General features: G+C 35.3%; 1 protein-coding gene across 1 annotated transcript; it reads right to left on the reverse strand.

Annotated features, from left to right (window-relative positions):
* Positions 1–24,185: 24,185 nt before the first annotated feature.
* On the reverse strand, positions 24,186–27,123 carry LOC131153468 (gibberellin 2-beta-dioxygenase 6-like). The gene is made up of 3 exons (XM_058105810.1): positions 26,521–27,123; positions 25,783–26,110; positions 24,186–24,754 (listed from the first exon to the last, which is right to left on the reverse strand). The coding sequence occupies exons 1-3, from the start codon at positions 27,087–27,089 to the stop codon at positions 24,524–24,526; spliced, it is 1,128 nt and encodes a 375-aa protein (XP_057961793.1). The 5' UTR covers positions 27,090–27,123; the 3' UTR covers positions 24,186–24,523.
* Positions 27,124–72,089: the final 44,966 nt, after the last annotated feature.

Raw genomic sequence — 72,089 nt, forward strand, 5'->3', positions numbered from 1 at the left:
GTATTGGTACAAATCTTCTTGTGTTTAGAAGCATTAGAATTGTACACAAAAATTTGATACTCATCGTTGTATTCCGAGCATGGCCTGAGGGGGCGTTGATCTAACCCTTAAGCATCAGTAGGGCCTTCTCCACCCCATAAGGTGAGTGTGTAAAGGTTGAGGTCAGCCCTGGTAATTTGACGTGGTTGTAACTGGTGCCGCTCCACCCGTTAAGTGAGCATTAGTGGATTCCTCGAGCTTGCGAGTTGAGGCGGGGATGTAGGCAGTATTAGCCGAACCTCGATAACATATTGTGTGTGCAATTTGTATTTCCACAATTTATTTACTGCACATGTATGTTATTTTCATTAGACTGTGAATATTGCGCATGATTTAATTTCCGTATATTATATTTATCTGTGCATTTGAGATTGCATAGACAGACCCTAGATTGTGTTATACTGCTGCTGGACATTGAACCTAGGACAAAATTTTTTAATACCCAATTCAACCCCCTCTTGGGAATACACCTATTCCAACACCCACCTTACTCAATAAGCCCTAAGGTGGAGTGTTTTACTTCGCTGTAATTATTTATATTATTAACTCACGCTATTTTATTTCTCATTTTCTTTCTTATTTCCATACTCATTTCATTTCTATTTTCATTTCATTTCCATTATCATTTCTGTTTTCATTTCATTTCCATTATCATTTCCTTTTCATTTCCATTTCCATATCTAGCTCATGAGTGTCCCCAGTTACAGCTACATCCGTGTATGTACTCGTGGCTACCCTGAGGATATCTCTCCATGTCATGCTTCCCCTCATGAATAGGGTTATGCGGCCCGAAGGTTGGACCTAACCACGGTTGGCCAACCCGGTTAGGTCAAATATCATCATATATCTCGTGTCTGTAGTATAATTGACCGACCAATAGTCTTGATCTGGACTCAAGTGGTACAACAACCCTACTGCACAGCTCAATCTACCATCACGCCGCATGCTTCACGAGTCTGCGTGGTTGCAGTAACACCTCTAGCAAAGGTACTATGCTCAATATCGCAACCCATTATTAGGGTTTTCATATCCATCCATCAGGGTTATCACTACCATATACCAGCAATTATTATGCGGTATTGCCATTTCATCAATCACATTTCTATATTCACATTTCAGAATTTCATATTTCAATTCTCACAATTCAATATTCATATTACAAAATTAACGTTGCAATATTCACATTTCTCATATTCATATTTTTCATATTCATATTTCTCATATTCACAATTCAATATCTGTATTGTAGTGTTCACATTACAATACTCACATTCTCATATTCTCAATTTCATATTTTCATATCAGTATTCAATTATCAATATTCTCATTGCAGTATTATCATTACAATATTCACATTTTCAGTATTCACAACTCATTTCATCATTTCAATGGTATTTCATCAGTTCAATACTCATTCATATCATAAATACATATACACATCTCATTTCATGTAAGCCACATTTATCAATAAAAAATTTTCATATCTCAGAAGATATATATTTTTTAGTACATTCCACTTTCATCATTTTTCCCCATTTCAAATCTCATATCTCCATTCACATTTCATAATCTCATATCTCAAGGTAAATCATTTAACCCAATTTTAAACATTTCTCAATATAAATCATATGTCACACAAATTTCATCTAATAATTATATCATAAATAAATTTTAGGTAAAATATCATAATTCCATTTCTCCGATTTCTCAACCTATAATTTTTACAAAAAGACTCCCATAATTTATTCCCTTTACCAGACTTATTGAGATTTCGCTAAAACACCCAATTTCTACGCTCCTTGGCATTCACAGCTCAAAATCCTGCAATTCATATTTTTCCCAAATTATTCAACACAACTCCCAGAATAACTTCCATTTAACACTTCCTATGTTTGGTATAATCTAAATTAACTTTAAAATCTAAAATACACCGCTTACCTTGGTTTTGGGATGGTGCCCCAAAACCCCAACTTGAAAATCCACTTCGCGTACATTGCTAAGAATCTTCCCAGGAACCCCATGGTGGTTCTTGATTGTCAATATGAGCTTTAATAAGGCCGAAATCGAAGAAAGAAGAAGGAAGCTTCGTAGGGTTTGGGAGAGAGAGAGAGAGAGAGAGAGAGAGAGAGAGAGAGAGAGAGAGAGAGAGAGAGAGAGAGAGAGAGAGAGAGATTTTTATTTGTTAAACCAAATGAGCTCGTGGGACTTTATTATATTCAGTACTGCAGAGAAAATTGTTGTCGGTTTCGTCCTCTTTCAGCCAAAAATCATTTTTTCCCCTTTTCTTTTATTATTTTATTTTCTCGGTTCTCTACAATCCCCATCATCTCCAGATACAACAGATCAACCGAGAGCCACTCCTAGGATTTCAACCACACAACAGAACACACACTTTTACACATACTACACAGACACAGACACAGACACACACACACACACACACACACACACTCACTTAAACACACACTTCTACACATGCTTAAACACAACCCTCTCGCTGCCTAGTAGCCAAAACACACACTTTTACACACAATAGAACACACACCAGCACACGCCAAAACACACTTTTACACACAACAGAACATACACCATCACACGCTTAAACACACACCTTTACACTCACTAAAACACACACTCTTACATATACTTTAAACACACAGTCGCTACACACCTTAACACACACTTTTACACACTCTAAAGCACACATTTTTGCACACTTAAACACGCACAACAATACACACAGAAACACGCACTTGCACACACACAACAACACACACTGAAACACACATCTACACACACACGCACGCACGCACGCACGGCTGCCACTCTAAAGGTAGGATTTTTTTTAGTTGAAAGATTTGTTGTTTATCTTGTGATTTTATTTGATTTTGATTATTTATTTTGTTTATCCTCATGTATAGAAACATTATTATGGTTCCATTTTTTTTTTTATAATCACATATATATTTATATTATGGTTTATTATAGGTTATTATGTTCGTAATATAGCGATTTATTATTTATTATTGTTTTTATCATCATATGTATTTTATCATAGTTTATTGTTTAGTATTGTTATCATATATTTATTATTGTTTCTATATTTATGAGATATTATTATTAGTACTATATTGTTTGTATATTATAATTAATAATAATAATAATAATAATAATATTATTATTATTATTATTATTATTATTCTTATATATTATTATTAATAATATTATTATATTGTTTGTATATTATTATTAGTAATTTTAATATATTGTTTGGATATTATTATTATAATTATCATATTATTAGTATTATCATTATATTGATTGCATTAGTATTATTGTATTGATTTTACTAGTATTAGTATTATATCGTTTGTGTATTATTATTATATTGTTGGCTTATTATTATTAGTATTATTATTATATTGATTGTATTAGTATTAGTATTATATTGTTTGTATAGTATTATTAGTAGTATTATTATATTGTTGGTATATTATTATTGTTGACCCTACGGGTCATACTCAGTTTTGATTATGACAAATACTTGGGTATTTAATGTCTATCGAGTTGTTGTGCAGATTTTCATTGATAATATCATATGATGACACTCGAAGACCCGAAGAAATATGAAGACCCTTATTGCTTTTAAGTGTTGTATATTTTCATTCATTTGAGTTTGTAATAATCATTTGTTCCAAGATCTATAATAATCTGCATATCATGCATGTAGGACTATAAGCTCAAGACCTTAGGGATCACCCTTCGGTCAACCTTCGGTTGAACGACGCTAGATTATTTCGGTGTCCTCAAAACAATCATAGTTGGACTTTAGGTACCTACACATAGTGCACTAAGTCCCAACATCACTTAATATATCAGGGGAATTAATTGAAGTAAAAATGAACATAAACGCCAAATCTGTGAGAGGTCAGGCGACCGAACCCGTGGTGTTCAAAACACCTCGGGCGACCGAACCGTGGACGGGTCAACATGTTGATCGACTTGTGTTTAGCAGACCGAACCATATTGTAAACATCTTCCTCGGTCGACCGAACCTATGTTAGGTTGCTTTTCACCAACCCGGGAGCTCGAAACTTAGCGTTCAAAATAGTCTCGGGTGACCGAACTTGTGAGTTCGGTCAACCGAATGTTGGATCGGGCACCTAAACCGTGGTGTTTTTAAGGAATCGCCTTTGTTAGCAAACCGAGCCCATTTTCGGGCACTTGAACCTCGAACAACACCTTTTTGCACTATGTCTGTTCGGGCACCCGAACCTTAGGTCAGGCACCAAAAAACTATCGGGTTGTTTATTTTTTTTACTGAGGTTAAAGTGGTTAAATGGTGTTATTTTCTTTAAACAGGTTTAAAACTTTTTTAATAATGCCCATTGAGTCCCCAACGATCATAATTTTTCCTATGCATATATAACAAGCTCATTGCAAAATTAAGGGGGATAGTATAAAATCATTAAGTCAAATTCTCTAAAATTTTTCAAAACCTATTTGGCTCATTTTAATCCAATTTCACTCTCCATACACTTATTCCTTGATTATCCAAGTAGTGTAGAGTTTTCAGATTGCTGTCCTCCATTTAAAAAGCCCACAACTCTCATTTGAGTTTTTGTATTATTTGATTTTATCTTGAAAGTTAGGTTAGAGTTTGTTCCATTGATTTTAAAACCAAATAAATCTTGTGTGGGAAAACTTAGTAGCTTGCGGGTCTTTGTGTCATGCCCCGAACTAAAAAGGGGACCCAAGGGTGATGAAATAGTAACCTAACTGTCCTGATCATATAAATAACACTGATACAATATAATGAATGAGGTCCGACAGGGGGTTAACAGGCAACCCTATACACATCCATTCACAATTCATATACACAGGAGAAACTGTCATTCTATACATGTACTATACCATACCAGCGTCTATACACAACCAAATGAGCTAGGTCCATACTTACATACGAAAATCGTACAATTCGGGTGCAAACATATTTTCCCAAAATAGCAACCCGCAAACACGGTCCTAGCACTTACCGAAGCGCTACCCGCCAGACACGGCACTACGCTCCTATCTCTAGGCGCTAGTTCGGTTACCTAAAGGACTGTTAAAAAATGTACGTACAACGGGGGTGAGACCACATTCTCAATAAGGCAAACACAGGTTATATAGTGTGGGACTTCTAGTGTTATCATACAGCAAATAAAAAACAGTTAAATGCAATGCCAGTATTTCACAAGATAGTTCGAGTACTGGCATACATGCACACACATGCATACGCACGCCCATGTCTAAACGGTGTGTCACACCTTGGCCGAAGCCGGTTTAGTAAATTATGGGGTGTTGGCCTGTAGCCAACCCGCAAATGACGGGGCCACTGACACAGGCTAGCTCAAACTCTCATGACATCGTACCGACGCTTACTGGTGGACCCACACCCTTCAGTGATGAACCGGTATAGGCTCAAGCCCTTGGATATAGAGCGAACACTCTGCCTACATGGAGGCGATAAAACAAACGCCCTCAGATATAGAGTCGGACACTCTTTCATACCTGTTGGACACAATTTGGAACCCAGTCCTATGGCATTTCATATAACACTTCATGCATGCTCATAAAACCAAACATAACCACACCTATTTGGTATCCAAAAATCGTGTGTTCAATCACATACAGTTTTAAAAACAAAAAGTCAAGGCGACCATTCTAATACACAATATAAATCACAATTATTACCAAGGTTTCAGCAAAACTAGGATTGCAACCCAATACCCCTTTTTTTCCAAACTGTAAATGAAAAACTCATTATTTTACCCGTAGATTTCCTAAAGGAGTAGTCAAAAACACACAGGACCTTGGACCACAATTCCACGGACTCCGGATTTCAAAGATAAATAATATAATGTATTCCCTTACCTTTCCCCCCAAAAGACCTGATTCCCAAACTCACGGCTCTAAAGAGTGACGAGTCCCTCAAAATCCTACCAAAGCACAGTACATAATATACTCACAAACTCCGTCCTCTACCAAAACTATCAGATAGAAAAGAAAACAAGCCTTATCTTGAGTTAAGCCGAAAACCCAAAAATATCCGGAAACGGGATTCTGATCAGTTATGTTTGTAGAGATCATTCCCTAATTCGTGGTAAAATCAAATTATCGAATTAGACGACGAACGGACGAGATTCTAGAGAGAGAGAGAGAAGGAGAGAGAGAGACGGAGAGGGAAGAGAGGAGACGAGAGAGAGAGAAGAGAGAGAGGTGAGATGAGAGATGACGGAGGAGAAGAGAGAGAGAGGAGAGAGAGGATATTCGATTTCTTTGCTAGAAGCAAAAGAAGGGAAGTATAGCCCTCATTTGTAACTCGGGCGTCCTACGTTGACAATATGCCATGGCCTTAGTCGATGAAGCGGTGCCTAAGAGAAGAGATGTGAGATCCTTGATTTCTCGAATCTCTCAACTTTTCTCATCGACGAGCTCTTGAACTTTGTAAACGAGAGAGACAAGGAATTCGCGATGAAACTTGGCTTTGTCTACGAGCCTATTCAAATACCAATTTTTACCACCTCTCTTATTTATTTAAACCATATATCCACGGTTTGTGGGTTTTACACTTTACATTGATTTGGCAGATTCCTTAAGTTATATTTTTTATTTTGTGTGCAAAAAATATTTTATTAGATCGTTTTTAAACAACTCTGTGATTGCTACATTGAAGAAAGATGTTGAGTTTGTTTGAATAGTATTACTAGGAATCTTTTGAAACACTGAGTTGACAATGAGATTGGTATACTTGGTTTTAAAGAATAGCATGTTAAACACTATAGTGCTTGCTCGCGAATAATCATTAACTGGTGTTGATGGCACTGTAGAGCATCGAACGTATAGTTCTCACATGTTTGTGTATATTGATTAGTGCCTTGTGCTTAGTGGTACAAATGTTCTTGTGAAGAAACATTTTCATGGTAATTTAAATTTTTTTTTATATTTTATGTGATTCTAGGCATGCCATTGAAGAGAAGAGAAGAGAAGACTAACCTGTTGAATAGTCCAAGACTAGCTTCGACCCGATTTAGGAAAGTTAGGTGCACTCTCTGGTAAGGTGCGGGTTGTAGGTTGAGTTAGCCCCCACTAATTTGACTTGGTTGTAACCCAGGGCTGCTGCACCCCTTAAGTGAGCATTAATGGAATCCTAAAGCTTATGAACTAGAGGACGGGATTGTAAGCAATTGCCCGAACCTCGATAACATTTGGTGGTGTCGTCTCCTTTTATAGCTTTATTGTGCAATGCATAGTTAAATCACTTGTGTGTTTACTTTCTGCTGAATATAATATACTGAAATTGTATACGCATTAGATTAACATTAGACGGGTAATACTATTACGAGTGGATGACCAGGAGATAAATTTATCCTACCAATTCACCCCCTCTTGGGGAATACACCAAAGCTAACAATTATTAGTATGTTATTATATTATGGGAGTATTATTATTATTATATTATTATTATTATTAATATTATTATTATGGCATTTATTGTTTATATAGTTTGCCATTACATATTGTATGTTATTGCCTAAGTGTTTAGTTGATATTTACATTAAATTTATTGTATCATATTTATCATTTATTGTATTGGTTGACCTTAGTATGGATATGTTCCTAAGGATCACATGTTTCAATATAGTTCCTTATATAATTTGCAAAATAAATTTGTAATTTGAATGTTTCCGTAATCCGTTTCCATGTTGATATACTGTATACTATATATTAGGGTTTTAATGACTTTCATATTTGTATATTGTATTTTCATAATATTCGGTATACGTTACTTCCTACCAATATTATTATTATTATTATTATTTACTATTATTAATATTATTGTTGTTTGTTGGTGTTGTTGTCATTATTATATTTTATTTTATTATTGTTTGGTATCATTATTATTATTATCACTATTCTTATTCAATTTCGAAATAACAGATATGTAAGTGTGTTACTTTAGTATTTCATATTTGTATTAACTTATTATTATTATGATATTTTTGTTATTAAATATTTTGATTTTATCCCTATGATTTTAAAAAATGGTATGAGCTTTCTTAAACTTCTAATACCCCAATTCTGAGGGAATATATAGATTATATACATTTTTGTGTGATTAATTTTTTTGCATGTGTATTTCATAAATTCGAGAAACGGAGTAATTTTAAAGACTAATTAAATTTAATTGGTGAGATAATATTTGATTAATTAGGTACCGTTCGTACGAACGGACATGTAGGGGTGCTCATACCTTCCCCTCATGTAATCGAACTTCCGATCCCTACCTTAGTAATGCAGACCAATTTTTATCTTTAATTGGGTAGTAATCAAGTGTTCTAACCACACTGAAAGGTTAGTGGTAACTCTATTCCTATTTTTCTCGCGCTCCGGGTGTCCCGGGGTGGCGAAATAAAAATTGTAATGTTTAATTTTCAGAAAAAATAGGGATGAAGTCATCACTAACCTTTTAGTGTGGTTAGAACACTTGATTACTACCCAATTAAGGATAGAATTGGTCTGCATTACTAAGGTAGGGATCGAGAGTTCAGTTACGCGAGGGGAAGGTATGAGCACCCCTACACACTCATTCGTACGAACGATACCTAATTAATCAAAAATTATTTCACCAATTAAATTTAATTAGTCTTTAAAATTATGCCATTTCTTGAATTTGTGAAATACACATGCAAAAAAAATTAATCACACAAAAATGTACATAATCTATATATTTCCTCAGAACTAGAGTACGGGAAGTTTTAAAAAGCTCATGCCCTTTTTTAAAATCATAGGGATAAAATCGAAAATATTTAATAACAAAAATAACATAATAATAATAAGTTAATACAAATATGAAATATTAAAAATAACACACTTAAATATACATATAATTCGAAATAGAATAATAATAATAATAATAATAATAATAATAATAATAATAATAATAATAATAAATAATGATAATAATAATAATAGTAATAATAATAATAAATATTAATAATAAACACAATAATGATGATGATAATAATAATAACAATAGTAATAATAATAATAAATACAATAATGATAATAATAATAATAATAATAAATAATAATTATAATAGTAATAATAATAATAAGGGTAAGGATAGTACGTATACCAAATATTATGAAAATACAATAATACAAATATGAAAATAATTAAACCTAATGAATAGTATACAATATATCAACATGGAAACAAGATTATGGAAACAATTCAAACTAAAAATCTAGTTTTCAAATATACAATAAGGACAATATGGAAACATGTGATACTTAGGAAACATATCAATCCTAAGGCAAACAATACAATAAAATGATAAATATGCTAACAATAAATTAAATGGTAGATATGCAAATAAACACTTAAGGCAATAACAACAATATAAATGCAAACTATATAATAACTAATAAATGACAATAATAATAATAATACTCCCATAATATAATAATAATACTAATAATAATATACCAACAATATAATAATAATAATAATAATAATAATAATAATAATAATAATAATAATAATAAGCCAACGATATAATAATATTACTAATAATACACAAACAAGATAACACTAATACTAGTCACATTAATATAATAATAATACTAACACAATCAATATAATGACAATGCTAATAATAATATCCAAACAATATAATAATATTACTATACAAACAATATAATACTAATACTAATACAATCAATATAATAATAATAATACTAATGATAATAAGCGGACAATATAATAATAATACACAAACGATATAATACTATACTAGTAAAATCAATATAATAATACTAATACAATCAATGTACTGAAAATACTAATAATAGTATCCAAACAATATAATAATATTACTAATAATAATATACAAACAATATAATAATATTATTAATAGTAATATATAAATAATAATAATATTATTAATAGTAATATACAAATAATATAGTACTAATAATAATATTTCATAAATACAGACACAATAATAAATATATGATAACAATACGAAATAATAAACCATGATAAAATACATATGATGATAAAAATAAGAAGAAATAATAAATTGCTATATTACCTACTTAATAACCTATAATAAACCACAATATAAACATATATGTGATTATTAAAAAAAAAAAAAAAAAAAGGAACCATAATAATGTTTCTATACATGAGGACAAATAAAATAAAAATAAAATAAAATTAGAACATGATAATATGTACAAAATCAAATAAAATCACAAGATAAACAAAAAATCTTCCAACTAAAAAAAAATCCTACCTTTGGAGTGGCAGCCGCGCGCGTGTAAATATGTGTTTCAGTGTGGGTGCAAGTGCATGTTTCAGTGTGTATTGATGTGCGTGTTAAAGTGTGTGAAAATGTGTGCTTTAGTGTGTGTTAAGGTGTGGAGCGACTGTGTGTTTAAAGTGTGTGTTTTAGCGAGTGTAAAGGTGTGTGTTTAAGCGTGTGATGGTGTGTGTTCTGCTGTGTGTAAAAGTGTGTGTTTTGTTGTGTGCTGGTGTGTGTTCTACTGTGTGTAAAAGTGTGTGTTCAGCGAGAGGGTTGTGTTTAAGCGTGTAGAAGTGCGTGTTTGAGTGTATGTGTAGTATGTGTAAAAGTGTGTTCTGTTGTGTGGGAGAAGTCCTGGGAGTGGCTCTCGGCAGATCTGTTGTGGCCGTAGACGATGGGGATGGCTGGAAATAAGGGAGGCTGCTGCTGCTGCTGCTGCGTGGGAGAAGTCCTGGGAGTGGCTCTCGACTGATCTGTTGTGGCCGGAGACGATGGGGATGACCGGGATTGAGGGAGGCTGCTGCTGTGTGGGAGAAGTCCTGGGATTGGCTCTCGGCTGATTTGTTGTGGCCGGAGATGATGGGGGCTAGTGAGGACGAGAGAGAGAGAGAGCGATGGCAGCGAGGGAGAGAGAGATGCTGGGAGTCTGGAGGGAACCGAGAGTGGGGGAGAAGAGCTGGGAGTCTGGAGCTGCCGCCCTCGGTATGTGCTGCGTGTGTGTGTGATATGGAGAAGGGGAGTGATGGGAGAACCTCTGCGCCGTCCTCCTCTCTGTGTGCTCACGGCCCGCTTTTTATAAATTTTTTCCAAGACCCTCAAACTAACCCTAAGTTCTTCCCCTTATCTTGTGGTTTGCATGGGCTTTTAATTTGAAAAAGCCCATGCATTCCATTTAAATGCCCAATGATTTTCTCAAACAAATTAAAAGAGAAGCCCGAAAAGGATAGACTTGATCCCGGGAAATAAAAGGACCCGGACTCGGACGGAAATAAAAGCGACTCAATTAAAAGAATTTAGTTTTTTTTTTAAATAAATAAATAAATAAACGGGACTCGAAAAATTTAAAGAACTCAATTTTAAAATGATCGGGACTCAATTCTTTTTAAAATCGCTGGGACTCAATTTTGAAAACATCGGGACTCCATTTAAAAATATTGGAACTTAGTTTAAAAATATCCAGAACACCAAAACTGCCCAAAACACAATTTAAAAATATCCGGAACATTATTTAAAAATACCCGAGACACAATTTAAAAATATCCGGAACATAATCTAAAAATACCCGAGACACAATTTAAAAATATCAAGACTCAGTTCAAAAATATCCGGGACTCAAATAAAATATGAGGACTCAATTTAAAAATATCTAGAACTCAATCTAAAAATAGCATGACTCAATTTAAAAATACCAGGACATCAATTTTTGAAATAAAATGAGATTCAATCGGATCCTCCCATTCCCGGGATTCAAAGTCAACATTGTATTATGCCGGGTCTCCCCAAAGCGAACTGGTTAAAATTGGGGTGTCCACGTCATGATAATTGGGTAAAAAGGATTAACATGTACAATTTATTGTTGTTAAATATGAAAGTATATGCATAAAGAAGGAAACACCTCACTCCCCTAAACTCAAGGAAGCACCCTAGTGACCACTTGAATTTGATAACAAATTGCAATAATAATGTAGAAGAATGACTTTTAATAAAAACATCAACAACATGGTATAGAAAGTATACGGATTAAAGTCGTAAAGACCTTGTTGTGAATGATGATGAATAGTGAATGAAGTGGCAATCATTATCTTAAAATGTTTCATCTAATACGTAAATATGTTGTCATATGCAATTTCTATATCTCTCCAATTATCGCATGAGGTGATCTACCTAGAGGTTGAGATATACAAATATCAACCAGTAACTAACAAAGCCAAAGTAACTCAAAATTGTGTTTGTGAGAGCATGGTACTCATCTATAATACTGAAATAAGCAACAATAGATTTGTTTTTACTGCATCTAGAATATAAGTGAATCACCTAAAAAGAAACAATACCTTGTGGTTGATTACCATCGGTGGAATCTCCTACCTAATCAAGATTTTACGTGTAGAGAGATCTAATTAATGATGATGGAGAGAAGAACTAGAGCCAAGGGAAACTAATGCCTTTTATATATGTTAGAATGTGAATGATAGTAACAAATGGCCTAAGTGAAGTGTAACTACAAATTGGTTGCAAAGTGAACTACATAAGTGGCGCTAGGATGAGTAACTTTAGATAGAAAAGGAGGCTACCAACAAGTTCGTGCAATGTGCCTTCAATAAGAGATTCTCCATTATAGTCCAAATTTAGTAGTTGAGTCTATCAAAGTGTCATCAATCAATATTTGAATTAGTGTTGCTAGCTCGAAGAAGATCAAATGCATATTTTACTTAATAATTTCAATCAAAACATGTATTTACCTTTACCTCAATGCCCAAACAATAACTCAGTGTTATGAAGTCTTTCATCTCACATTATTATTGTTTGTCGAAGTTCTATTTCTACGATGCTAGGGGATGTGATCCATGAGGCTAGGTGCCTCTTTTTCTAATCTCAAAAGTAGGCCCCTAACATGCTTTGGAGCTTCATTTGTTGCAGAAAGTAGTCAAATATCACATAAACAAAGCTGCCATTTTCCACTAGTATCCGTTTAATAGTGTGATTCACTATTACAATTGTGATGAAATTGCATCATTACAAGGATCCTTGCAGGTGGTTGTTGGAGACAAAAATATGCTAAGAAATTCTACTTCTCTTTTCCTAGTTATTTATTTCTTTAGATGCTAGGTTTTCCTCTTAGATTAAACTTCATAGATAACATGGATAATCATTGTTTTAATTGAATCCCGCACTTATCCATGTCATATATTTGGTATTAGTGAAACTAACAATAGTTGTTTGTGACACTTCTCGCATCTCGGCGCATGCCTTCAGTCTTTTTAGCCACCTAACCTAATCATTGTTTTAAATGTGCATCCAAGTATTATGTTGAGGTAGGTGTAGGAGATGTAGTTGTTGAAGTCTTCCTAAGCTCCTCTTTTTGTTTTTTTGTTTTGCCGCAAGCCTTAGAGGATAAAGTTTCGTGATTATCAAACTTCTTTTTCTTTTTTTCTTGCCATTTGTTGTAGAATTTCTTTTTGGGGTGCGTTTTTTTTTTTTTTTTCAACTTGGATGTACTTGTCAACTTAAACTAATAGGTCAAGAAAATTTAGGGTGGGGATTTTGAAAGTTACAAATGAATTTTGAATCCCTCACCTCAAGTATAAAGGCATAAAATTTTGATATCTTGGTTTAGGCTTGGGATTTGCAGGGCTTGATGCTAAACATCTATCCATAGTCTTAAGACTCTTAAATAGTGGCTTACAAAGTCCTTGCCATAATATCATTATACACATATACTCCCCACTATTTTTCACACTTTTTTTTTGCTACTAATAAAGTGAGTTTCTCGAATAACTCTAATTTTTAGTTGAAATCACTTTTTCTAGAAAGGATTCCATTGTAGCTATCTATTGTTGGCTGAAAAAACATCTTTGATAGGTAGTCAACCAAGATGATTTGGATAAAGTGGAGTTGATTTTTTCAACCCTTTACCTTAGGTGAAAGAAGCTTCCTATTTTTAATTTTCTTTTCGTCTTTAGCCTCTTTTTTAAAGTTCATCATTCAACCAAATGATCTAGGGCGTCTCTTACCCTCTTCCCCTATTGGTTCCTTTTTCATACAATGTCCATCATCATCATTTTATAATTTATCGGTTTGTGTGCCACCTTTTAGAGAAGTGGTCTAGTCTTTGAATGTTTGAACATGTTTGGTGGGTAATTTTTTTTTTTTCCTTCACCATCTACTTTACTCAAGGGGTCGATTGTGATTTGAATAAAAAAAAGAAGAAGGAAATGATGAGTATTTTTCATAATTTTGATTAATCTAGATTCGTCATTGTATGATGGCCAAATGTTTGAAGAGAGATTGCCAAGTCCTTTTGCATTTTCTTACCTTTTACTTTTTTACTTTTGACTTTTCTACTTTGTTTTTGATATATTTGAATGTACTAAGAGATCCAGGACAATCTAAAATAGTAAGACGGTGAGATCCAACAATAATTTTGACCTCGTGCACACAAATTGAGGTAAAATCCTTATCATTTTGGGTCGTTTTATCCTTTTTTCTTCCAAATTTGACTGCAAAGGGTGATTCAGAGCAGTCCAAAATGGTAATGAAATGATTGACAGTGATTTTGATTTTAAGTGCACCAATTGAAGTAAAATCCCTATCACTTCATGTTTTTTTGTCCTCTTTTTGCAAAATTTGATTGCATTGGGTGATTTTGGAGCAGTCCAAAGTGGTAAGAAAATGTCTAATAATGATTTTGATTTTAGATATGTAAATCGAGGCAAAACTCATGTGTTATGGGCTTTTCTATCCCCTTTCTACCAAATCTAACAACACTAGGTGGTTTGGGGCAATTTGAAATGGTACGAATCAAAGGTAAAATCCTATCATTTTTGACTTTTTTGTCCTTTTTCTATCAATTTTGATATAACCACCCCAAGTGACTGCACCTAAAGTAGTCTAAAATGGCAAGGTAATGTCTCATAATAATTTTACTCCACTATATGCAAATTGAGGAGGACGCTTGGTCATTCCTGGCTTTTCAGTCCTCTTGTTGCCAAATTTGATGATACTAAATGATTCAAAGTAATCCAAAATGATAAGTAGATTGAGGTTAAATTGTAATTTTGGCTTTACATGAAAATGAGGCAAAATTCTAATTTTCGTTTTTATTTATAAGTTTATGGTATTTTTGGACACTTCTAAAATTTTAAGCCATTTTGTAATGACTCCATGTATCCTTTTCTTTATTTTCATAAAATAAATAATTTTCAAAATTTAATAATATTATAATATATTTTTATATATATTTGAAAATAAAAAAGATTAAAGATTAACGAAAATGAAAAAAAAAAAAAATTAGAGTTGTCACATGGCCACATGCGCCGTTTCATTTTTCCCTAAAAATAAAAATAAATTGGTTGGCGCGTGCACTCACGCGCCTGTGCATGATACCCTTGTGTAGGCGCATGATTACACCCTGCCTTAACTGGAACAGAGCCGTTTTGGGCGTTGTTCATTTAAAAATAAATAAAAAGGGGCCGGGGGAGGGCAAAACGACGCTATTTTGGCTTCAACCCCCCCGTCTTCTTCCTCATGTCCTTCGACGGCCCTTCGGTCGCCGGAGCCACAATTTTTGACCCGAAGCCCCTTTCCTCTCTCTTCTCTCTTCCTTTTGCTTTTCCACATGAAAGAACACCCCCACACGCCTCCTCTGACTTTCTTTTGCTTCCAAATCCACACAAATCTCACCTGCCCTCAGCTCATCAATCCCATCTCTAGCCAGTTGCACCGACCTACCACCCTTCCCTCTTTATCCTTTTCCTTTTTTTAAAAAATTTTTTTCCCTTCTATTTAAAACCCAAAGGGGGTTTGGCCGTGGGGGGAGAAGTCTCTCTCTCTCTCTCTCTCTCTCTCTCTTCCCCCCTTTTTTTCCTTCTACTCTCTCCCTTTCTTTCTTTCCTCCTTCAGGCCATAGCCCGAGGCTTCCCCACTCACTACAGGTTTGCCTCTCTCTCTCTCTCTCTCTCTCTCTGTGATCGGCATGTGTGTGCTTCAATGTGTGCCAATGTGTGTAGCCATGTGTGTGTGTTTTGCACGAGTACGCATGCATAATTTAATGCATGTGTATATGGATGAATGTGAGAGGATGTATGTGATGCACATGCATGCATGTGCATGGAAAATGCATACATGAATGAGTGCTTGAGAATGTATGCATGTTGTCATGCATGGGTACAAGTGAAGGGATGCAGATATGGATGCTGGAGTACGTATGTGCATGATATATGAACATCTAAATATGTACGGATGCATGTGGTAACGTATGGGGTATGAGCATGATGCATAATGTGTGGTGCATGTGTATGCATGTATGTAGGATACATGCTTGCATGGGTGGATTCATGTATGTATGTGAGTATGTAGATGCATGCATGCATGCATGGGTATTATATGCATGTGGTTATAGGAATAAAGGCATGTAAGCAAGAATGGCATGATGAATGAATGTATGAGACATACATGAATGGATGATACATGATGTATATGCATGTATGCATGTGTATTTAAAAGGTGTATATGTGTGTGCAATGCGTGTATTTATATATGTGTTAAAATAGTAGGTAAATATGGACGTCTGTGAAAGTAGGAATTATATATGTATATGTATATATATATATATATATATATATGTGTGTGTGTGTGTGTGTGTGTGTGTGTTTTAGCATGTATTTCATTTTATCATTATTGAAAATCCCAAAAAAATAAAAAATGAAAAAAATCCTAAAAATATTAATTTCTATCTCTCTGTTCCCAAAATCCATGCATTTTATCACATTTTTCAAACCTAAACTCCATTTTTTCTTTTTTCAAAACTCACTGTTTTTACTAACTGCAAAGATAGGTAATACAAGTTTAGTGCCCTTTTCACAAACTTTGGTTTTTTCAAGTCGATAATACAAGCCATACATTTTTCAAACCAAATCTATTTTTTTTTAATCTTCCATCGCCACCATCATAATCATATTTTTCTCTAAATTAGGGTTCTAAGGCCAACTTCTTTTAATGCAATACTTTTTAAAATCGTGTTGGAGTGTTTAGACAATGATACTAATATTAGAGGACCCAAAAGGGGTCCTTTTTATTTTTTTTAATCAAGAAACCCATGTGCATTGCGGTAATCATTTTGCACATGGGTGTCATTAGAAACTGCTGAAAACTCAAAGTTAGGTTTTCATAGACATTTTTCAAGGTTTTTCTTTATTTTCACTGTGTTTCCAAAAAAAAATAAAAATGGTGACTATGTGTCATGTGATTTTAACTATTTTACCCATTTTTCTTCATAACTTTTCTCATTTGGGGATCATCATTCCCTTTCGTCAGAACCTTGGATTGAATCTAACGTCGACAATCTCGTAGGATTTTTGTAGCCCCTAGTGCTATGTTATGGATTATTGGTAGTATCCAACAAATAGGATTGGTGTCTTGGAATTCATAATAACATGGTATTAATGAAAAACTCAAACTTGTTTAGGGTAGTTGACACAAGTCAAGAGACTGAATTACTATAAAATCTGTGTCACTCTTATCCATCATTTACTTTATATTTGATTATGCATAACACATTGAGCATCCTTAATTAATCAATTTAATGATTAGATTGTGGTTGTGAATTATATTAAGTATCCTTTATCAATCAACTACATGATTTGATTGGGGTTATGAATATCATACTAAGCATTTTTTATCAACCATCTTAATTATTGAAGTAGGCTATATTGTGGTTTTGTTTCATATTAAGCATTCCTAATCATCCATCTTAATAATTGGGTGGATGATGTTGTGATTGTGTATATTATATTAAGTTTTCTTCATAAACCAACTTAGTACATGTTTGGATAATTTGAAATTTTCACTGAATATTTTACTTGATTCATTTTGTAAAGAAAACAAGTTAAAGTTTTGAGCATAATTTGTTATAAAAGCTAGAAGTTTAAAATCATCCAATTCACTATCCTCTTGGGTGCCCAATCGGGCCAACAATTGGTATCAAAGCAAAGCTTTATTACTTATTTTTACCATATAGTAAAGACTGATAAGCAGTCATGGCAAGCCAAGGACATCTGAAGGAAAATTCACAAATTGACTGCCTTTAAATCTTTGATGGGTTCAATTACACTTACAAGAAGACACATATGAAAATCCACATCTGCCTGCCTTTAATCCAACGAAAGAAATATTCAATTACATGCAAAATCTATAAATATTATAAGTTATGGTCTAAGGTTGTGACTTTGCAAAAGAAATATGGCATAGGCTATAAACTCTACTTGAAGGAATCAACTAGGTAATAAGGTCAAAAGTAAACATGCGAGTATGGAATGTTTAGAATGAAAGATGAAGAAATTGTGTTGTAGACATGTACAATTGGTTTACTAGTATCATCAATTCAATGAAAGGAGCTTGGTAAGATTTCTCCTACTTATGACATGGTCAAGAAAAATCTTGAGGTCCTCACCAAAGAAATGGGAAGCAAAGTGAAAATACGGCGTAGTTCCAAGAGAGGGGTGAATTGGATATTTTAAAATTTATTACGAAGAAGCCTGATTTATTTTAAACGTTTTGATTAATCTCAATCACCACAAAAAATGACTAAGCAGGAAATGACTAAGCAATCCTAGCTATAATATATATATATATATATGAAATTTGAAGTCACAATCTGAATTTTACTTTCAGAAGATTCAAATACTAACTCTGAATTTAATCAATGTACAAGTATATAATTAAAACAAGTTTCAACTATATAACTCAAGCAAGTAGTCTTCTTATGCTTGAATGATTAACCAACAAAACTATCTTTACCTCAACCAATCAAACTTAATTAAGAGTTTCAGCAATTAACTAATTTTCAGCCAGAAAGTTAAACCATATAAAGCATTCACAAATTGATTTAATTAATCAAAGTGATCCAAATCCAACTTCAGCATTCAACCAATTTTCCCAATCAATTTAAAACATGCACAACAAATAATAAAAAGAGTTAGGGAAACAAGATTGAACACAAGGATTTTCGGCTTCCCACCTATGTCTTTGCCCCAAATAATTTGCTGTGAGGATTTTCCTCATCCACCCGTTCAATAGGTGGAGCAATCTCTCTCTCTCTCTCTGTTGGAAGGTGGTGACCCCTCTTTAGTAAGAACACCCTCTCTCTAGGCAACAACTCTATACCTGACTCGTTAGTTTGCAAAAACAACAAATCAATTGTTCATACAAGTAGATTACTCTCACAATAGAGTAAATTTTGTACAAAAATAAAATCACTATATGCTCTAAATAATAATTGACAATGAAGCTCATAGAGAAATCAAAGGTTTTTGATTTGTGGATTGAGAAATTTAGAAGATTGAATTAGAAATCAATTAGGGCTCAAAGAATGCGCACATCAGCTTTTTAGAGCGTAAATCAAAGAGTATTGAATGTAAATCAATGTGTATTCGTGCCCCAATGCACAAATAATAAGACTTATATAGATTAGGAAAAATTCTTACAGTTTTTCTCAAGTTTAGAAACCACATCTTGTAAATTAGGAAAGAAATTAGCATAGTTCGAAAGTTTAAAACATGAACTTTCTTGAACCTTTTAAAATATGTACTCCAAAACTCGCAATAGCAATTCAGTCGCCTAAACTTGTCAGTTCAGTCGCCTAATTTAATGTTTTGATTTCTTTTACATTGGTAGTAGTAGTTCGTCTGAGCAATTTGCCTCGGTCACCTGAACATTTTGTAACTGAGTATATTTCATATTTTTTATTCCAAAGCCTTTTTTTTTTTTTTTTACTTTGAAAAAATTTTGGATTTTATAAAAATATTTTTCCAAGTTAATGAATAGGTCTCTAAGTCCAATATTTATTCCAAACAAATTCATAAAAAAATTTAATTTGAAGTTTAAGAATACTTATATGAGACTATAAGAATATTTAAATACAATTAAATCTTAAGTCTTCATGTATTATTGTCCAAGATTGATCAATACATCAATGAACTTGTTTTCTTCATGATTTGTGAATTTAAGTTGAGCTTTAGTCAATCTTTACTTAGTTTAACCATTGTGTTTTGTGAGAAATATAATACTCGAAATTTAACTTGAAAGTACAATTTGTATCCTTAGTTTATTAATTATCATCAAAATGAGATTAAGCCTTGTTAGACCAACAATCTTCCTCTTTTTGATGATGACAAATAAGGAGTAAAATGAGGTCGCCTTGATAAGGCTGTCCCCTCACAATAAGCATGGAACACAAAAAATAATCTATATACGCATACTTGTTCAAGCTTAACAGTGATTTAGTGTTTCTTCTTTTTTGAAAGATTGTCCTCAACAAGTCATTTATAAAATGTTTTTTCCAAGAATAACATGAATAACCAATTCAGCTTGCAAGTATTACATCAACTTAGCTTATAAGTATAACATGTATTCGGCATATATCATGAATAATCAATGCAACTTGCAAGTATAACATCAACTTAGCTTATAAGTATAGCATATCTTACTTTCTCCCTTAATATCATATCAAAAATTAACTTATCACATGTATCTCCCTCTGAATATCATAGTTCCTTAAGCAACATTTAACATAAGCAATCATTTATCATATCATTAGTATTTAACTTATCATTTGGCTTAATCTTCTTCTCCTTTTGACATCAACAAAAAGGAATGAAATAGAAAATTAAGCATGCAGTTCTCAATAGGACCGTTAACCAGCATTCAGTTCACAAACAATAGGTCCAATTGTCAGCATGCAATTCTCAAACAATATATCCAACAGTATATGTCCATCAATATATCCATCAACCAGGATGCAAAATATAATCAATAAGAACCTTTTAAGCATGCATTAGACAATGTTTTGAATACAATAATCAGTATAAAATAATAGTAGTACTATGAAGCATTCATGACAAGAAAATAACTAAGTTCAAAAAACACATAAAAGATAAAGTATCATAATATTACAACCCAAATTGTTTGCATTAAGTGAATTCAAATCAAACATCTATTCCTAATCAATGTCATCATCACCAGAAGAAGTCTCCTTCTCATCATCATCGTCATCCTCATCTCTTGAACTCGCCTCCATGGGAGCTTTTACTTTCGAAGAGGAAGTACTGCCCATATGGCTCTCAATGTGTGCGAGCCTCATTGAACAAACTAAAACTGGACTCGAGTGCATTATATTCGGTATCTATATCGCCACGAAAAGCACTTAACTGGGATTCTATGTGTCGACGATAATCCATGAACCATAAAGGAGCATCAGTATCTAAAACAACTAGTGCTGGTGGTGCATTATGATGTGGATCTTGACCACGAGGCCGATCTTCCTGTAATCCTACATTGCCTTGAGGAGCTCTATTTGGCTTGGGTATCAATCAAAGTGCGTGGTCTAAAACGTATCCCATGAGTTGTGCAACAGTGAATGAAAAATGGTCATAGGATGTGCATCTTATAAATAGGGTCTGTTAATCATCGTAGCCTGGGAGTATATACATGTGCCCCGCAGCGGATATACAATGTAGAGTTAGAGGGGGGGTGATTGACTCTTTTTGCGTATATTAAATTTCTCTACAAAATAAAATCTCTTGGAAAGATGGCAAGAAATTATATCACAATATACAAAATATAAATCATGCACAAGACAATAAAATAAAGAGTAGGGAGAGAAAATCAACACTGGGATTTTTACGTGGTTTGGCTCCAAACCTACGTCCATGCCTTAATACCAAGTCAAGGATTCCACAATCCACTATCAGCGCTCCTTCCCTGGCAGAGCAAGGCTTACAACTCGGGTACACAACCCTACACGTGGGATCAAGTCCCTACTTGCTCACAAAGAGCCTTTACCAAGCAATTCACCAAGAACCCTCACAATGGTTCACAATGAACCTTATACGAAGTAGATGATTAGAATGAGAATGCTCCTTAAATGAGCAAATATTAAATAAATGACAAACTTGTAGAGACTCGAAGAATTATAGTAATTAAATAATAAAAGAAAAGAGAGAAAAAGAAAATTTAAAAAGGGACTCACAGGGTCTCGTAGACGAATGTAGGGTGCTCATTGACGAGCTTACTTCTTAGGCTCATCAATGTGGATACGTGTCTCGTCGACGAGGACTTACTGAGAGGGGGTTTAGTATCGCCTAAAGTTCTTCGATGAGGGATTCAAGTTCGTCGACGAGGTAACGTGTCTTGTCAACGAATTTGAATTTTATAAATAGGTCTAACTCGATTTTTCAGCCAGAAATCCAAGCAGAATTCTTCTCTCTCTCTGGAATTCGTCTCCTTCTCCTTCTCTTTACGATTTCGGCTTCGTTCTTCGCCGGTTCGGTGATCGAAAGCCGTCACGCTACTTTTGGGAAGATTCTTTTTAAGTCCGTTGGAGTAGATTGTTGGTTAGGCCAACTTGGGCATCATCCCAAAATTAGGTTAAGTTGATTAATTGGGTATTTTCAGTATTACCAAGCTTATTTGAGTTTAGATTTTGTGTTGTGTAGAGGCCTTTGCTCAATGGAAACTCTAGTAATTTCATACCCTTTCAAAAACCTCGAAAGAAAGAGTTTTTGGAAGTTCCAGCTGAACCTACCAAATTAATCGCCTACATATCCTTTATGGAGGAATCAAGTCACTTGTAGTTTGCCAAAACATCTTCCAAAAGAACTTTTAGAAAATATTTTATTGAGTTTAAAAATTACTTAAAAACACTTGAATCCCTTGAAACCACTTGAAGTTTGAGTTGAAAACTTTTTTTTTTTTTGGTTAGAAAATCGAATTTTCAATGAAAACTCGATAAAAATAGAGATTAAAAATCAATTTTAACTTCTAAGGAAAAACTCATTTTCTTCTCCATCAACACACTTCATGAGTGATTACTTTGAAAAATGTTGTTTTACTTGTTTTAACTTGAAAAAGATGTGGATTTTTAGTGTGAGATCTACAAACTCGGCTTGAAATCTAGTTTAAAAAAATTTTGGAGAGCATCTAAAAGTTGTATCATGGATGTTTGACTCCAAATTTCTATTTAATTTTTTTTAAAAAAACTTGAAAACTCATTTCAAATCCATTTGACATCATTTTTGAAATGAAAATTTGGTTGATCTGGTGGTTGACCAGATGCAGAGGGAAATCCTATGAATTTGATTTGGATGATAAATGGTCATAGGGTGGAACAATATCTAAAGGAGGGTAATCTAATTTTAAAAATGAATAATCAAAGTCTATGTTTGAATGATATTTGAATGCTCCAAATTTATCATGGTATAGTTCCAAAGGTGATGGGTGCATAGGGGCACTAATACCTTTTCCTCACAGAACAATACTCCCGAGCTTGACTTTGGTATCATAGACCATGACTATTGATTCATTGGACGTAGGTTTAACTTAGATACTTATTAATTAGTAACAATTAGGTGAACTAAACCACACTTAGGTGAAAAAAAGGTTAGTGGTGACTCTATACAACCTTAAAGAGCGAATAAATATGTAATAAATCATATTATTTTGGATCACCATTCATAGTCGCAGAGGTGTTGGATCCCTAGTCCGAACGTGTTGTCAAGGAAGGTCCTTCACCATGGTATAGAGCTAGCTGATACCCTCCACCACCTAGTAAATGCTAAGACTTTGTGTAGTTGTAAAAAGTAAAAACAGATTGGGTAATAGGCATCTAATATGCATCCCCTAATTGGGTAATAGTTTTTGGTCAGATTGTGTGGTAATATTGTTGAATTTCCTTCAAATGAGCAACTCAAATCTGTTGCCTAACATTATCTCCACAATAAGTAATTTTTAAATTTTAATATTTTTTTGTGGGCCCAAAATTGTAACTTTAAATATTGAAAATACATATGATCTTAAAAACTCTCTCATCCATACATGTACATGCATGAATGTACTCGCCCACTATCGAATTTTACAAATCACACCTGCTCTAACCTGCGTATTCTATCATAAATTAGTAGAAGCCATAGATTTTAGTGGAGCTGTTGGTATTTAAATAAGTTATAATACATAATTGACAAATTTTATATAATTCCCAACTTAGAATCGGCATTCCTTCTTCCCAAATATATATAAATGAATATTTAATTTATCAATATTCTATTGTAGAAAACATATGCTATAACTATTGCATGCACATGCGCCACTGTTAATAAGAAAATTAAATAAATCTAAAAAACAGTAGAAAAGTAAAAGCCATAGTCTATATAATTACCCGAACACACAATCCAGGGACAGAAGGCACAAAATGCTTCACATGTCATATGCTGCACAAATTTAAATACATATGGGAATAACTGTTTATTTAATTAAAATGCAGTGATTTGATTTGATGGGCGGTCAAACCGATATGTCTGATCAGATCTGGTACATAGGTCTAGATGAATAGTATATTAAGTATCTTAAGACGTTAATTCTTAAAGGCGAAATCTGTGAAGGCCTATTTTATTGCCAGTTTTGGTGACATCTTCTTGGACTTGGTTCCTGTATTCTCCAAAAGTGAATTTCCTGTAGAGAGAAGGTTCTCGGCAGCTCCCAATCAGAGAGTCGGGAGAAGGGCTGAGGAAGAAAGCCACAGAGTACCTATCCACTTTCTCATTCACCGTCACCTTGTGCTCCACACTCTTGAACACATCATTGCTCCAAGCCTGCAGCATTATCATATCATACATGTTTTTAATCTGTCATGAGAAAAATAAACTTATTTTGCCACTAATCAGATGACTTAAGGGGCAACTTGGTCTGCCACGACAAGGGTTAAGTGCCAAATTGAATATAATAAAATATTATTTTGTCCACCGTCCATAATCTACCTGGGGAACATGCGAACCAGACCAGCTATTCTTGTTCTTCTTTTTTCTTTTTAAATATTTGTGTTGACCCGACACAAGATGCGTTGAAAGAGGGTATAAAAATCTAATTATATTCGTTGGGAGTCCACAGAAATTCTTACTTGTAAGAAGAGGAGGGGTTCACTCGACGCATCCACATCCATGCGAGATTTTTTTATTATTATTAATGGAAAATTCACGAAGACTCTCGAGGCAGAAGAAATAGGCCTGTTTTAGACATCCTGAAACAGCTAGAATTCTAGATGTGTCCTAATAACAATTCACATGGTTGAATTTATAAAATACTGCTGTGAACAATGATGTATGCTTCAACATTAGCAATCGATGTCGTCCCTGGAAAGTACTTGCACTTTTGACAAATGCTAAAAGGTTAATTTGAGGTCATAAATTGAAGGCATGCACAGTTTTTTCTCTCAACCTCCGAGTAGTGATAATATATGAAAGGAAGACTTGGAAATCTCGCATCTATTGACAATCAAGAGAAAATTTAACTACTATAATATACGGTTCAGCTTAACCTCTTAAATATATATATATATATATATATATATATATGTACGGTTCAGCCTAACCAGAAGATACCAACGGTGAGACTCGGCCCACAAGTAAAAAGCTGGGCGCATGTGACAACTTTAGGCATCAACGAGTATATATATATATATATTCCGCCATTTTTTTCTTCACTAGGATTGTTGGAGAATGGGGTTTGTAAAGCCTGTATTAGGAGTAGATTTTACAATTAAAAAAAAAAAAAAAAACTCTAGGGGAATTCACGTGAAAATTTGAAGGAAGAGAGAGAGAGTAGTAGTAGTAGAAATATATACTTGGAAAAGGTCGCCGATGTTGACGACGAGGGCATGTGGGGTGGGTTTGACGGCGATCCAGTGGGAATCCTTCCTGAGATGGAGTCCTCCAACGTGATGGTCTTGATAAAGAATGGTGAGGAAGTCGCTGTCGGTGTGAGGAATCAGCCCGAATACCTCTGGGGAGAGGGCGCAGGGGGGGTACCGGTTCAGCCGAAGACTGCATGTGCTCGCGTCCCATATTTTTTCCAGCGCTTCCTTATTCCCCTGTCCCATGCTCTCTGCCAGCACTCCTGCCACCCTCCCTGCTACTTTTGACATTGCTCCTCCTAGTTCCTCCATCACTTCCCTGCACACACACGTATAGGCACCCCCACCCATTTGGAAATTTAATTTTAGTTCTGGCTATATATCTTGGCCTATATAAGTTTTGGCCATTAGAGTGTATGGCCAACTTCAAAGTGGGTTTTCATGTATTTATTATTATTTAGAATTTTTTGGAGTGTATGAAAAAATTCTAAACCTAAGATCCCAAATATATATGTGTGTGTGTGTGTGCGCGCGTTTCCAAAAACAACGTATATGATTTTGCATGCGAGGTAGAACGAAAAGTGCTTGAACACTACGTTAATTATTCCAACCGCTCATGCATGAATCTTGATCAACCCAAGAGAAAAAAAAAGGAAAAGAAACGAAAGATCCATATGCACCTCTATGCATGTATATTAATTCTGAAAAGCTATTTGGGGTCATATATACCTCAGAGAGCTAAAGTCCCCAGGAAGAACATCCTGAGAACGGATCTTAGCGATGGGAACTTGGAAAGATTCGGACCAGGAGAACTGGTGGGGAGAAGTGGCAGCGGGCGAACCCCACCTGTATGAACCATTGAGAAGGCGGCCAAGGCCATGCTGAGTGCTGCAGGCGGTGGCCAGTTTCCTCTCGAAGGGTGTCTGAAACAGCTTCACTTGCTCTCTCGTCATCCTCTGCAGAAGCTCAGGGCTGATCCCATGGTTCACTACCTGGAAAAAACCCCACTCTGACGCCGCTCTCGTGATTTCCGCGGCGCAATCAGCAACCCTCTTGTCGTCGTCATCGTCATCGTCTCCTTCCTCCGCCCGCAGATGGTTTCTGCTGATAAGAGGGCCGAGATCTACGAGTGGGAGCTCCCGCTGCTTCTGGCAATAATTTTCCTCGTGGCTTTGGTGATGCTTGAGCAGCTTGAGCTCATCTTGTTTTTGGTGATGGTGGAGAAGGGCGCCGTAATGGTGCAGGAGAGGGGGATTTGGGTCTACCATTTTTCCTATCCGATCGGGTGCTTGGAACATGTACAGCTAGCTGCTGTGACTCTGCGTTTGAATTGAAAGAAACTTTACTTGGGCAAGGGTGTTTTATACAAGGTTACCGACCCATGCCCGCCCAATAACTAAAACTATTTTGGGATTTGATTTAAAAAAAAAAAAAATCACTCCTAAAATTTCAAATATTTTATAGAAATTTTCTACTATTTTAAAGATGTTATGGATGTTTCAGATTTGTCAAAAAAATACAGACATCGATAAGTTTGAAATTTTTAAAATTTTGGAATAGACTCTTCTGGTTAAAATACAAAAATGCAGGCAAAAGTAGTGGGAAATGAGAAAAAGAAACGGATCCAAACCTATCTTCACTTTTTGACTTTACTGGCGGCTTCAAAAGGCCGTGTTTGTAGAGGGGTGGACGTGGATCCCCCACTCCCATAATAATATTATAAGTAAATAATATGTTGTCAACAGGTTGGCTTCAAAGAATGTTGTAATACATATTACATAATTAACGCCATCTCTCTCTCTCTCTCTCTCTCTCTCTCTCTCTGTATATATATATATATATATATATATATATATATATATATATATATAATTAATTAGAATTTTTGTAAATAGTGTAATTTGGCTTAAAAAAATAAGAGAATTTAATTTTCTTTATGATAGTAAAATATTTTTAAATTTAGCATATATATAGAGTAAAACACATCCATTCTATTTGAAATTTACTAAAATGTAGACCTTTCTTGGTATTTGAAAACATCAGCCATGTTGAAACTTTATATATAATGTCATTTTTGTTATTTTGTTAACAAGCTGAAGATCTTATATATAAAAGATTGAAGTCTATCCTTATGCATTAAAATATTAATATTTTAAAATATTTTTGGCCCTTGTGTTCAAAATTGGTAGTTAAATTATGGTGAAATTATAGAAAAAAACATTAATTAATGTGGGAAGCATTCAGTGCACCTTCTTGCTCATAGTTGGTACAATCGTACTAGGTTCTCATTTTCAAAGCATCCTGCAATGCCAATGAATTTAGAATGAATTTAGGGAGTCAACTTAATCTATCATTGAAATGAATACATCGTAACATAGGATTATTTAAGTTTTATTACTTTTAAACATCAGGTATGTTAATTTTGCATCTCTTGATAAGTCTTACTAAAGGTTAGTGCATTTTACCCTTGATGATAACATGACTTTGATTTGGTCACATTTTATATTTAGCATCTATAAAAAAATATTTTCATTTATTTATTTCTTTGCCTTTGTTTTTTTACCTTTCAAATTTTGTCTCTAATTTTATGTTTTCTTTTGGGATCAAGTAGAGTTCGTAATCTACTATAATAAAGTAGAAGTATAGGATAAGGATTTAAAGCCGGATTTTTTTTTCCTTTTTTTTTTTGTGAATTAAAACTATAAAATGTAAGCATATATATAGCCATATAGGGTCCGCACTCAAATATATGGAGTAGTTTCTCATGTTTTTTGGAGTAAGAATTCTTTCCCATGTAATATAATTAAATTAGGTAATAAATTAAGTAATGCAAATCTAACCTCTGGATCTTAGATTAATTGGTGAGAGTACTCCAATGACCAACCCTTGAATTCGATACTATTACTAGAACCATGCACCGAACAAGATATATTATTAATTTTTAACACATTAATTATATTTATTTACAGACTTTTAATAATTAGTTTGAATTAATAATGAAGATACTTTTTAGTATAAGAACATTCTTTCGCCATTAATTGCCAAATCTAGACAATTTCATCAATTGAAATGGAAACGAATAATATCTTGCTGATAGGCTTCAAAGAATGTACATACAAAAAACTCTTGTAAAATAAAATATAATCAAATAAAATTGCATAAACATTTTGGAATTATATTTCATTTTAAAAATTAGAATATTTAATTTTGTGATCGTAAAATATTTCTATACTTTCAAAAACGAAGATGTCGAACTCTCCTAAGATTTAAAAAAATGACACCAACCTTTATTAATATTCAAATATAGAGATACTTATACTATTATGTTAGGAAACCATATATCTAGCATAAAAAATAGAAGTCTATATTTTTTGGCTTTTTGAGTCTGATCCTTGGTTTTGATAATAAAAAATCGTAAGTTACTTATGTGTATATCTAGTGATTGAATAGGTTATAATTCAGTACACACATAAGGGGACTGAAAATGGAAGCCAAAGAAGCATAAAGTTCATATGATCGGGGGTTTTCCATGAAGATTAAGGAGAAAAGAAGATCAAGAATAAGACATTTTGATTTTATTTGTATATGCATTTATGTTTTTATATTTTGTTTTGTAATAAATGCATGCATCCCGCATGATATGTTTTGAATGCTTAGACAGAACCGTAGATAGACCTTACGGCTTCGATCAACCAATACCAGATTTTTAGGGTAAATTAAAATGCCTAGACCTTAGAGAGACCCTAGGACCCTGCACTTCACCTAAGGAAAATAACAGGGATAAAATATAACCTAAGTTGAAAATTGAAAGGGATTTGGGCGGCCGAACCAGGCATGTTAAAAATGCCTCAGTCGACCGAACAGTTGAAAAGTCAGAATGTTGATCTGACTTCGGGTGATCGAATTGAAATGAACGTAACGTTCTCGATCAATTAAATACTTAACCTTGACTTTTTCTAACAACTCGGGCGCCCGAACTCCACGGGCATTTTGACCTCAGGCGACCGAAAAGGCCAGTTTGGTAGACCGAACTTAGGAACAAGCGACCGAACATCGAATAGTTTAGAAAATCGCCTTGTTCAGCCAACCGAACATATTTTCAGGCACCCAAATGTTTAAAACGAGCTTTTTGTTTTGTAAGTGTTCGAGCGACCGAACCTATAGCTTGATCAACCAAAACTCTTAGGTTGGGGCATTTTTAAATGCTAAAATGGGTTTAAAATTTAATTAAACTTTTCTAATAATGCCCAGCGTGTCCCTAACAGTCAAAAAATTCTCAGACTCTATATATACCCTTTCATAAGACATGATTAGTTACTTTGATTAACAAATATTTTCTCTCTAATTTTTCACTTAATCAAAGTTCCCCAAACTTAATTTTTATTGCAAATATTATTTCTTGGGGCAAATCTTTTACTCTCTAAAACTCTTTTTCCTTTTATTCATTTCAAAAATTATTTTGAAAGAGAGCTTATTTGTTTTGAGCATTTATTTTTAGATCACTTACTCTGACATATACTTTGATTTCTCAAAAACAATTTTTGAGAGTAAGCTTGAAGTTTTCTCCGATTATTTCATTGAAAAATATTTTTGGGAGAAATATTCATTTTAGGTTATATCTTTGAAATATTCATTATATATATTTTTGTTCAAAAATTTCAAAAATATTATTTAGAAAAGCACCTCTTCTTTACTGAGCATTATTTCCATATCTTTAGAGAGTGCATATTTTATGAGCTTAAACGTTGTACGTCTTTGCTTGTATTTAAAAGCATTTTAATATGTACAAAAATATTTTTCATGTATCGGTTGGGTTCAGCCCGGAATTGAATTGGGGAGTCTCAACCCCGTAAGTGAGATTGGTTCGATTCAGTTCGAAAATTGAACTGGGGAGTCGTAGTCCCGTAAGTGAGACCGATTCGGTTCAGCTCAAAAATTGAACTGAGATTTTCCTCGCCCCATAAGGAGAGGATGTAAACGGCTTTTGTTCCGCCCGTTTAAGTGAGCAGGGATAGTGTAATTGATATCCCAGATATGCTTCTAGAGGGGGGGTGAATAAACATCTTTTGTGGATATACAACTTTTTCTACAATCACAAAATTTTCTTGGCAAGAGCAAGGGTATTATATCACAATATATATATAAAGCAAATAGCAATAAGTGAGCAACACAAGAGAGAAGGGATAAGAGAAGCTTAACACAATGATGTTAACGTGGTTCGGCACTGAACCTACATCCATGCCTTGAGACCAACTCAAGGATTCCCCAAATCCACTATGTTACCCTCCTTCCTGGCGGAGAAGCCTTTACAACCTTACTACTCACAATGAGCTTTTATAATGGTGCTCAACTAAAGTCACCTTATAATAGCTCACAAAGAGCCTTCCAATACAAAGAATTTGAAAGCTAGTAGATACAATGTAGAATGCTCCTCTTTGTGCTGAATAACCCAATACAAGCCTCACACTATTCCCTCTGTATAAATGGTGTGTAAAAAAAGGTAAAGAGCAAGAGGGCAAGATGGCGCAAAGTGAGACCCTAATATGAATGCACAATAATTGTTCTCAACAACCAATTTGCTTAAGTAGTTTGAAATAAATGCATAAGACCCATTTTAAAGGCCAAAGGGACGAGCTGAATGCTGGCATTAATTGACATAAGATAGATTGAAAACTAGCCCTTTAGGTGCATTTAATGCAATCTGCAGCCCGACATTCATCGACGAGGTCACGACTTCGTCAACGAGTCCCATATGTATCTTTGTTGACGAAGCCCTGTGTTCATCGATGAACCATTGGTTCTAAATTCAAATGGGTCTCGGTTTCTTTTCGTCGACGAGTATCCTGTGTACGTCGACCAACTAATGCATTACCTTCGTCGTTGAATCCTTCATATTCGTTGACGAAGATGCTCTAAACTTTTAGGCGGTCTCAGTATCTTTTTGTCGACGAGCACCCTATCTACGTCGACGAACCACACGTTATCTTCATTGCCGATTCCCCTGTTTTCGCTGATGAACATGCTCTGAACTTTTTAGGTGGTCTCGGTATATATTTATCGATGAGAACCCTGTGTATGTCGACAAGGTTCCGTGTTGCGTCCGTCGACGAATCCCCTGTATTCATCAACGAACCCTTTACTTATCATTTTAAAACCATTCCAACTTTGGTTTATGTTAAAGTAAGGGTTTCATCTCGTTTTATAAATAATGCTTAATCTATTTTAAGATGTCTTGGGTTTAATGAAGTATGTTCGAAAGTTATAGACATCTTGTGCAGTTCACTTGACTTGATATATATGTGTGAGACTAGTGTTTGTGTTCTAGCCTATCATGAGCTAAATGCATATGCAATTTGCCCATCTCTTGCTAGCTACTTTTGAACAACACCATACACAAGGGATTACAATATCAACCTTCCTTACTCACACATACAACCCAGAGCTTGTGCTCCATAAATGCTTTGATTGAGTGGCTAAGTTCCAAATATGTCATATGTTGGACTTTGTTGATGGTTATCTGCTCTTTTCTGGTTTGAGACTTGTTTAACCCTTATGTTTGCTTTGGAACTGTCCTGTGTATCTAGACTGGACTAGAGGAAAACTGTCAGTAACTTTAAAGAACTGCTAATGGGTTGTTGTCATCAAAACAAGGCTAGAATGAAAGTCCTTAGCCACTAGGTCTAACATTCTCCCCCTTTTTGATGATGGCAATCCATTGGTGTTCTTTTGAAAAAATAAATGCTCCTCCTCAGTATATGCAAACATTTAATACTTTAACAATTCCTCCCCCTTAATGTATGCACTATGTGAAAATCATATTTGGTTTTGGAAAGGAAATTCAAATGAAATTTCGGCAGCATGCCATCTATAAATTAAGCATTTTTCATGTTTCTAAACCTACATAAATTGAATATTCTATACTAGTAGTTCAGTATTCAACGCAAGCATCTCAGTATTTTTCATTCAACACAAGCATCTTAGTTTTTTTCATTCAACGCAAGTCCATTCATGATTCCAAAGTGAGCATAATAAAGAATGTACAGCGATTTGCATCAGAACATCAAAAGTGATGCAAAATCATCATCACTACATCAGAAAATAAGTCATCAGTATGTTTAACTACATTAGAAAATGTCAGCCTCAAAAGATTATCCTTTCATCTCCCCCTTTGCCATTATAAAAAATAGGGGGTGTCACTGAACACTAGTCCGGTGGTCAATCAAATTTGGCGAGGAGAGCAGCTAAAGTATCATCGATAGAGTCGAATCGTGCGCAATTGTGATTTTCTTGAAGTGCTAAAGCAGCATTGATCAAATCGAAGCGGGAATGGGTGCGCAGATCGGACTGCGTCATGGCAAGCTGAAGACCATCGAGACACTCAAGTATGGGGTCAACAGTAGGTTCCTCGGCCTCGTCGTCCTCATCCATGGCAGCTTCGACCTCATCAACTGGTGCCCAGCCCTGCTCGTGGGTTTTGACCCACGTATTTGTATCATCATCCTTCTCAAAGTGCACACGACACAGGGTAGCCTCTGTATGGGTGTCATCCGGTGTAGGACAAATAGAAGGCATCCTGGGGTGAATGAGGTCGAAATGATCAAAAAATGCAGTGAGCAGACGACCGTATGTTGGGCAACCCCATTTCCCTTTCAGACTCTCTTCCATATTCTGAAAAATGACCGTTGGAAAATAAATGCCTTTGCCAACCCATAGACAATACATGCACAAGATATCGCCTAGGGTGACCCAATCACGTCCACTAGTTCTTGGGTAGAAGTTGTAGGTGATAAAGTGATGGAGGACCCGAAATTCAACGGTGAGGTCCTTAGATTTGGGTCGTGCCACAGGAGGGATACGGGGGTTACCAGTGATCAGTTTGAGAGCTTCATGAGACTCAAACCAATCGTAGCGTGTAGGCCAGGAGGCCTTGGATAGGATAAAGTCAGAAACCGAGGACTTGAGTGAAGGTGTCATTTGATAGACAAATGAGGGTCCCCCTTACTGCGGAGTATGCTGCAATGCCACGATGTGATGGAACAAAGTTTGCATAAAATTCTGGTACTAGTTCCTCATAGACGAGCTTCCCCAAATCGAAAATGCCATCCTATCCAATGGTTTGATTTTTGGGCAATCATGCGGGAAAGTGAGTTTGAAGGAATGCCGATGGAACGATCTTACCATGAACAATGTGCCACTTGGAGATGTCATTTTGGTAGAAGGTAAGTAGCCTTGGCGAAAACAAACCGCAGATCAACTTCAGTGGAGGCCTGTCGGGAGTGGTCAGTGGGAGGGTGGTGAGAGGACCCTTCGCCGACCTCAGTTTGGAGAGCCCTCTTTTTTGGGCGAGGAGCCATCTGAGGAAGAGAGGATTGAGGCACGAGGAAAGGAGAGACGGTGGGAGAGAGGGAGGCTATAAGGGGCTGACGAGCTTGGCATCGGCGGAGGAGTACGTGCGAGGCTTGTAGGTGGAGATGGCTAGTACGAGGGGCGAAGGAAGATGGTGGGTGAGGGCATGCAAGACGGCTGGTGCAAGTGAAGAAGGAGGATGGCTTCAGAGTTGCGAGAGGAGGGAGGAGGTTCAAAAGGTAGGGTTAGGGTTTGAAAGAAGTTGCGGTCAGATAGCTGATAATTTTAAGTATCCCAACAGTTTTCGTCGATGAATCCCCTATGTTCATCGATGAAGATATTCAGACATTTCAGCGAAAAAACCCCTATGTTCGTCGACGAGGCTAGTGAGAAGAGTTGTGTTTTACCTATATGAGGCTTTAGAGCAAAATAAGGACAACTTGATGTTCCTAAGATAGATCTGTGGAAGTGCAAATACCCAGGGCATGCCTAATTTTGCTTAACCTTTCTTCATTGAGGGGTTTTGTTAAATTATCAGCTAGTTGATTTTCAATAGGAATGTAAACTAACTCAACATCCCCCTTTTGAACATGATCTCAGAAAAAATGGTGTTGTATCTCAATATGTTTGGTCCTAGAGTGCAGGCACAGGTTTTTCGAGATATTGATGGTACTAGTGTTATCACAATGAATTGGAGTACCCTTGATTAAAATTTTGAAATCCTCAAGTTGTTGCTTCATGTATAAGGCTTAAGCACAGCAACTATAGGTTGCAATGTATTCAGCCTCGGTGTTTGAGAGAGCAACAGAAGTTTGCAAAACCATAAGACAAGCAAATGTCCTAGGAAGTGACATGTTCCACTAACGCTTTTTCTATCGGTTTTACATCCTCCATATCGGCATCTGAGTCGCAAGTGAGATCAAAGGGAGCAATCTTAGGGTAAAAGAGTCTTAAGTCATGTGTTCCTGCTAGGTACCTAAAAATTCTCTTGTCGGCATGAAGATGTGACTCTTTGGGACATGATTGGAATCTAGCGCATAAATAGACACTGAACATAATATCAAGTCTACTAGAAGTGAGATACAACAGATTGCCAATCATCCCTTGGTAAAGCTTTTGGCCAACATTCTTCCCTTTTTCATCAGTGTTAAGTTTTGTTGTGATGTTCATAGGGGTTGCTTTAGATTTTTCCATTTCAAGACCAAATTTCCTCAGCATGTCTTTAACGTATTTTGCTTGATTAATAAAAATTTCGTGTTTCATTTGTTTTATTTGCAACCCTAGGAAGAAGGTTAATTCACCCATCACACTCATATCAAATGTCTTTTACATGGTTTGGGCGAATTTTTGACACATATTCTCATTTGTAGCACCAAAAATGATATCATCTACATAAATTTGTATGACTAGCATATCTTTTTCTTTGTATTTTAAGAATAATGTAGTGTCAAATTTTCCTATTGTGAAGCAATCTTCTAGAAGAAATTTTCTCAAACGTTCATACCAAGCTCTTGGTGCTTGCTTAAGTCCGTAAAGGGCTTTTAAGAGTTTGTATACATATTCGGGATGTGTGTGACTCTCAAATCCTAGAGGTTGCTTGACATAGACTTCTTCATTTATATATCCATTTAGAAAAGCACTTTTTACATCGATTTGAAATAGTTTGAAGTCTTTGTAACAGGCAAACGCTAGTAACATCCTAATAGCTTCTAGTCTTGCCACAGGGGCATAAGTTTCATCATAGCCAATACCCTCTTATTGGTTATACCCTTGTGCCACTAATCTAGTTTTGTTTCTTACAATATTGCTTTCTTCATCTTTCTTATTCCTAAACACCCATTTTGTGCCTATTATTGTGGTGTTTTTAGGTTTAGGAACCAAATCTCATACTTTGTTTCTTTCAAATTGGTCTAGTTCTTCTTGCATGACATTAATCCAGTTTTCATAATTTTCAGCTTCCTCAAAGTTCTTTGGTTCTAAATGGGATACGAAAGCTATATGATTACATCCATTTATTAAGTGAGATCTAGTGCTAACTCCTTGGGATGGACTACCTATGATGAGGTCAGCTGGGTGATTCCTAACAAATTTCCAAGCTCTAGGGAGTTCATAATTTTCTTCTTCTGGTTCCCTAGACTTTTCATGAGGTGATGATTCTTGATGATCATTTTTTATGTCTTGACAATCTTTATCTGGGTTATTATTTATCTTAAGCTGCTCAAATACCTTTTCAATTCTAATAGAGGTGACTTGATCATCTTCTTCCACATTAACAATTGTTTTGGATGTGTAAGAGTCAGTTTCATAAAAAACAGCATGCGTTGATTCTTGAACAGTTTGGGTTCTTTTATTAAGCATCCTATAAGCTTTGCTGTTCATTGCATACCCTATAAAGATTCCTTCATCATATTTTGAATCAAATTTTTCCAAGTGATCTCTATTATTCAATATGAAACATTTGCTTCCAAATACCTTAAAGTGTGAAATGTTTGGTTTTCTACCCTTCCATATCTTGTATAGGTTTTTCCCTATTTTGGATCTAATGATGACATGATTACTAACATAGCAAGTTGTGCTAACGGTTTCGGCCCAAAAATATTTTGGAAGATTATGTTCGTTAAGCATTTTCCTAGCCATTTCTTGGAGTGTTCGGTTCTTTCTTTCAACTACTCCATTTTGTTGTGGATTTTTTGGTGCAAAGAAGTTGTGTGAATACCCATTTTCGTTACAAAAGTGTTCTAATTCTTTGTTTCAAAATTATCTTCCTCCATCACTCCTAATGTGAATAATTGACATTCCCTTTTCATTTTGAATTTTTCCACAAAAATGAATGAAGGCATTGCCGGTATCACTTTTGTTTGCAAGAAAGATTACCTATGAGAATCTAGAGAAATCATCAACTATAAAAAAAGCATACAGTTTTCCACTAATACTTGCAATGTCATTTGGTCTGAACAAATCAAGATGAATCAATTCTAAAGGTCTTGTGGTAGATATCATTTTCTTGATTTTGAAAGATGAATTAACTTGTTTTCCATATTGACATGCATCACATACTTTGTCTCTTACATAATTGTCTTTTGGTAAGTCATTCACTAGTTCTTTAGATGATAGCCTATGCAGTAAATCCATGCTAGCATGACCTAGTCTCCTATGTCATAACCAACAATTTTCATTAGTTGTAGCCAAACACCTAACGTCACAAGTTTTAATGTCATCAAACTCAATTGTGTAGATGTTGGATTCACGTTTTCCTACAAGTATGGTGTTTCCATTCAAATCATTTATCAAGCATTGGGTGGATTGGAATATAATATTTAAACCTTTATCACACAACTGACTAATACTCAATAGGTTATGTTTAAGTGTATCTATAAGAGCAACATTTTCAATAGCCAAGGATGAATTACCTATTTTACCTTTGCCAATGATTCTTCCTTTGGCATTGTCTCCAAATGTTACCAATCCATCCTTCTTCTAGGTGAGTGAGATGAATTTGCATGCATCTCCCGTCATGTGTCTTGAGCAGCTGCTATCAAAAACCATTTGTTTCTTGTGGAGTTGGTCTTTAGGCATACCTACACACAACATTAAGTAATTTGTTTTGGTACCCATATTGTCTTGGGTCCTACGGGGTTAGTATTCTTAATCAGCTATTTATATTTCATCCCTTTTCCCCTGCTTCCTCTGAAGGGGCAAGTAAAGCGTACATGACCCTTTCTTTCTCAATATAAGCAAACTTTATTGGTATGTAAGGGGTTTGGTTTAGGTGCAAAGATTTTCTTTGACAGAGAGCTTCTTTTAGCACAAAGGTTTGCAAAACCCATTGATTCAGATGATGGTAAGTCATACCCTAATCCTTCTTTGAAAATTCCAAATCTTTGGACTCCAAGTAGCTTATCAAAGTTCTATTTTCCATTTGTAATTTTGTAAATTGTATTATTTTGATCTTCAACCTTCTTTTTCAATTTTGAGTTTTCTTGAAGAATTTCCATAATTTGTTTTTTCAAACTTCCAACCTCTTTTTGAAAAGACTCCTTGTCATTTTTACATTCCTTGATAAGTTTTTCATTTTCGAAACTGAGAGATGCATTTTCCTCTTTTAAAGTGTCACATGAGCAGATTTTCTTTTGCTTACATCTTGCATGAATTTTTTCTAAAAGCTTGTTTTTCTTTTTAGTAGCTATCAACTCAATATAAGGGTTCTTACAGTTTTCTTCTAATTCTTTATATGATGGAAGGTATTCGTCATTAGAATTTACCTCATTGTGTTCATTCGCCATAAATAAGAAGTTTGCAACTTCTTCGATTTCTTCATCAATTAAGGTTCCATCTAGCTCATCCCATCCGATTGCATTCATGGCTTTAAATTTTTTTTTTTTGTCTCCTTGCTGATTGTTGCCTTTGTTTTTGAAGAGTGGGCAATCAGCCATGCGGTGCTCGATCTCTTTGCAGTTGTAGCACCTTATGCTTAATTCTCCTTTCTCCTTTTGTTTGCCACCTCATTTGTTCATCAAAAAATTTTTGAATCTTCTTGTAAGGAGAGCAACTTCATCATCATCATCATCATCATCAGTTTCTTCCTCCTCTATGAGCTCTTTTTGTTTTCCAGCTTTTAGGGCAATTTCGGTTGCCTTTTTTGGTGCCTCAGCTTCTGTAGTAGCATTTTTATTTTTGATTTCATGGGTAATGAGAAATCTAATTATCTCATCGAGTGTGACCTTTGATAGGTCTTTTTCCTCCTTAATTGCTGTGGACTTTGCGTACCAAGATTTCGATAGAGAGCGAAGGAATTTTTGGACATTATCCTCCATAGAATATTCTCTACCAAGGGCTTTTAGTCCATTCACAATATGTGTAAAGCGAGTAAACATAGCAGTAATTGACTCACCCTCTTCCGTTTTAAACATTTCGTATTCTTTAACTAACATATAAATTTTTTATTTCTTTACCTGGGTTGTTCCTTCATATATTACCTGAAGCTTCTCCCACATCTCCTTCGCCATGTTGCATCCACAAATTCGATTGTATTCTTCGTCGTTTACAGCATAATAAAGGAATTTTTTCATCTTCAAATTTAGTTGTGTTAGCTTTGCATCAGCCTCAGGAAGTTTCCCAATCAGTATGTCATCACCTTCCTCATTCTTGAAAATGTAGTCTCCTTCGGTGATGACATTCCACATCCAGTAGTCATAAACTTTAATGAAGATTGACATCCAATCTTTCCATGTCGGATAGTTAATTCCGTAGAACTTGGGAGGACGATCTACGGATTGACCTTGGGCAAATATATCCGCTATTTGATCTTTGCGCCTGGAAATTACTCCGAACGTCTAGCGACTGGCGCTCTGATACCACTTGTTGACCCGGATATACATCTAAAGGGGGGGTGAATAGATGCCTTTTGCAGATATACAACTTTTTCTACAATCACAAAGTTTTCTTGGCAAGTTCAAGGGTATTATATCGTAGCATATATAAAGCAAATAGCAATAAGTGAGCAACACAAGAGAGAAGGGATAAAAGAAGCTTAACGCAGCGATGTTAACGTGGTTTGGCACCAAGCCTACGTCCACGCCTTAAGACCAACTCAAGGATTCCCCAAATCCACTATGTATCCCTCCTTCCCAGTGGAGAAGCCTTTACAAACCAGCTGCTCACAATGAGCTTTTACAATGGTGCTCACCTAGAGTCACCTTATAATAGCTCACAAAGAGCCTTCCAATACAAAGAATTTGAAAGCTAGTAGATACAATATAGAATGCTCCTCTTTGAGCTGAATATTCCAATACAAGCCTCACACTATTCCCTCTGTGTAAATGGTGTGTAAACAAAAGTAAAGAGCAAGAAGGCAAGATGGCACAACGTGAAACCCTAATATGAATGCACAATAATTGTCCTCAACAACCAATTTGCTTAACTAGTTTCAAATAAATGCATAAGAACCATTTTAAAGGCCAAAGGGACAAGCTGCACGCTAAAGAGCTGTTGGGCATTAATTGACATAAGAAAAATTGAAAACTAGCCATTTAGGCACATTTAATGCAATCTGCAACCTGACATTCGTCGACGAGGTCACGACTTCATCAACGAGTCCCATGTGTACCTTTGTCGATGAAGCCCTGTGTTCATTGATGAACCATTGGTTCTAAATTCAAATGGGTCTCAATTTCTATTCATTGACAAGTACCCTGTGTACATCAATGAACCACTGCATTGCCTTCATCACCAAATCCCCTGTATTCGTCGACGAAGCCGCTCTGAACTTTTAGGCGGTTTCGGTATCTTTTTGTCAACGAGCACCCTGTGTACGTCGACGAACCACACGTTATCTTTGTTGCCAAATCCCTTGTATTCGTTGATGAACCTGCTCTGAACTTTTTAGGTGGTCTCGGTATATTTTTGTCGACGAGTACCCTATGTACGTCGACAAGGTTCCTTGTTGCGTTCGTCGACGAATCCCGTATACTCGTCGACGAACCCTTTACTTATCATTTTAAAATTGTTCAAACTTTGGTTTATGTTAAAGTAAAGGTTTCATCTTGTTTTAGAAATAATGTTTAATCTATTTTAATATGTCTTGGGTTTAATGAAGTATGTTCGAAAGTTATAGACATCTTGTGCAATTCACTTGACTTGATATATGTGTGTGAGACTGGTGTTTGTGTTCTAGCCTATCATGAACTAAATGCATATGCAATTTTCCTATCTCTTTCTAGCTACTTTTGAACAGCACCATACACAAGGGATTACAATATTAACCTTCCTTACTCACACACACAACCTAGAGCTTGTGCTCGATATGTAGGATCCATAAATGCTTTGGTTGAGTGGCTAAGTTCTGGATATGTCATATGTTGAACTTTGTTGATGGTCATCTGCTCTTTGCTAGTTTGAGACTTGTTAAACCCTTATGCTTGCTTTGGAACTATCATGTGTATCTGGACTGAACTAAAGGAAAACTATCAGTAACCTTAAAGAACTGCCAATGGGTTGTTGTCATCAAAACAAGGCTAGAATGAAAACCCTTAGCCACTAGGTCTAACAGTAATCCTTGGGGGGTATGCCTAAGGTAGGGATGTAGGCTAGTTTCGCCGAACTTCGATAATAAATATCTTGTGTTGCTCTTTCCCTATCTGATTTAAATTACTGCACTTTAAATTCAGTATGTGTATGCCTACTTATTTACTGTTATATTATTTACATGCACACCTTTATTTTAAATGAGATATGTTGCACACGTGTATGCCTGCACTCACAGTTCAATTATTTTACATATACATTTGCATTATGAATGTGATATGATTTGTTTTGAATCGATAAAATGCTTAATTAGCCAAAAAGTTTTTAAAACCCAATTCACCCCTCCCCTCTTGGGATCACACCATTTCCAACAGTATTAAGTTTTAAATATTAACATTTTAAATTCTTTTTTCCATTGCTTGAAAATGTCATCTAAAATGTAGAGACCCAGTGAATTATAATAATTAAATAATAAAAGAAAGGAGACGAAAAGGGAAGCGGCTGATTGGGATCGTCGACGAGGACACGTGTCTTGTTGACAAGGAATTACTGAGAGGGCTATGTCAGGGTCTAAAATTCGTCGACAATGAATAAGTGTTCATCGACGAACTCTCTACTTGGCCACGTCAATGAAGTGATGTGTCTCGTCGACGAAGGCAGATGTATAAATAGCTTAAACTCGGGTCTTCAGCGAGAAAACCTACATGCAATCCTTTTCTCTCTCTATATATTTCATCCCCAACCCCTTCTCTCTAAGTTTATGGGCCGGTTCTTGACCGGTTCAACGATCCGAAGCTTCCATGCTACTCCTAAGAAGATTCTCTCCATATCTGCTGGAGTAGATCATTGATTAGGCCTACTTGGGCACCATCTCAAAATTTGGGTAAGTTAGTTAATTTTATTTTTATTAGGTTTTTGGTGTTTCTAGATTGAGAAGAATATGTTAGGGAAGATTATAGTAAAGTTTTGTTAGGAAAATATCAATTTTAAGGTGTTGAGCTAGGAACCACACAGATGTATATTTGGAGTAATTTTTAGGCTTTTCCATAAGTCAGGTAAGGGGATAAACTAAGTCAACTTTCTTATGAAAATATATTTATTATTATTTTACAACATTTAATTTTAGGTAAATATGTATATTGTAGAATTATGTTGGAAATAATGTTGTTGATCAGAAATATGATTTTAGAACAAATTTTATGTTCTGAATATTACCCCTTTTGTGTGGCATGAGTAATATTCACCATGCAAATTATGATGATGAAATATTATGTTTTCCTTGAATATTCATTTATTACCAGTTTTCAGGAAAAGCTCTATAATAGTACAGGAACTATGTTCTAAATATTATGTTAAACAGTACAGAGATTTCATGATTCAGTATGTTATGATATGTCGGTGTAAGGGCCGAGGTTTTATATGATATACGAGCGTAAGGGCCAAGGGTTTTAAATGATATGCTATGTTGGCGTAAGGGTCATGATTTACAAGATACAAAATATCAGCGTAAGAGCCATGATTTACAAGATACAAAATGCTGGCGTAAGGGCCGTGAATTTTATATAATATGTTATGCAAGGTTTTATGAAAATTTTAGCATGACAAATATTATTATGAAATATTCATGTATCATTATTTGTAAATATACTATATGTTATAAGAATCAGGATGACTTGGTTTAGGCTTTCACAAAATGATCACAATCATGTATATGTTAGTGCTACCACTTGTCGTAAGGGGTAGTGGGGGATCAGCAGTCGATGTGGTTTTATGGTAGTGCAGACATCGCTCTAGTGTCCGAAACAGGAGGGGCAGACCCATCATACTTACAGACTTATTTTGATCTAGCGTGCTCGGCTGGCTATTGCTAGGTCCTGCCTTCGGGCCGCACAACCTAGTCATGTGAGGGTAAGACATGACACCAGCCAGCTATCCATCCAGGGTGTTATTTCATGTGCAATTATATGAGATGATTTTTATGTATATAAATTCAGTGCGTTATATCATGTTATGATAAATTATATTTTTCCCAAATATGATACAGATAGTTTTATCAAATATGATTTATGTACTATTATATGTATAACCCGAAAATACTCATGTTGCTATACACTGATATTAGTTTATTTCCCTTACTGAGAGATATCTCACCCCACCTATATAAATAATCCAGGAGCCCAAGATAGAAGAGTGGATAGAGCTCCGCAGCGTTAGAGTTCGACTATTCTACCCTGTCTAAACGGTAAGTCATTTTGCTAGGGTCTAACGAATTTTTGGGTGGTGACCCTAGGGCACTTTTTTGATATTTTGGGATGTGTGTATGTATATGACATTTGTAGTAAAACTTCGGTATTGTGTTAGATGGATGATTTGATATGTATATGATTTTACGTTTCCTGCTACTTAGGTATCAGTGTTGTATTTCAGGTATATCTTTGGTACCTATGGGTCTAGGTTGATTATGTTTTATCAGGTTTATTATGTTTAAAAAAAAATTTTATGGTAAAATAAGCAGTTCGTTACAGTTTGGTATCAAAGCCTATGTTGTTAGGTTCTGTAGACTTTAGAGTGCAGTGGAAACGATACCAAAGTATAGGAAAATGATTTAAGGTTTTGTTCTGCAGTCTAAAGGCAGGACTTCTGTGGTGGTTTTTGTGCCTTTCCTGGGGTGACAACTTTAGGAAAGTCGTAGGAAACTATTGTCGGGTTGTGTTTCTAAAGTGTAAGATTGAATCTTGAAATAAGATAAAGATGTCAAGATAAAGGATTTTTGTTAGATGTGTAAGTTATAAGGATAGGGTCCCTAGGTCGTGTTTATTGTCTTTTTAGGATGGACCCTGGAGGAGGTAGTGCCCATGCAAGCAGTAGTGATTGTACAAGGCCCTCGAGTGCAGGTGGGGGTAGTTATGATGCGGTATTATGCAATGTGGCTCAGTAGGTTATGATTGAGATCGCTAGGAGCTCCAGAGAGTAGGGAGGCCCATCTGTAGGCCAGGGGTGCACGATAGAGAAATTTACCAAGATGAATCCTCCACCATTTTCAAGAGGATTTGATCCTACAACCGCAAAGAATTGGATGTAGGAGATCGAGAAAGTATTGACAGTATTGCAGTGTATAGAGGAGCAAAGGGTCCTCTTCGCCACCTATAAACTGATAGGGGAGGCTGAGAGATGGTGGATTACTGTGAAACTTCTGGAGTAGAAGAGGACAACACCGATAGCTATGACAATGGACCGATTTAAAGAATTATTCTTTGACAGATATTTCCTAGCCACTGTCAGGGAAGCTAAAGTGGAAGAGTTCTTGAATTTGAAGCAAGGACAACAGTTGGTCCAATAGTACGCGGCGAGGTTTATAGAGTTATCCCGCTTCATCCTGTATATTGTTCCTGATGAAGTAAAGAAGGCGAGACAGTTTGAAAAGGGATTGAGGTGAGAAATATATAAGCAGGTGGTAGTGCTGAAAATATAGGATTTTGCTGAGTTAGTTGATAGAGCAGCTTTGGCCTAGGCTAGTGAGCGCATAGATGCAGAGGAGTAGGGATAGAAGAAGAGATCTATGCCTTCAAGCTTTTAGCAAGGAGCTAGGTAGGGTTAGTGGAGGAGAGGAATCTATGGCAGAGGACAGAGGCAGGAGATTGGAGGTCGTGAGTTGCAGACGGTGCAGAATTTTCCTGTCTGCCAGATTTGTGAAAAGAGACACTTGGGAGAGTGTCAAGTGGGGAGAGTCATCTGCTATTGCTGTGGTAGGCAAGGACATCTGGTGGGAGATTGTCCTACACCACCAGATACCGCTCCTGCTCCCAGACCATATCAGGTGCTCCGTGGAGGCCAGCAAAGGAATGTAGCTACAGGGAGAGTCTATTCTTTGATGCCTAAAGATGTTGAGACATCCGGCGATTTGGTGATAGGTATGATTAACATGCTCTCATTTAAAGTTATTGTATTGTTTGATTCAGGAGCCACACACTCGTTCATGTCTATAGAATGTATTAGATTATGTGGGGTAGAAATACAGTTGTTAGACACCGAACTGTTAGTAACTACACCAACAAGGTCAGTAGTGAGGTGTAGTAGAGTGCTCCGAGGCTATTCAGTTGATATTCAGGGGAAAGTCTTGTCAGCCGATTTGATAGTATTGGATATGCACGAGTTCGATGTAATTTTTGGTATGGACTGGTTAGCAGCCAATTTCGTTAGTATAGATTGTCGTTTGAAAGAAGTAACATTCAGACCTTCGGGAAGACCAGAATTCATATTTATAGGGTTGCATGTACAATCCCCGCCTCAGATAGTAACAACTATACATGCGAGGAGAATACTCTTGGATGATTGTCAGGGGCTTATGGCCTTTGTAAAGGAGGTGTTAGAGAATGATTTAAAGCTGGGCAATACACCAGTGGTTAAGGAGTTTCTAGACGTTTTTCCAAAAAATCTACATGGGTTACCTCCCGACCGCGAGGTAGATTTTGTTATTGATTTACTTCCCGGGATGACACCGATCTCCAAAGCTCTTTATAGAATGGCTCCAGAAGAGTTGTGAGAGCTAAAGGATCAGTTGTGAGGCTTGTTGGATAAGGGTTTTATTCGGCCCAGTGTATCACCGTGGGGAGCTCCAATGTTATTTGTAAAGAAGAAGGACGGACCCATGAGGTTGTGTATAGACTATAAGGAAATTAATAAGGTGACAATCAAGAATCGGTATCCTCTCCCCTATATAGATGATTTATTTGATCAGCTTCAGGGTGCGCAGGTCTATTCTAAGATTGACCTCAAATCAGGTTACCACCAGGTGAAAGTAAAAGCAGAAGATGTCTTGAAGACAACCTTCAGGACCAGGTATAGGCATTATGAATTCCTTGTTTTGCCATTTGGTTTGACAAATGCTCCTACTATATTCATAGACTTGATGAATAAAGTCTTTCACCAGTATTTAGACCAGTTTCTTGTAGTTTTCATTGATGATATATTGATCTATTTGAGGACTTTTGAGGAGCATTAGATGCACCTATGGCTAGTACTTCAGATGCTCAGGGAAAAGAAGTTGTATGCTAAGTTTAGTAAATGTGAATTTTAGCTAGAGAAAGTGTCATTTCTAGGGCATGTTATTTCAGGGGATGGTACTTCAGTGGATCCCAACAAGATTGAGACAATGTTGAATTGGGAAAAGCCGAAGAACGTTCAGGAAATTAGGAGTTTCTTGGGGCTGGCAGGTTATTACTGTCGGTTTGTTGACGGGTTTTCAGTTTTATCAAGACGTCTCATGTGTCTGACCAAGAAAAATGTTAGGTTTGAATGGGATGATAATTGCAAGCAAAGTTTCCAAGAATTGAAGCAGAGGCTTGTCACCGCCCCAATCCTGATCATTCCTTCAGGAGGTGATGGTTATGTCATTTATAGTGACATGTCTTTGAAAAGGCTCGACTGTGTATTGATGCAGCATGGTAGGGTTGTAGCTTATGCTTCCCGAGTTGAAATAGTATGAAAAGAACTACCCTACCCATGATCTGGAATTGGCTACAGTGGTGCACACATTAAAGATTTGGAGGCATTACTTATATGGTGAGATATGCGAGATATTCTCCGATCACAAAAGTTTGAAGTACTTCTTCACTCAAAAGGAGTTGAACATGAGACAGAGACGGTGGTTAGAACTTATTAAAGATTTTGACTGCACTATTAGTTACCACCCTAGGAAAGCAAACGTGGTAGTTTATTCTTTAAGCTGGAAATCAGTAGGACCAGCACTGACAGCTATAGTTACAGCATCCGATTCAAATGGATCTAAAGAGACTCAGTATAGAGTTAGTAGAGAGTGATCCTCAGGTATTTATTACCAGTTTGGTTATGCAACCTACTATACAGGAAATGATTAAGATAGCTCAGAGAGATGACGCGGAATTAGAAAAGCTAATAGCTAAGGTGCGGGATGAACTAGGTGATGAATTCAGTATTTCTAATGATGGGGCCTTGAGGTTCCGTTCCAGGTTATGTGTGCCTACAGATATAGACATCAGGGGGAAGATCTTAGAGGAGGCTCACAGGTCCTTATACACGGTTCATCCAGGTAGTACTAAAATGTATAGGGATCTGTGAGAGTCTTACTGGTGAAGTGGCATGAAGAGGAAAATTGCCGGGTTTGTACAGCAGTGTTTGATGCGCCAACAGGTAAAAGCTGAGCACTAGAGGCCGGCAAGCCCATTGCAACCACTTTACATCCCAGAGTGGAAGTGGGATCAAGTATCTATAGACTTGTGATGGGTTTGCCACTGGTACAACATGGTCAGAATGCTATTTGGGTGGTCATTGATAGATTGACGAAGACCGCTCACTTCATTCCTATTAAAGTCAACTACTCCATGGATATACTGGTAGAGATTTATGTTTAGGAGATAGTCCATGCTCATGGGATGTCAGTGTCTATAGTGTCAGACTAAGACCCATGTTTCACGTCACGATTTTGGAGGAGCTTTTAGGAGGCTCCGGGGTCTTAATTATCTTTCAGCACGACATTTCATCCTCAGACGGACGGCCAGACTGAGAGGGTGATTCAGATATTGGAAGATATGCTGTTGGTGTGCATACTGGATTTTGGGGGTAGTTGGACCTAATATATGCCTCTAGTAGAGTTTGTATATAATAACAGCTATCAGGCCAACATTGACATGACACCTTATGAGGCGCTTTATGGTAGGAGATGTTGTTCTCCTTTATACTAGGAGGAGATAGGTGAGAGGCGAGTTGTGGGGCCAGAGCTAGTGCAACAAGCATATAATAAAGGTCAACTCATCAGAGACAAGATCAGAGCAGCTCAGAGCCGACAGAAGAGTTACGCTGATACTTGCTGCAGGATACTAGAATTTGATATTGGAGATCACGTGTTTTTGAAATTAGCTCCATTAAAGGGAATTATGAGATTTGGAAGGAAAGGTAAGCTTAGCCCTAGGTTTATTGGCTTGTTTGAGATTCTTGGGAGAGTGGAGTCAGTTGTCTATAGGCTAGCCTTACCGCCCGTTTTGTTCGGAATACATGACGTATTTCATATTTCCATGTTAAGGAAATACGTCCTAGATCCCTCCCATGTGATCAATTATGGTGAGATAGAGTTAGGGGATACTCTGGCTTATTAGGAGGTACCAGTGCAGATTCTAGACAGAAAAGAATAGGAATTGCGCAATAAGAAGATTCCTTTAGTAAAGTTCTTATGGAAAAATCATGTGATAGAGGAAGCTTCATGGGAACTCAAGGAGCAGATACGACAGAAGTACCCATATCTCTTCAACAGGGATCAGTAGTAATCAAGAAAAGTTACTTGTAAATATGTAAATTTTATTTTGTGTAGGTTAGTTAGATGTAATAATTTTCTGGTAGTAGATAGTATTTTGTTTGTGGGAGAATTTTATTTTATGTGTATTGTAATCTCCCAGAACCCTAAATGTAACCATGGTATTCCTCCACCATAAGTGAGGATAAGTAATAAAATTGGTAGCCCATTTTCCTCAAAAGTTGGTGTTCAATATAGGTAGTAAATTTTGAGGACTAAATTTTTATAAGGAGGGGAGAATGTAGAGACCCAGTGAATTATAGCAATTAAATAATAAAATAAATGAGAGGAAAATGAAATTTTTAAAGGGGTCACGCGTTCGTCGACGAAGCGGCTTATTGGATCGTCAACGAGGACACATGTCTCGTCAATGAGGAATTACCGAGAGGGCTATTTCAGGGCCTGAAATTCGTTGACGATGAATAAGTGTTCGTCAACGAACTCTCTACTTGGCCTCATCGACGAAGGCAGATGTATAAATAGCTAAAACTCGGGTCTTCTGTGAGAAAACCTGTATGCAATCCTTTTCTCTCTCTCTCTCTCTCTCTCTCTCTCTCTCTCTCTCTCTCTCTCTCTCTATATATATATATATATATATATATATATATATATTTCATCCCCCACCCCATCTCTCTAAGTTTTTGAGCCGATTCGATTATCCAAAGCTGCCACGCTACTCCTAAGAAGATTCTCTCCATATCTGTTGGAGTGGATCGTTGATTAGGCCTACTTGGACACCATCCCAAATTTGGGTAAGTTAGTTAATTTCAATTTTATTAGGTTTTTTGCATTTCTAGACTGAGAAGAATATGTTAAAGAAGATAATACTAAAGTTTTGTTAGGAAAATATCAATTTCAGGGTGTTGAGCTGGGGACCACACGGGTGTTATTTTGGAGTAATTTGTAGGCTTTTCCATAAGTCAAGTAAGGGGATAAACTAAGTCAGCTTTCTTATGAAAATATATTTATTATTATTTTACAGCATTTAATTTCAGGTAATATGTATATTGTAGAATTATGTTGGAAATAATGTTATTGACCCGAAATATGATTTTCATGTATAATACTAGAAATATGATTTTAGAACAAATTTTATGTTCTAAATATTACCCCTTTTGTGTGGCATGTGTAATAATCACCATGAAAATTATGATGATGAAATATTATGTTTTCCTAGAATATTCATGTATTACCAGTTTTCAGGAAAAACTCTATAACAGTACAAGAACTATGTTCTAAATATTATGTTAAATAGTACAGAAATTTTATGATTCAAGATGTTATGATATGCCGGTGTAAGGGTCGAGGTTTTATATGATATACTAGCGTAAGGGTCGAGGGTTTTAAATGATATGTTATGTCGTCGTAAGGGTTGTGATTTACAAGATATAAATGTTAGCATAAGGGTCACGAATTTTTTATGATATCTTATGCAAGGTTTTATGAAAATGTTAACATGATAGATATTATTATGAAATAGCCATGTATCATTATTTGAAAATATACTATATGTTATTAGAACCCAAATGTCTTGGGTTAGGCTTTCACGAAGCACGGTACCATAGCTATATGATCACGATCATGTATATGTTTGTGCTACCACTTGTCTTAAGGAGCAGTGGGAGATCAGAAGTCGATGTGGCTTTATGGTAGTACAAGCATTGCTCTGGTGTCCAGACAAGGAGGGGCAGACCCATCATACTTACAGACTTATGTTGATCTAATGTGGTTGGCCAGTCATTGCTAAGTCTCGCCTTCGAGCCGCACAACCTAGTCATGTGGGGGTAATACATGACACCAGCCAGCTATCCATCCAGGGTGTTATTTCATGTACAATTATATGAGATGATTTTTATGTATATAAATTCAATATGTTATACCATGTTATGATATATTATGTTTTTCCCAGATATGATACAGACAACTTTATCAAATATGATTTATGTACTGTTATATGTACAACACGAAAATATTCATGTTGCCACACACTGATATTAATTTATTTCCCTTACTGAGAGGTGTCTCACCCCAGCTATATAAACATTTCAGATGCCCCAGATAGAAGAGCGGATAGAGCTCTGCAGCGTTAGAGTTCGACTGTTCTACCTTATTTGATACGTAAGTTATTTTGCTAGGGTCTGATGGATTTTTGGGTGGCGACCTTAGGGCACTTTTTGGATATTTTGGGATATGTATATGTACATGACAGTTGTAATAAAACTCTGGTATTGTGTTGGATGGATGATTTGATATGTATATGATTTTACGTTTCCCGCTGTTTAGATATCAGTGTTGTATTTTAGGCATATCCTTGGTACCCATGGGTCCAAGTTGATTGTATTTTATCAGGTTTAATATATTTAAAAAAAAATTATGGTAAAATAGCGCAGTCGTTACATAATATATGAAGGTTTTTAGGAGAAAAACATAGTAAAAAGATTTCAATGCATCTTCTTATTCATTGTTGGTATTGGATCCTCTAGTGCAAAGATTTCATAGAGTTCTTATTCAAATCATCATGCAATGACTTTATTAGGGAGTACGTCAACTAACAAAGGATATTTAAGTGATATTATATTATAATTCTTATTTTTAAAGCAATAGTATTTTTATTATTTTTCAAATTCCCAAAATATAACTCTTCAAAAGCAACTTGAATGTCATCCATAGAAAGTAAAGGAGTAGAAAAAATTACATCAAATTCTTCCTTTAAATCAGCTACCAAACACTTATTGGTTGTATGTTGATCATTAGACCCATTGTTTGTGTAGTGCCTCGAATCCGGTGGGGCCTAGAGTGTTATTTCCTACACCTATGTCTCTGATACCATAATCGTAACGACTCGAACCCAAACAGGGGTCCCGGTTGTCCCTGTCCATAAGTCAATATAAACATGCAACGAAAGATAATTAAACCTCAAAACATTTTCCCAGAGTTATGACCATCCCAATTAACCATATGTGTCTCCATGTTATATATTACATTTTCCCAGAGCTATAATCATCCCAATTAACCATATGTGTCTCCATGTTATATATTACATCTCAAAATAAAACATAAATATAGTAACCAGTGTCTCGTTTACACTTACAATAACTTAAAAATCTAATCCTAGCCCTGTAGCATGCTAGGCTCGATTCCTTATAGGACTTGAAAAATGAGTTGGGTATTGGGGTGAGGCACTTCTCAATAAAACAAATTAGATTAGCATCAGGGTGTGGCTATCATGAGTTTTAGTGTGATCATAAAAAATTCATATATTTAACTTTAACTGAAATGACATTTGAAAACTGTACTCACACCTTTATAACTGAAAATACATAATTTCCATGATAACATACTTTCGGCTCATTATAGCCCATTTTTCATAAATAACATATAAGCATAGAGAACCCCCCTGATTGGACTATCATGTAACATTATATATACACTACAAAAAAAAACTGGTTTTTAGTGACGAAACTATTAGTGAATTCGTCATCAATAGTTTCATCACTAAAACTCAAAAAAATTGCGTGAAAACATTTTTTTTGCTGAAATTATCTCGAGAAAATATTAGTGACGAAATCTATGGTATTAGTGATGAATTAAATTCGTCACTAAAAGATAAGCATTAGTGACGATTAAATAATCGTCACTACTATTATTTAAAAAAAATTTAGTTCAGAGTATTAGTGACGAATTTACAGATTCGTCACTATTGGCCCATTATTAGAGATAGATTTGAGAACCGTCACTACTACTTTCCTTTTTAAAAAAAAAAAAAAAAATTTACTTCAAAGTATTAGTGATGAATTTGTAAATTCGTCACTATTAGTCCATTTTTAGTGAGGGAACTAAGAACCGCCACTAATACTACCCTTTTTTAAAAAAAAAAAAAAAAATTCACTTCAGAGTATTAGTGACGAATTTCTAAATTCGTCACTATTGGTCCATTATTAGTGACGAATTTGAGAACCGTCACTAATACTTTCCTTTGTTTAAAAAAATTAAAAATTTTTAGTTCAGAGTATTAGTGACGAATTTCTAAATTTGTCACTATTGGCTCGTTATTAGTGACAGATCTGAAAACCGTCACTGATACTTCCCTTTTTTAAAAAAAAAAAAAAAAGTTTTAGTTCAGAGTATTAGTGAAGAATTTCTAAATTCGTTACTATTGACCCATTATTAGTGACGGATTTGAGAACAGTCACTAATACTTCCCTTTTTAAAAAATAAAAAATAAAAAATTTTTACTTTAAAGAAGTAACGAATTTGTAAATTCGTCACTATTGGCCCCTTATTAGTGACGGATTTGGGAACCATCGCTAATACTTCCCTTTTAAAAAAAAAAAATAGAAATTTTTTATCTGAAACTATTAGTGACGAATTTACAAATTCGTCACAATTGGCTCCTTCTCCCCAATCTTTATTTCCCCATTTTCCCCCCCTAATTTCTTTCATTCCTTCACTACAAAAAATAAGATTATTAGTGACGGTTTTCAATTAGTCGCTATACCTGCCGTTACTAATACTTATTAGTGACGAATTTTTCAAACCGTCACTAATAATAGAGTATTAGTGATGAATTAAAATTGTCACTAAAAACCTAAGCCCGTCACTATAGATTCTACAACGGATCGACCAAAAATCGTCACTAAAGCCATAGTATTAGTGATGGTTTTAAAATCGTCACTATTACTCTATTATTAGTGACGGTTGTAAAACCGTCACTAATGCTCTATTATTAGTGACGGTTGTAAAACCGTTACTAATGCTCTATTATTAGTGACGGTTTTAAAACCGTCACTATTGCTATATTATTAGTGACGGTTTTTGAATCGTCACTATTGTTCTGCAGAACTAGTATTAGTGATGATTTGAGTTCCTTCACTAAAACTTTTTAAAAGGGTATTAGTTACGATTTTGAAACCGTCACTAATACTTAAATTGGATAATTAGTAGTGAAATTAAATTTTTTTTTCCAATTATTAATTCCTGTAAAAATCTGTAATTAAATTACATTTTCTTATACATAACATTAAACCATAATTGCAGTAAAATTAATAAATTATTCAAAATTCTAATTCAAATTTAAATACAAATATATTATACAAATTCAAATTCAAATTCAATACAAATATATTATACAAATTCAAATTTAAATACAAATACATTATATAAATTCAAATTCAAATACATTTTAACTGTTCAGATAACAAAAAAAGTGAAAAGCTGCATCCGTAGTGCATAATATTGTCCTGACATTGTCACAGTTGCAAACCTTACAAATTAAGAAAGTTAAAAAAATTAGTATACACTTTTTGAAAAATTTTGGCAGCATTTCTCTCGTAAATATGACATTTCCCATAGAGATATGCTCCAAACCTCGGTGTTTACAATAAACAGTTCACAATAATCCAACTAGTAATGAATTTCGCGAGTGCACAGAAACTTCATATAATAAGCATTAAATAATGTAATGTGTTCATGCATCCCATAAAACACATATATCAAAATATAGTGGATTATCCCATAAACAACATATTTCATAGAGTAGACACAGTTGGTATGAGATTCACTATAAAATGAAAATCTCAAGAAAGAGAGCTCCTCTCCAAAGAAAAGAAAGAGATGATACGTGCATTGTGAAGAGTGGAAATATTAAGAAGATAAAGCATCATCTACTCCAACGACTGTAACCAGGCAAAGTATCCTCCCAAAATCAAACCCTATTGCCATTAGCTACTCTAAAATGAGTGGGAGGAAGGAACAAACAAGCAAAATGGGAAACAAATTTCTACAGACTTGTATGGGAAACAATGCCACTTCCTCTAGTGTTCCATCCATTCTGATGGACACTATATTACTTTTAATCTTTTTTTTTTGCAATTATCAATTAATTTTTGGTTGCACATAAATTAAACTTAAACCTTGAAACATAAATAACAGACTCCAACCAAAATTGGTATAACCACCAAGCAAGCAAGAAATCAAAGAAAATTTATATCACATAATCCAAAATTGGTCTCTTGAATTTTTCTTTCCTTTCCCTAAAATTTTCAACAAATTTTTGGCAGCATGCCATCTATAAATAGAACATTTCCCAAACCTGCAAGTCACAAAAGCATGCAATTCACAATATTTTTGTATCATACAGATGTCATTTAGATTAAGACATGCAACAACCTAAAAGTATCTACCAACAGGCAATACACATCACTGCATCAATCATGCAGGTGGCGTTCCAATCAAGCATGCAGTCCTAATGTCCACTACTATCATGCAGTTCACAAGATATATCAATCCAAGCATGCAGCCCAGAAGTTAAATCATCTATTAAACTGAAGTTAGATATATACTCATCTCTAGCTGCAATGAGGTTATGGATGACAAAGAAGGACGACGAGGTTATAAAATTGCAAAGTTCATATTACTTTCAAGATTTATGATACAACCCCCAATTATTCCTATATTGTTTCCAAATCTCATCCAAATCCCAATTATCCCTATATTGTTCATATTACTTTGATGTTTGGAGTACTGGACACTAAACGTTAAGTCTAACCTCCTCGTTAGTAATACTATTTCTTTTGCACAAAGTGTTTTTTGTGGGAGAGAGGCAGATTGTGTATGTTATTTTTAGTAGACATTGAAGTGGTAGGATGTTCGTCATACAAAGAAAAAGGGCATTGTGTTCAAATTATATTTTCTGATTTTGAGAAGGCGCGTGATTAAACTAGTTGGGAGTTCTTGGATAGAGTGCCTTTGAGGAAGGGGTCAGGTGTTACGTGGAGGAATTGGATAGGGGTTGTTTATCTAATGCCTTTGTGAAACACCAATACGGATTGGAATCTCTAAAATCAAGCAAAACTAATATAGAAAACAACCCACCCTAAACATATGTGAACCACCAATATGGATAATCTTTAAAATCAAGCAAAACTAGTATAGAAAACAACTCAACTAGCCAATCCTTAAAAGAAGGTCTGCTTGTGTCCCAAATCATAATTTGACTGTTTGACGCACTCGAAAAGGGTTCCTAGATTCCCATATGCTTCTAATAACAAACTAAATGTAATTAATAAATTTTATTTTAAAATTATTTTTTAATTTTTTAACATTTATATGAAAATATTGAAAATTAAACAAAAGTGGCTTTTTCAATTTTTGATCCAAGTGTTATAAGAACTAGAAAACACTACAATTTTACTTGCTTGGACATGGCAAATGTTTTTACTCACCCTTTCAAAAATATTTTAACATTAAACGACTAAGCCTATCTTTTCTTTTTGTTTGGGAAAATTTTAATGCAATTTCGGCAGCATGTTGTCTATAAATTAGACATTTTCCCATAAAGCTTGCACCTGATAGGTTCAAATAGAGCATTTATAAGAAGTTGAAGGCACACAAGAACCTATATCCACTACCAGCATACAATACACATCAATTGCATCCGCCATGTAGGAGGCATTCTAGACTAGCATGCAATCATGTAGCATATTCATGACAGTAATACATGTAACCATATCTTAAATTCAGAATATAAATAGGAGAGAAGATGCTTAAGTTTCCATTTGTTGGATGAGGAGAAGATAAGACAGTGTAATCAATGGAGAAGGAGAGAATGAAGTGGAATTGGACTTGTGGGTTAATGGGTATGTCTGAAAATGTGACATGTTTGAACTCAGCTCTGGTAAAAACGTCTGTTTTTGTCAACTCATTATATGCTATGCTCATTTGACAGCCACTCAGGTGGGACAATTCATGAAGTTTGAAGAAGCATCCGAAACATCTTCGAGCCATGGTGGGATGACAACTGCAGGGGCAGCTCCTGTCCCTGAGTTGCCAAAATTATAAGAAAATGTGTGCAACTCCATGTTCCTTTATTAATAGCTTGGATAAACTTCTTTTTTTTTGGAGGGGTGGTGGGGGGTTTAAAATGACTGAACACAACATGTATGGCTTCTGTATAGTTTCTGGATTTTGTTCCATGTGTTGAACAACTTGAATCTTTAGAAGTAATAGTAGAGGTAGTAGTGGTGATAAGAAGTAAAATATTAATTATGTTCAGTTTTTCCAAAACAACTTTGCATAAAGTTTTTTTACTGCTTATCACCACTACTACCACTACTATTACTTCTAAAGATTCAAGTTGTCCAACACACGGAACAAAATCCAAAAACTATACAGAAGTAATACATGCTGTGCTCAGTCATTTCAACCCCCCACCCCCCCCCCCCCCAAAAAAAAGAAGTTTATCCAATCCATTCAACAGAAGAACATGGAGTTGCACACATTTTCTTGTAATTTTGGCAACTCAGGGACAGGAACTGCCCCTGTAGTTGTCATCCCACGATGGCTCGAAGATGTTTTGGATGCATCTTCAAACTTCATGAATTTTCCCACCTGAGTGGTTGCCAAATGAGCATAGCATATCATGATTTGACAAAAACGGATGTTTTTACAAGAGCTAAGTTCAAACATGTCACATTAATTTTCAGACATACTCATTAACCCACAAGTCCAATTCCACTTCATTCTCTCCTTCCCCATTGATTACACTGCCTTATCTTCTCCTCGTCCAATAAATGGAAACTTAAGCATCCTTAAACTTCATGAATTGTCCCACCTGAGTGACTGCCAAATGAGCATAGCATATCATGAGTTGATAGGTTCAAATAAAGCATTTATAAGAAGTTGAAGGCACATGAGAACCTATATCCATTACCAACATGCAATACACATCAACTGCATCCACCATGTAGGAGGCTTTCTAGACTAGCATGATTTAACATGAAACTCAATTTGTGATCATAATACCTTATAATCAATCAGAGGAGCCACCCGCATTATTTTTTCTAGATTGGCGCATGCTTTCCTCTAACTACACAATCTTATCCATCATTACTTGTATCTGGGCTTGAAAGATGGAGACCTTCGATCTCAGTTCCGCGTTCTCCATAGAGATCTTCTGCATCTGTCAAGCCATCTCCTGCTTATCATACTTAGCCTCTCGATGTCGTCGTTCCATCTCTACACTAGCCACCACACCCATGGATGATGATGTTGTTGGGGTGATGTAACCACTTCCAAGACCTTTCACCTAGCCCCCCACTCGTTGCCCAAGCACCTGGGAAGTGATCTCGAAATCTATCATGTGCGAACTCCCCTCTGAAACAGGTGCATCACTCAGCTTGACCATCAGTGCCTAATTTCAATCATGAAAATGATAAAAAGGAATAACTAAGAATACAACTTTGATGTTTTGAATAAAGTAATAAACTAAATATTTTTCTTCACTTACATGTTGATCCTGCGCACCCTCGCACCACTCCCCTGATCGCCGTTAGTGTGTTCTCTGATATAGATCCGGCAGTGACTCCTCTATGCCAGTCTTGGGATCACGCTACATTATCATATAAGTCATCATTAGTATTATGTCATGTAATGGTCAGATAATTTTATATATAGTAATTACTTGGCGATGATTTACAAATAGCCTCGATCCACCGCAATGCGTCGTAGGGAATTCGCTGCGGTTCGTAGCATTTGTTTCACATATGGCCTACAAGGAAGATGTCATGATGACATATTAGCGACATCATTGTGAAAAATTAGTGATTATTAAAAAAACACATCACCTGATAGCACGAGTTGCGGAAATGGCGACACGCCACATCCCAATCTTGTTGGGATATCTTATCGTATAGCCGCGCTTCTGCTTCATCTCCCATCGCTCGAAAATGGGAGCGTATTTTCGAGTGATAGCTCTTAAATTTATTACACAATTGGACATCGACCGCCCTCCTCACATGGTCATCCTCAAGGATGTCCATATCAAACTCCTCCTACATATATAGGTAATACAATTACAATGTTAGACAGTTGTTAATTGACTAGTATATTAAAAGTAAAAAAACATTTAAATTAAAAACAGCTATATAGTGTTCGGGAACTTACCAAAATGTGCATGTAAAGGGCCATGCGCTACCCCTGAGTCACCTGGGGCCAGCTGAATGTGGTGATTGGAGCATACTGTCGGCATATAATGTTGAGCTCCCTCGTCCACGCGGTGCACCAATCATTTAGCGGGCTGGTGTATCCTGGAGGAATGTCGATCCGAACCCGCTGTTTAGTCTTATCCAGGTGCTTCTTCAGCGACATGTTCTTTACTGCACCACGGCCTGACCTGATCATGGACGTAGATGCTGAAAATAGAGTTAATTTAAAAACAACATTATAATCATACAGAGATAAATAACTATCATCAACAGTTGACATGTAAATAAATTAATCGTATCCATGCCAACACTGCTCATGACAGTCGGCAACTCACCCTGCGTGTCGGTTGCATAAGTGGTATCATGTCTGGCCAAGGTGCCGATGGCTCAGACAATGGTGCTGCCGCATCAGGACCGACAGGCTCCGCCGGTCTCGAGGATGTCGGATCATCCTCATGCGATGTAGTAGTGTGTTTGAAAGGAAGTCTCCAACGTCAACCTCCTGGTGCCATATCTGCAAATTATTAGACAAGTAAATATAAGAAGTACGAATTTTTAAGTTATTTACACATGTCAGATACATAGTGACAAAAATAGACAAGTACATATATGAAGTACGAATATTAGATGGATGTAGAAGACATCTATTTTTAAGTTATTTACACATGTCAGATACATAGTGACAAAAATAACATGCTTACCCCCCTATACGTCCTCAATATCTATATCAACCTCACTTTCTAAAGTGTCTTCCTCTTCACTACAGTACTCAACCCCTGTTTCATCTTCCCCATCAGTTTCCTCATCGTCGATGAAGTGAACGTCTACAGGAGGTTCAATTGTAATGTCAGCAGCTCCTACGTGTTTTGCCCTAGCACCATCCCTATGCAATGGTATAGGATCAACGCCTTCTTCGACAATATCTATTTCAGATTGCGCTGCTGCGTGGACAGATGGCTCATCTTCTTGGAATGCAGACTTACTGGCACTTATCTCACTATCTGCCACTTCTGCAATTGTGTACAAACTTCGGAGAGGAATCTTTTGGGCCACATGCCATTCACCCTTCAATTTGGTGTCTTTAAGGTAAAACACTTGTTTTGCCTGCGTCGCAAGCACGAAAGGGTCATTTTGATATCGGGTCTTGCTAAAATTGACACTGGTGAAGTAGGCATCGGTGTTTATCCCAGTCTTTTTATTGCCGATGTCCCACCAGGTACACTTGAACAGGTGGACGATTCTGTTTGCTCCATAGCTAAGCTCTATAATGTCATCCAACACACCAAAGTAGTCAATATCTTCATCTCCTTCTGTGCCTAGCACCGTAACTGCACAATTTTGGGTTCTTCTATGTAGTTCGAGAGACTTTGTATGAAATCGTAACCCGTTAACAATGCAACCGCTATAGCGGTTAACTCGTTGATTGAGGCCACATGCCAACGCGTACAAATCTTTGCTTGTCATTAGTTCCTTATTATAAAACATGACATTCATCTATTAAATAAACAGGAGTTTAGAAGAATACCATCAATAGTGAAAACATACATTGCTTCTAACTGAAGCAGTTTTTGTTACTTACACAACTCCCAAACCAATTGATAAATTCCTTCTTATGTCTTTCGTCAACATTCCGTTCATTTTGGGTCAGGAGTTCAGCTTTATGTCCTCTATATGCAACAGTAGTACATGTTAATGTCAAGTAAGTATATAATTATGCATATGTAAATACAATGAAAAGTAAGGAGTTTGGAACCATGTACTCGATATATAGAACAGTTTCATCACAATTGTTGAGGATGTAAAAATGAGCCTTTTCTAGGTCATCCATATCAATGAAATCGTAAACTCGTGCACCGAGAGGCCGAACATTTTCTCGAAATATAGAGCTCCTGGGTTCTTCATCTTCGGCATTAATAGCATGAACGTCTGCATTTCGCTCATCACGAGTGAACATTGTGTCAATATCATGTACATTGAGCGCAATGTAAGACATTCACTGTCAATGTACGCCTCAATGATTGAACCTTCTAGTTGTGCCTTATTGCGCACGTACCCCTTCAAAGTGGACAAGAACCTATGCATTTTATGTAGCATTATAGACTTGTAGACACAATAAAGAAAAAAAAATTCAAATAGGGAAATCACATGACCATTATACAAGGACTTTAAACTTTACCTCTCAATAGGATACATCCAACGATATTGAACTGGTCCTCTAATTATGGCCTCCCTTGGTAAATGGACAACTAGGTGGACCATCACATCGAAGAATGCTGGCGGAAAAATTTTCTTCAGCTTGCATAGTATGATCATGATGTCATCCTCTAACCGTTCAAGTACGTTTATGATTAATTTTTTTTAGCACAACTGCTAAAAAAAGAATCCCAGCTTAATCAGCACCAAGTGAACATCTTTAGTTAAGTGTCCACAAAGGAAAATGGGTAGAACCCGTTGTAGAAGGACGTGATAGTTATGACTTTTCATTCCTAGCATCTTCCCTTCCTACATGTTTATGCATCGAGCTATGTTCGACGCATATCCATCGGGGAACTTCACTGATTTCAACCATTCGAAGAATTTATTCTTCTCATCCTTCGAAAATGTGTAACAAGCTGATGGCATGAGAATTTTGTCCCCATCACGAAACAGGTGCAGCTTAGGTTGTATTCCCATGTCTTCAATATCTCAGCGAGCATTTGCGGTGTCCTTTGTCTTCCCATTTAAATCAAGCAATGTACCAATGACATTCTCACAAATGTTCTTTTCAATGTGCATGACATCCAAGTTGTGGCATAGTTGAAGATCTCTGTAGTATGGAAACTCGAAGAAGATGCTTCTCTTTATCCAATTCAACTCCCACTCAGCGCGTTTTCTTTTTCTACTGGTCGGTGGTTTCCCAAATTTCACATCTCCGATCAACCTTAGCTGGTTTAATATATCTTCCCCACTTAGCCGCTTTGGCAGTAACCTTTGTTCAGGTTTTCCATTGAAGCTTTTGACGCCACGAGTCCTCCAAGGATGCCTAGTTCGTAGAAAATGGTGATGACACATAAAGCATAACTTGTGGCCATGCTTCAAGGATAAGGACCCAACATCCTTATTACATACTAGGTATGCTAAGTAACCTTTTGTGCTCCAACTTGACAGGTTGTCGTATGCGGGGAAATCATTAATTGTCCACAAGACTGCAGTATGCATCCGAAATGTTGTCTCGGTTTCCACATCGAATGTCTTCACTCCTTTTTCCTATAATTCTTTCAACTCGTCAATTAACAGACGCAGGTAAACATCAATATCATTACTAGGTGCTCTCGGTCCGGGAATTAGTAGAGACATATAAATGAAAGGTTCTTTCATACATCGCCATGGCGACATATTATATGGTATCATCATAACTGGCTACATGCTATATGGGTTGGTCATGTTACCGAAAGGATTGAACCCATCTGAAGCAAGGCCAAGTCTGATGTTGCAAGGATCACTAGCAAACCACAGATGCATTTTATCAAATTCGGCCCAAGCTTCGGAGTTCGCTGGATGGCTAAGGGTGTTTTCATCTTGAAGACGTTTCTCTTGATGCCATCTCATATTTGTAGCAGTCTTTTTGCACATATACAATCGTTGCAACTACGGGATTAATGGACAATATCGCAAAACTTTTTTGGGGATCTTTTTACCCTTCTTCTGATTAGTTGTATAGCTCGGTTCACCACATTTTGGGCACTCGTTCGCATTTTTATGTTCACCATAAAAGAGTGCACAATCATACCTACACACATGTATTAGAGTGTAACCGAGACCTAATTCATGCATGTATGTCTTCACCTCATAAAAAGACTTGGGAAGTGTTTCACCCTCTGGCAGTGCTACCTTAATGAGGCTTAAATGCATGTTGAATGCGCTCTGAGATATCCCATGCATTGTCCTTGTATGAAGCAACTTTATCAAAAACTCTAATTTTGAGAACTTTTTATAGTTTGGATATAGGGGCACCCATGCATCCCTTATAAGATTAGAAAATGGTTTACCGAGTTGATTCAAGGTATGGTACCCGTTAGAGTAGTTTCATCACCAGTACGCGACACACTGACATCACCCGTGTCCATTGCAATTCACCTAACATTTTGATTAACCCTTCCGAACGTGTATCACCACCTACTATATTTGCCCCCTCATCTTCATCGTCATCATTATCGCTCTGGACTGCGTAATCTTCACCGTGGAACACCCATCTTGTGTACCTTTTCTCCATTCCAAAGTCTAACAAATGCGAATGGACCAAATCAATATGTTTGAATGTTATGTTTTGGCATTTCTTGCAAGGACACCTTATTCTATTGTCTCTGTCTGCACGAGGACGTGCGAACTCTAAAAAATCATGCATCCCTTTCACGTATTCTGGCAAAAACCTACCCCGAGCGTTCATCCAACTCTTATCCATGTTTATTAATTACCCTATAATATGTTCAAGTAAATGGTGTTCATTATATTCTCATAATATTTATCATGCATGCATCGTGAATCCTATAAGCAACCATCATACTCTAAAGGGTACGGATCCTATTCCATTCAGGATCGTTCCATTTACATTGCGATCAATCGCTCAAATCTCTTCGTCGTAGTCGTTATAAATTTCGGTAGCATCTCCCCATGGCTCTCCAAGTACATGAGATGGGGGAAGTGAAAATTTGGCTACTTTTCCATCACTAACAAATTGTCACGACACCCCACTATGCACCCAGAGAACACAAGTAGAGACGCGCTCGAAATATATAATGACAATTGACAAAGCGTGAATGATGACAATAATGTAAATACAACTTCCTGAACTGTCCACATTGGACAATCCAAGAATGGTTGAAATACAAACATTACTAATCGTAAGTGAAACAAATAATTAACATGTTCAAGTGATTATTAATCAACATAGTATGACTAATAATCAATTGAAATATAACAATTGATTTGTCTCACATGTACGATTAGGAATGAATGTATAGTAACCGTTCTTGGACGGGTCTAAGCTTCAATGAATACATGAAGTTGAAAAAAAAAAAAAAAACATGCAAGGGACTACAATTTCAGGCTTTGGTTTTGAGGAATATAAGACTTATCTATGCATTGTATGTATGCATTTGTTTTTTTAATAATATGTGTAAGGGCGATCAATTTTATCTAATGCAATTGATGACTTAAAATGACATTTTTTTCAAAGTGTAAACACAATAAAATAGCATTATTCCATCACCTTGAAGCAAAATGCTACAATTTCATTGGAAGTTTGTCTCTCATTTATTGTTTAATTTTATAGTTCTAATTTTACAAGCATTTACAAAAAAAGACACATCTTGCTTTCCTATTTTTTTTTTTAATTTGTATAGGAGAGTTGAAAAGAAATCCTTTTATTATTTTATAAAATTTTAATTAATTATATAATCTCTTAAAAATTTAAAACAAGTCTTTTATTGTTATTTGAAAATCTAGAAGTGGAGCATGAAAAATATTTTCAACAACTAAATAAGCTCTTCATCATTTTCTACCATTTTCATACAAATCTTGTAAAATTGAAAATTGTGTTAACATTTTTATAATTCTTTGAAAACTAAAAAAGAAAAAAAAATTATTTTTCGCAACTAAATAGCCAGGCCCTAAATAATTAAAATATACCACATTATTTTTCATTTTTTCAAGATATATTTATAAAATCTAGAAAACAAGAAAAATTTTCTATACAAATTAAATTTGAAAAACTAGAAAATAAGGTGATGTTTTTGTTATTATTTGAAAAATTGAAACTGAAATTTTAAGAATATGTAAAACTATTTTTCATAAGTGAAAATGACATCATTATTATTTTTCAAATACCGAAAATTAAAAACAAGGTAATTTTTCCTAGTTCTTTGAAAAATGGAAACAAAATTGTTTTGCAAAGACATGCCCCTAATATTTTAAGATCAAAAAATGAAACCCTGGTTAATATTTAATAAAGAAACTTAAAATTAGAAACTATATAATCATTCATCTACAAATTTTAAAATGCTTTCATGTTAGATGAGATGATTCCTACTTTAAACTGCATTACAAATGCACTACTACTACTACTACCACCACCACTACTACTACTACTAGTAAAGTTGTACATTGTGGATATATATATATATGAATATTTGGTATTCAAATAAATAAGAGTTCCGATGTCAGATATAAATAAATCACTAGTTGTATAATAGAGACAAAACAAAAAGTAAATTTGTTATGTTAAATACAATCATAACTAAGTTGGAAATGTCGAGAAATTAAACACAAAATATAATAATCACATCAAACACAAAAATGTGTCAATTTATACTATGAATTAGAAAATGTCAATATCATGTTCATGAAACTGATACATAAGGTTATGAAAAATCTTGTACTTTGTAATTTGTTGTTAGCTCGAAAAGCTGTATATAACGGACGGGCATATTGGGGGAATGCTTCTCCTATTCCAATCTGTGCAATATTGACACTTTGTATGGAACAGTTTATTTACCATAAAACACATGAATTGGATTCACTTTGGTATGAGCTTCTTCTTTAGGAATGATTTGAGAAGAATATTCTTAAGGGTGAAGAAGCAGAACCTCATGTAGTCTTGCTCCATTTATTGTTACAAGTGTCAACCCTGGGTGCTCCACCCTCAACCTATTTCACATAAAGAATAAGAAATTGTGTTAAGACCGACCATATCATTGTTAGTGCCTTGCAACATGTCGTGAAGTTTCCAACTTGGAAAGATTTATGAGTTTTGAGACTGGGCTACGTTAACACATGAACAATAAATTTCCAGCCATCTCCCTCTTGTTTGTATGTAGATTTATTTGTAACCATTCTTTCCCTTGAAGTCTTCTAAATGGTGCACAAAAAGCCATATGCATTTCCACGTCATCAAAATTGCTCTTTCTTTCTTTTGTTTATAGGTAAGATTTTATACTTGAAGCAGTTTTAATCTCGTAAATTTGCTATATATATAAATGAAATTTTGAAGCTAGATTGTCAGCAGAACTGTTGTAGGTGTCGCCTCCATAACTTTAACAGCATGTAACTGCTACTAGACCAAAATTATATAAGAGAATTTTGAATGCTCCACATAAATCCTATGCAAATAGCTCTACAAATATTGTCCATTGAATAACAATTTGTTTGTTGAGCATTTTCAACAGTGAGCATATCTTCCATAAGTCGTTGAAAGTGTGGTTATATGAAAATTTTAAAGAATTACATTTCATCAATTTCATTGGACAAGATACAGAGAAGAACAAAAATGCTACTTATGCTTCAGGAATTTCAACAGTATTTAATTGTTTTTACGCTTCATGGACAAAGTAGAATATGGTTCTTTGGTCCATGATTTCCAAGGATGAACTTGCAAAGACTCTACATTTGTAAAAGAAATAATTTTTTAACATGAAAATGATTTTTTTTGCCATTTTAGAAGCTACGAAGCTAACTGGTCTTCTTTGAAGGGGAAAATGATTTGGGTGTTAAATTAATGGTTTACACTTCAAGGATAAAGCAGAATATGCTTCTATGAACTATTATTTTGAAGGAAGGATTCTTAAGGACTCTTTGTTTGAAAAAAGCTGGACATAATTTTTCTAACATGAAAACGAACCTTTTTGGCATTTTAGAAGCTTAGAAGGTCATCGGTCTTCTTTGAAAGGGGAAAGGGTTTGGATGCAAATTTAAGCTATGGCTGGATATGGCTACTTGAGGAAGGCTCCAGCTTTTTCTTCCACATAAATACATATGCACACACACACACACACATACATTCAAAAATTTTTCTTCCATATATGTGAGCATGTCATTGTGTTGCAATCAAACATTGAAAGAATAACAAAATACATTCAAATTTTTTTAAAAATTTAGCATATTCTTAGAACATAAATATATGCTTGAAAGTAAAAAAATAAAGGGAAAGAAGAACCTGAGCTTCCGGCCGAGAGCAGGTGGAGACTGGGAGAGAGGATCAATCGCCGAAGCAGGATGAGGGGAAGAGGAGGAGCTGGAGCGGACTTGTGGCTGATCGAGAGCAGGGGGAGATGATCACCGGAGCAAGAGGGGAAGAGGAGGAGCTGGCACAGTGACTGGCAGCGGAGAGCAGCGGGAGATTGACTAGGAGTTGTTTGCGGGAGCAGGCGGCGGGGAAGGGGAAGAAGCAGGAGAAGGACGGAAAATATACCGCGGACAGCAAAAATAGGGTTTTTGGGCATTAGTGACGGTTTCAAAACTGCTACTACTACTCTCTGTTTATTTTTTTTATAAATAAAAAAACATTAGTGACGACCCAAATCTGTCACTAATAATGGACCAATAGTGACGAATTTCAAAATTCGTCACTAATACTCTAAAGTAAACATTTTTTATTTTTTTTAAAAATGAAAGTATTAGTGACGGTTGTCAAATCCGTCACTAATAACGGGGCAATAGTGACGAATTTAAAAATTCGTCACTAATACTATGAAGTAAAATTTTTTTTATTTGTTTTTAAATGGAAGTATTAGTGACGGTTCTCAAATCTGTCACTAATAATGGACCAATAGTGACGAATTTAGAAATTCGTCACTAATACCATGACATAAAATTTTTTTATTTTTTATTTTAAAATGGAAGTATTAGTGACGCTTCTTAAATCTGTCACTAATAATGGGGCAATAGTGACGAATTTTTAAATTCGTCACTAATATTGTGAAGTAAATTTTTTTTATTTTATTTTTAAAGTAGAAGTATTAGTGACTGTTTCAAAATCCATCACTAATAATGGACCAATAGTGATAAATTTAGAAATTCGTCACTAATACTCTGAAGTAATATTTTTTTTATTTTTTTTTAAATAATAGTAGTCACGATTATTTAATCGTCACAAATGTTTACCTTTTAGTGACAGATTTAATTCGTCACTAATACCACAAAAATCGTTACTAATATTTTTCCAGGATAAATTCTGCGACAAAAATATTTTCGCGCGATTTTTTCTAATTTTTAGTGATGAAATATTAGTGATGGATTCAATTTCGTCACTAATAGTGCCATATTAGTAACGCTTTCTAAAACCATCAATAATACCCTACTATTAGTGACAAATTTGAATCCATCACTAATTGTTTCGTTACTAAAAACCAATTTTTTTGTAGTGCCTCCATTCTGTCGCAACCCCTCCCTCCCTCCCGATCCTCCTCTCATTGTCACCGTTCGCCATTCCCTTGCCCGTCGCTGTCGCCATTGGCTCGCCGTCACCTCTCTCTCTCTCTCTCTCTCTCTCTCTCTCTCTCTCTCTCTCTCTCCATCTCTAAATCTCTCCAGTCTCTCTCTCTCAGTCTCTCCATCTGAAATAGGGGTTATTGCTATCGCTAACCCTCCAGTCCATTCCCATCGCCTTCGCCAAGGAGATCACCCGCCAGAGGCCTTTGAGATATTCTCAATCTCTTTGGTCTTTCTCTCTTACTCTCTACATGTCTCTCAATCTCTCTTGTGTCTCTCTCTCAGTCTCTCTATCTGATCAGGGGTCGCTGCAACCGCTGATGCTCTGGTCCGTTCCCGTCGCCTTCACCGAGGAGATCAACCACTAGAGCAAGGTTTTTTGGTTTTCCTTGCTTTTAAGAGCTTAAGATTAGTTTGTTAGATGATATTTTTTTTTTCTAAAAATTATAATTTGTATTAGCAAATATATACTTGAAATTTTTGTTTACAACATACAAGCAAATATTTTATATATATATATATATATATATATATATATATATTTGTAATGATGTATATCATGTATGCACTTGGAAACATTTGTAGAAATCATTAGAGGCACTTCCAAAATTGTGAGAGAGATGCTAAAATGAAAAAAAAGAAATAGCAAAACAAGAAACATTAATTAATGTAGGACTCATTCGTCGCATATTTAACATATAAAATACAGGCATAAGGACAAGTTACTTGTACAACTTTTTCATAATAAATTAACAATGGAGACGTAAGTGTGCTTAAGGCAGATGCTTGTAAAATTTTAAAATGTCAAGAGTGGTCAGGCTTTTTGTCAATGTTCGATTTAACAAGAGAATCCACATTTCAAAAAGATGTTCATTATATCTTTGACATATGTATAAATAATATATAAAAAAATAATTATATTTTCAAAAAAAAAAACTAATAAGAATTTGTAGTTAATTAAAATTCATATCCTAAAACTTTCAAGAATCATAAATTTTAAAAAAAAAAAATCAACATTTAATAACTCTATTAACCAAAATAATTGGGAGCAATATGGTCTCCAAATTTTAAACATTATATTACATTATTATAAAAAAAATAAAAACAATAGTACTTTTAATTTATTAATATTTTAATAATTAGATATAATAGTAAGGTGTAATAATGCCATATGATGGAGGCATTGATGGCCAACCGACTAACACAATGAGGGTAATTTGGTTTCCAAAGTTAAATTTTTATTGCGCGTGCGTGTATGCGTACGATTCTGTGTATGTGTGTGTGTGACAGTCTGCGTTCCCGCGCGCGCGCGCGCGTGTGAAAGCAAGTGTGTGCGACTCTGTGTGTGTGTGTGTGTGTGACAGTGTCCGTATGTGTGTGTGTGGCAGTGTGCGTGTGTATGTGTGTGCAAAAAAATATTTCACTACAAAAAATTAGGGTATTAGTGAAGGATCAAATCCGTCACTAATACTTATAAATTCGTCACTAATACTATTAGTGGCGAATTTATAAGTATTAGTGACGGTTTCAAATTAGTTGCTATATCTACCGTTACTACTAATTATTAGTGACAAATTTTAAATTTGTCACTAATAATAGAGTATTAATGACGAATTATAACCGTCACTATAAATTCTACATCGACTTAACTCAAATTCATCACTAATAGTAGGGTGTTAATGATGAATTATAAAATCGTAATACCGTCACTATAAATTCTACATCGACTTAACTCAAATTCGTCACTAATAGTAGGGTATTAATGACGAATTATAATTCATCACTAATACCCTACTATTAGTGACAAATTTAAATTCTTCACTAATATTGTACTATTAGTGACGAATAATTAATTCGTCACTAATACCTTGCTATTAGTGACGAATTTGAAATCTTCACTAATAATTAAGAAATTAAAATTTTTTTTGAATCATGAATTCCTGTAAAAATCTATAATTACATTTTTGCATACATAACCTGAAACCATAATTACTACAAAATTCATAAATTATTTAAAATTTCGAATTCAAATACAAATTCAATTAAAATAAAAAAAATAGAAAAAAAATTCAAATTTCAAATACAAATACATTATACAAATTCAAATTAAAATACAAAAATTTCATTTGTTCAAATAGCAATAAAAATTACAAAGAAATAATCAAAAGTTGCATCCGACGATTATCGTGCATGCATGGCATCGTGCTGATGTTATGACAGTCACAAACCTTACAAATTAAGAATCATAAAATAAAATTAGTATGCAAATAGAGAACAGAATGGAGAGCTGGCTCTTAGTATAATCCGGAAGAAAAATATAGAGATTGCGCAATAATTTTCAACCCTAAACGAATAACTGAAATGAATGTGAATAACGTATGTATGAATATATACAGTTATATGCATCAAACCACGCACGTAAACACTTTAACTCGTTCTCAAAATAGAGTGTCCCTGGTGGTGGACAAATGATAATGTTTATCCATAGTTAAAAGCAAATGATATGCCATGTATGTTAATAAATGCAAATTTAGGGCTTAATGAAATGACTTTTTGTTTAACTTTTACTCATCCTTTCAAAAATACTTTAACATTCATTTTATCATAATTATCTTTGTACAAATTTTTTTTTTTTGAAAAATTTTAACGGAATTTCGGCAGCATGTCATCTGTAAATTGGACATTTTCCTATAAAACATATACCTGAAACATGATTGTTTTTACAAAATAAAACATTTCAAGCATGCAACAACCTAAATCCACTACAAGCATGCAATTCACAATGTACTGCATCAGCCATGCAGTTGGCGTTCAACACAAGCATGTATTCCAATCGTTCAATATAAAATTCATATAACATAATACCATATATCAATAAAATATTACGAGGAAAACGTTCAAACACAATTCAACTAAGGTTTTCTAGTTTTGCCCAGAAGGTTGCTTCTCAAGCATTCTTGATGCAGCTTGGGTTGTGCATGAAGTTGGTACTTATATTGTGAGAAGGCTTGTGATAGATTGAGTTGGGGTTTCTTGGATTCAGTTATGGACATAAAAAGCTTTGGTTATAGATTGAGGAAATTGATTATTATTTGTTTTTCTTCTATTCAATGATAGTGGTAGAATCTTGGTTTACATCTTCCGTTTTCTTCATGGCAGTTTGTTATTTCATTTTTTTTTTAGTTTGGTGGTAAATGTCTTAATTAGAATTCTAATTAGGTGTGAGGCTTGTGGTATTGTAGAAGGTTTGTTGCTTGGCAAGAATGAAGTTTGTTTCTCATGTACACTTTGTTGATGATTTTTAGAAGGTTTTAAGATTGTCTTTACTTTGTTGGAGATTTTGGAGCTTGTATATAGTCCTTAGGATTTAATTTGCTAACTTGAGTTTGACTATAAAAGTTTTGAATATATAGGAGGTTTCAAGTTGTGATTCTTTAATGGGTTTTAATGTTCATAAGTGGCTTTCACTTATATGACATTTAGTTCTTGACCTTTCACTGTATTCTATACATTGTTGTTCTTAGCCAAGTGATTTAGATTTTCAATTATAAGCCTAAGATCACCTCTTTTCTTACGAATATCAAAACGTGAGATGTGCAAGTTAGAATGACTTTAAGTTTTAACTGATCATGCATACGTTTCTTTGTACATGGTTTTATTTTGGAAAAACTTTAACGAAATTTTGGTAGCATGCTGTCTGTAAATTAGACTTTTCGTAAAAAATTCTTGTACTAAAACTTGATAGATTCAAGCAAACAAATCACAATAATGCGCATTATGCAGATACCAATGAGTTTGAGCATGTGAGAACCTAAATCCACTACAAGCATGCAATTCACAATGTACTGCATCAAGCATGCAGTTGGTGTTCAACAAAAGCATGTATTCCAGTAGTTCAATATAAAATTCATATAATAGAATACCATCCATCAAGAAAATATTACAAGAAAAATGTTAAAACACAATTCAACTAAGGTTTTCTAGTTTTGGCCAGAAGGTTGCTTCTCAAGTATTCTTGATGCAGCTTGGGTTGTGCATGAAGTTGTTACTTAGATTGTGAGAAGGTTTGTGATAGATTGAGTTAGGGTTTCTTGGATTCAGTTATGGACAAAAAAAGCTTTGGTTATAGATTAAGGAAATGGATTATAGTTTATTTTTATTCTATTCAATGATAGTGGTGGAATCCTGGTTTACATCTTCTGTTTTCTTCATGGCAGTCTGTTATTTCATTTTTTGTTCAATTTGGTGGTAAATGTCTTAATTAGAGTGCTAATTAGGTGTGAGGCTTGTGGTCTTGTGGAAGGTTTGTTTCTTGGCAAGAATGAAGTCTGTTTCTCATGTACACTTTGCTGATGATTTTTAGAAGGTTTTAAAATTGC

This window comes from Malania oleifera, chromosome 4, assembly GCF_029873635.1.
Source record: "Malania oleifera isolate guangnan ecotype guangnan chromosome 4, ASM2987363v1, whole genome shotgun sequence".
Classification (NCBI taxonomy): Eukaryota; Viridiplantae; Streptophyta; class Magnoliopsida; order Santalales; family Ximeniaceae; genus Malania; species Malania oleifera.

Coding starts and splice junctions, on each gene's coding strand:
- LOC131153468 (XM_058105810.1), bottom strand. CDS start 27,089: ATGTTCCAAGCACCCGATCGGATAGGAAAAATGGTAGACCCAAATCCC. Junction 26,111..26,520: donor GGGGACTTTAGCTCTCTGAG/GTATATATGACC, acceptor GTGTGTGTGCAG/GGAAGTGATGGAGGAACTAG. Junction 24,755..25,782: donor ACATCGGCGACCTTTTCCAA/GTATATATTTCT, acceptor ATAATGCTGCAG/GCTTGGAGCAATGATGTGTT.